The sequence below is a fragment of the Cricetulus griseus genome (assembly GCF_003668045.3).
Source record: "Cricetulus griseus strain 17A/GY chromosome 1 unlocalized genomic scaffold, alternate assembly CriGri-PICRH-1.0 chr1_0, whole genome shotgun sequence".
Lineage (NCBI taxonomy): Eukaryota > Metazoa > Chordata > Mammalia > Rodentia > Cricetidae > Cricetulus > Cricetulus griseus.
Window position 1 is genome coordinate 138,259,624 of NW_023276806.1, and position 72,089 is coordinate 138,331,712.

General features: G+C 42.9%; 1 protein-coding gene across 6 annotated transcripts; it reads right to left on the minus strand.

The window, feature by feature from the left end:
• Positions 1 to 9,656: 9,656 nt before the first annotated feature.
• Positions 9,657 to 35,192, minus strand: Mdm1 (Mdm1 nuclear protein). Of its 6 annotated transcripts, XM_027392332.2 has the most exons (16): positions 35,032 to 35,181; positions 34,246 to 34,326; positions 33,932 to 34,046; positions 29,725 to 30,086; positions 28,526 to 28,660; positions 26,313 to 26,477; positions 25,092 to 25,186; positions 24,914 to 25,013; positions 20,103 to 20,132; positions 19,595 to 19,770; positions 18,355 to 18,645; positions 17,202 to 17,311; positions 17,000 to 17,109; positions 13,959 to 14,211; positions 12,074 to 12,133; positions 9,657 to 10,636 (listed from the first exon to the last, which is right to left on the minus strand). In XM_027392332.2, the coding sequence occupies exons 4-16, from the start codon at positions 29,980 to 29,982 to the stop codon at positions 10,524 to 10,526; spliced, it is 1,896 nt and encodes a 631-aa protein (XP_027248133.1). In that variant the 5' UTR covers positions 29,983 to 30,086; positions 33,932 to 34,046; positions 34,246 to 34,326; positions 35,032 to 35,181; the 3' UTR covers positions 9,657 to 10,523. The 6 variants fall into 6 exon arrangements, with proteins under 6 accessions (XP_027248133.1, XP_027248131.1, XP_027248129.1 ...); XM_027392330.2 differs by lacking the exon at positions 34,246 to 34,326 and having other exon boundaries at positions 29,797 to 30,086; positions 35,032 to 35,192; XM_027392328.2 differs by lacking the exon at positions 34,246 to 34,326 and having other exon boundaries at positions 35,032 to 35,192.
• Positions 35,193 to 72,089: the final 36,897 nt, after the last annotated feature.

The following is a 72,089-nucleotide window of genomic DNA, read 5'->3' on the forward strand; positions in this document are numbered from 1 at the left end:
TGGGAACAGGGAACCAAAATTTTCCTAATGGGTCACTAAGGATGATGGTGATTGGAACCATTCCCATTTCCAACCCTTGACTCCTGGACCCATGTATCCTGACTACAGAGAAACAGTACCATATATTAGATGCTGATGCAAAGCACATTCTGCCTTCTGGAGAACCCTGATCCAGCCCTCCTGGCTATTGCCACCTACTTAGCATTGTACTTGTGTCCTCAAGAGGCCATTCCATCACTAGTTATTGGCTGTTCAGCTCTTTATTAGACCAATCAGGTGCCTTAGGTAGGCAAGGTGAAACAGATACAACACATCTTTACATAATTAAACACATGCAGCATAAACAGAAGTAACACACCTTCACATAATCAAAGTAATACTTTGCAGCATAAACAAATGTAACACATCTTTGCCTAGTTAATACTCCACAACATCAGGTTATAGGTGTAGCCATCTATTGGTGGGCCCTGAGGGACATCAGTATTGTCTTGTGTAGCATCTCCCTCAAGGAAATTTATTCAGGGTTTGGGAGACAATGAAAGATTAATTCCCTCAGGCAAAGGCAGAGAGGGCAATATTTCAGGGGGAGGGAGAATCCTCTGCTAAGGGTGGAGAGACTATGTCCTCTGATGAGATAAACCTTTTAGAACCCACGGGTTCAAAGTCTTTAGTCTCAGTAGGGTTCCCAACAGACACATCTCCATCCCAAGTTACCAATCGGTTTCCTTCCTTTAACCACCAACACCCTGGGAGGCTAAGGATTGAGTTTTGACTGTCATTCAGCCACCCTTATAACGAGGGCTTCAGTTTGATTTTCTGCCACCTGCACCTGATGGCTGCTGGAGAGAAGATAATATCCAGGGCACAGTTAGAAACCTAGATGCTGAGCACACATCTGGAGCCAGTCAACTGTGTCATCGAGCTCTTTCTTCTCCTTTGTTGCTGTACCCTAACCTGCTAGAAGCTGGTTAACTTCATCACAGAGCTCATTCTTGACCTCTGTCAGTCTATCAGGAAATGTTAGAAGCAACCAGCCAGCATCGGTATTTTCCTCATGTTTCCACAGATGATCAAAAGTTTTACCTCAGAATCACTAAATTCCCTTTTCCCCACAGCAAGCCCTGCCCCCCATGCCCCCCCCCCCACACACACACACAAACACACACACATTTTCCTTTTTGGTTTTTCCAGACAGGGTTTCTCTGTGTAACAGTCCTGGCTGTCCTGGAACTCTCTCTGTAGACCAGGGTGCCTCTGCCTCCCAAGTGCTGGGATTAAAGGCATACACCATCACTGCCTGATAAAATAATATTTTGGGTTGTTTTTGTTTTTGTTTGAGACAAGTTTTCACTGTGTAGCCCTGGATGTCCTGGAACTCACTCTGTAGACCAGGCTCACCTGGAACTCACAGAGATCCACCTGCCTTTGCCTCCTGAGTGCTGGAATTAAAGACATGTGCCACCATCACCCAGCTCCTTAATTATTTCTAACCATGGGCTTTCAGAGCTCTCCATGCTACCAGGACAGTAACTGTGTTGGTAAATCGTAAAGCCTGTTCTAGATACTCAACCAGTTCATCCTTAAAATCCTGTTTCTCCAGAACCACTCCTGGTACCACAGTCTGTGGTAGTCTGAGTCCTCTAAAGGAACAGAATTCAAAGGATGACAATATGTAAATATATTGAAGGGGGATTGGTTAGAATGGCTTTCATATAGGCTGAGGCATGAGTATCCAACAACAGACTTCCCTGGGACTCCAGCACCAGACTGAGATTGCTGAAATATTCAGTCTCTTGGAGTCAGGGAAGTCCTGGAGAGCTGTTGGGTTTCAGTCTACACTAGAATTTGGAAGTTGATCCTAATACCATTAGTGGAATGACTCAGAGTGAGGACAAGCGGGCCAAAATACAAAAGCTTCCTTCTTCCAGGTCTTTTTTATATAGGATGCCCACCAGTAGGCATGGCCTAGATTTAGGGTGGGTCTCACCTCAAATGATCCAACCAAGAAAATCCTTCACAGGTGTGCCCAGATGCTTGGGTTTTAATTGATTCCAAATGCAATCATGCAACAAGCATTTGCCATCATGTTTACTGATGTTTTCTGAGATGGCTTAAGATTATTAAACCTATATTTAGCACACTCAGCTACAAGATCTCAGAGAAGTCAAGTAACTTTCCCAGGATTGCACAGCTAACAAGTGGTAGAACTAAGATTCACACACCATTGTCTGATTATGATTGTGTCTGGGTTGTTTTTTCCCCCCAGTGTCGTGTGGTCTATTCAGAGAGTTGAAAATCTACCATAGCACTGGTTCTCAACCTTCCCAATGCTGCGACCCTTTGATACAGTTCCTCATGTTGTGGTGACTGCCCGCCAACCATAAAATTACTTCATTGCTACTGCATAACTGTAATCTAGCTACTGTTATGACTTTTATAATGTAAATCTCTGATATGCGGGATACGTGATATGCAACATCCCCCAAAGGGGTCACGACCCACAGGTTGAGAATGGCTGTGCTGTAGAACGCGTGGAGAGTGAATCATTCACCCAGAGGAGGGCATGACAAGTCAATACATTTCTAAATACATTTGAATCACCATTCCAGGTTTTTAGGGTCCCTGGGGGTCTCTTCAGAAAGTGAGGAAAGGTCATTTTCAGAATCCTAAAGCAACTGAGACCTTGAGACCCAGAAGGAAACATGTCACTGACTTACCATGGGAAACGGAACAAAGGCAAGGCACATGTCCTTTGCAACAGGTATACTTCCAGACACACTCAAGATTTACAGTATTTTCATCTTATTCTTGTATGGATATCTTAGACAAAGCAATTGTGGTGACAAAAGGAGAGTGCGTTATGAGTCACTAACACACATGCAAACACGTTCTCACGCACCCAACCATGCATACACACACGGCTGTGGCTTAGATGGACTTTTCATCATTGGCAGGTATTGAGCCATTTAATGAGGGGAATACGACACAGGAAAACACAAGGCTTGCTGACTTTGCTAACCTCCAGAGACAGGGAGCAAATGGAAATTTCCTGTCACCAACAACCTGTAAAGTGTAAGTGGAAAGCAATCTTACTCCTTTGACAGATGGACAGTGAATCTTGACCTTGTTGCTGTGGTTTAACCGTTGTGCACATTAGAAATGACCTGTGGAATTTTTGCATACAGTTTGAGTGAATGAACAAGCGAATGGATGAAAACCTCCACTAAATCTGCTTGAGGATATCAAAGCTCTCTCAATCAAAAATACATTGCTGTTCTAGCTCTCTCATTACTCTGAGTTACAGAAGTGGATATTCTGTCTCTACTGCTTTGTGCTTCAACTGTTCCAAATTATAAAATAAATGTGGCCACATTTTTCCTCAGTCTCCACACTTGGCTTGTGACTGATCATAGAAACTGCATGGAGTTCCTAAAACATGGAGCCAAGGTATATTTCAAGTTTCAGCCTCAAGTCACAGAAGTCAATTCGAATGTTGTTACTCCTAAGAAATACATTCTCTACTGTTAACACACTTTGCTGGTTCCATCTTTGCAAAATTACAAGGCAAACTCGCTAGGACGATGGATCCTTCACAGAACCAGACGTAGCATTCGCTGCTCAACCTATTTTCAACTTGGTGTTGGTTTCCCCGTCATCTGTTCTGACCCGAATACATTTTTAATGGGAGCATCACACGCTAAGGTAGTCATTGTGGGCAATTTTCCTGAATGTAGCAAGGGACCAAACCCCGACTCACTGAAGTCTGAGAGAAGATACTCACTGGCATTTTCCCATAATGTATGGCATTGAGGTTAGCTTTTATTTTCTTCTTGGAATCACAGAGCTTTTGTTTCGTTCATCTCAGAAGTAACTTGCAGCACACATGGTAACCCTTTGATACTGGACACACTGATTCATGGACCAAGCTTGCCAATCTTTCCCTTCACCAGTAATCACTGGGACTCCTGTATCTCCGCATTTCCTGACTCGGGCCTGATAACATCTCCAATTCATGGTTACACTAATCTGGCTTGCATACACCAGGTAATTGATTCCACCTTCTACAATCGCTGAGTCACAACACTGTAGTCAGAATCTTTTTTTTTTTTTTCTTTTTTTACCACATAACGGAAACAGACAAATCATTTCAGTATCTCTACCCAAAACTGCCTCTCCGTGTGAGCTGAATGTAGGTCAGAAAAGACAGGCCTGTGCTGAGATGTGCCACAGTTTCGTTTCAGGGCACTCACTGTGTCTCCTGCCTGCTAGATTAATCTTGAGTGTCTCTGAAATGAGACCCCCCCCCATTTTTTTTTTTACTGTTGTAATAAAAATTTGCCAATAAATTACATTGAGCTGAACATTTGAACAGCATATGTAAAATTCCTTTAACACCATATACTGTTTAACCTGCTGACTAAACTTGAGCTCGCTGGTAAGGAAAAGAACACAGGCTCAAAGTCAAATAGACTTACTCAAGGAGGAGTTATATGGGCTATTACAAACCCAAAGCCAGTGGTTCCTGAAGATATTAGCCTTGGAACCATCAAGCACAATGAGTGGTTCTTGACCTGTGGATCCTGACCCCTTTGAGGGGGGAGGAGCAAGTGACCCTTTCACAGGGGTCACCTAACACATGGGAGGACCATCAGAAAGCACAGGTACTTACATTACAATTCATAATAGTAGCAAAATCACAGTTATGAAGTAGCAATGGAAATAATTTTAAGCACAATATGAGGAACTGTATTAAAGGATCACAGCATTGGGAAAGAGTGAGAACCACCGCTCTAGAAGGTTATACATACAGAATCTTGAGCCCATCTCTGGGCTATTGTATGTTTTTTACTCTTTACTCTTTTGGCTGTTTGAGTCTTTAGGGGGGCCCACCACCCAGCTCCCACATAAATCACAAATGGAGGCTTATTCATAGTTCTGAGTGCCCAGCCTTAGCTTGACTTTTTGCTTGCCAACTTTTAACCTGTCTACTTCTCCCCTCTGGGATTTTATCTTTTGTATATCTTACTTTACTTCTTTGTCCATGGCTCACTGGATGACTCCTCTCCTTGTTCTCTCTTTTTTCCTCCTCTTCCTTGTTTCTTCTATTTATCCTCTCTGTCTGCCAACCCCACTATCCTTGCTCCTGCCTTGCTATTGGCCATTCAGCTCTTTATTAGGACCATCAGGTGTTTTAGAAAGGCACAGTAACAGATTCACAGAGTTAAACAAATGCAGCATAAACAAGTCACACACCTGAAAGTAATATTCCCCAACACTGGGCTGGTTCATAGGTCTATCGTGGATGTCCCTCTGAAAGTCTACTGGCGGCCACCTGTGGTTTGTTTTCTAAATGGACTTCACCCAAGAAAGAAAACTAAAGCAAGCACTTCTTTGGATATGCCAAGGAATGTGTGGTGCAATAAGCATTGCAGCTGCTGCTTATTCCCTGGAATTGATGTTTTTCCATCAGGCAAATGCTACAGGAGCAGCATCGATGGCTAGAACAGGGCAGTGGGGAGCTCAAACATTGACTCTCTGGGAGGGAGATAGAAATGCTGATTTACACGGCTTGCTGATGGGGGCAGTCTCAAACTATTGTTGCTTTATCAACTGCTCACAGACTTACAGAGTAGGCCAGCTCTAGCCTACTATCAGGCATAGACTCTATGGAGACATTTCACAGCATAACCTGGACATGTCACTGTTTGACTTGTATTGATGTGAATTCCTCCACTATCGCTCTACCTGTTGGCATCAGGACCTGACTCTCAGAGGCAGTTCAGTGCCCTGCTCCCAGTCCCCTGTTTCCAAGAAAGTACTCTAAAAGAGTCTGGGGTATCATAAAGTGAATTAGCAGATGAGCCCTTCAAAGAAAATGGCTGTCACCTTGAGGGCAGTGGCGTGCTTTCACCTGCTTGTCAGAGCTATTAGGACTGGGAGCCGTCCCTTGCCTGGGAGCACCAGAGTGGAAAGAAATACGCAGTTGGACCAAGGAAGCTTGGTTCTGAAAGTGAGAGTGGTGGGTGCATCTTTCTGTGCTTATAGTCAACATAGGACAAAGATGTTTCTAGCCTTGGTCAATGTCACTACCATGAAAGCCCATCAGCATAAAGCTGAAGAGCCCCTTGGCCTGCTTTAACTACAAGGTGAACTGGAGGGGTAAGCTATGAGGCACCAGGGGCACAGCCCAAGATGTCCAATAGCTGGGACTATGCTGTTTCCTGCAATTATTTTTGGGAAAACAGAATGGTTATATCATGTCAACCTGACAAATAATAGCCACAAATATACCTTCAGACTATGGCCCAACATGTGTAAAAGCACCCTAAACATATTCCCAGATCCAATATGAACAACTCTACGACCATCTACTATTGTAGACTACTTGTTCCTTTGGTAAGTATCCAGAGAGATCAATATGCTTTGAAACTATGGTTTGTCTACTATATGTATGTGTAGCTGTCACAGCAAAGGTGCATGGCGCATCTGTTAGCCTCCTGGAAAGGCTAGCCTTGGCTTTGCTCTGTCCGAAGCCTTTGTCAACTCACTTCCATTCCGGTTGAGGCCATCTGTATGATAACCCACGGCCCGCATTCTCTTGTTTGCCTGACTTGAAAAGGAAGGTGTTTTACCTTCCAAGAAGGCAAAGAGAAAAATCAACTCCCAAGCGAATCAACCAGAAATAGCTGATTCATAATAGATATTACATTTGAGCACAAACACTTCAGAGAAGGGAGTGTAGGTGGAGTTCAAGTAAGAAGATCTAGATTTAACTCACTAGCCAATGGGGTCTTGGACCAAGTAAAGAAACTTGTTTTATCTAAAAAGTGAGCATGATTCTGCTTAAATTGCATAACCTTTCCTAACAACATACCATTTACATTCTTAATGGTCTAATGTTCTTAACTTGGAATTCACACTCCAAAGGGATCCAGAGGTGAGACTAAAAATTAGCATGCAAACCCGATCACATACATACGTGCATGCATTTGTACTGGGTTCTCAACCAAAGGAACATGGAGAATGTCAGCTCCTGGAGTGAATGGGCAGGGCAACTGGAAAGAGGAGTTGGGGTGGGGGGTTGCTTTGTGAGAAAAACCTTATACAATGACTTAAACGTTCACTGCTGAGTATGGCTCAGGAAATACCAATTTAGACAAAAATACCAAGTCACCCTCTCATAACCCCTATTTGGCTATACTGTATCTCTAACATATATGCTCAAAAAACGGTATACTATGGCTGGACATTGTGGCATATGTCTTTAATCCAAGGCAGAGGCAGGTTCGTGTCTATGAGTTCCAGGCCAGCCAAGAATGCATAGAGAGACCCTGTCTCAGGAGTTGGAGGGGGGTTATACTAAAGATAAAGGCAGGATTTGCTGAGTGTTTCTGAAGACTGCTGAAAGCATAGCTCCACACAAGGGCTCACAATGTGAATAGCAAATATGTTTGGTATAGCCTCAAACTGCAAGAAATTGCCGGCAGATGAATAAATTAAAAAGGAAATGTGCACCAAAACATGAATGATCTCAAAATATACACGTGAAAACCAGACTAACATTTTGTGAACTCAGATTCTTGGCTGCCTTGAGGACCAGCTGTGGAACAGACTTGACAATAGAGGGAAATCAGGACACACAGGCTAGATAGACATCTTGAGGGCTGCACTGTTTTCAGGTGTGTTTACATGTCCAAACTCTACAAGTCATAATTGTAACAATACCAATTTATTAAAGTATGCCTAAATAAAATTGATTTGAAATGAACTCACACCCACAGTTCCTTCTAAGTTCTAGGAAACTTCATGTTCTTGTTACTAAGACGACACACTAATAATTCAACTTCATGCCCTTCAAGTAGCTAGCTACTCTAGTGCTGAAACACTGATTCCTAAAACTATTATCTCCCTAGGGCTGCAGAACAAGTTTCTAAAATAAGAGACAGTAATATACCGTAGATTCAAAGTGTCACACAGAGTAGAATCACAATCTAGGCCCATGAGAACCATCCTTAATCTAATCGATAGCTTATAGATGGAGTGCATAGGCCTGATTCACTGTAATGGGTGTGCCCAAATATTACAGTCTGTGCTGTACTACAGATCTGCTCTCAGCCATTGAGAACTTTCCTAACCAACAAAACGAATCGTGCCAAGAGGAAGAAACACCTTTGAACTTCCAGAGATGATCAGTTTTAAACTCAGAGCCCACAAGTGTCAGCAATCACCCGTACAGATACTAATCTGTGCACTGAGAGCCTAGGCCTTTATTCCTTCTTTATCTAGTGCCTCAGGACATTTTCATGACCAGTATCTCTTTTAAAAGTCAGTGGAATGTAGGCAAATATCTATATACTTATAGTTCTTCACAATTTTATTAACAACATGAATAAGATCGTTTTCTAATCCAAGGGCATTGTTAATTCTGAATATTTTACCTACACTATTCTGTTGTCAGCTCTGTCACTGTGACAAAATACCCAAAACAAAAAAACTTATAAGACTGTCTTATAAGACAGTCCATGATAGGCTGTCTCCTCTGCTTTGGGTCACAGCAAAGCACAGCATTATGGAGGTGCAGGCACAGTGGAGCAAAGAACTCACCTCATGGCAGCCAGGAAACAGAATCTAAAAGTCAGGGCCCGGGTGTCAGAACAGGAGTGGAAAGAATGATGCATGGTGAACAATGCTCTGGGGTTAAACCATGAGACTCCAGGGTAAAAGGCAGAGTGCCTTTTACCTCAGGTGGATTTTGTTCCCAGTTTGTTCTTGGATGTGATTTCATGCCTCCTGTGTTAAACATTTACATTCAATTTATAAGACATGTTTATTCTTGTTGGATGCTGGCACATAGCTATAGAACCCAATCTGGTACAGGGATAGGTTGAGTGCTGTCCTCAGTGTACCCTGAATCTGGATATGGCTTTCTGCCTTGCTTTGTGCTTTCCCAGATAAAACCTATAGTACATGCTAGGCAATTGTGTTTAAATTGTTCTGTTCTGGGAAAGGGCTGCTCTGTTAATATTTAGTATGTGCTTACTGGCATTTATTGACATGTTTTCTGATCATGTTTTTCTGAACTCAAACAACCTTCCTTGGATCGTTGCTTTCTTTGTTACATCCATGTAGACAAGTACAGTGAAACTGAAGTTGTCTGATGCATTAGCCTATAGTCAGCCTCATTCTTTAAGGTCTTCAAATCCCAGGTCTCCCAGACAGATCTGCACAGGTCAGCAAATGGAAACAAAATATACTCTTCAAAGGAAGACCCCTAGTGAGCTAATTCTTCCAAGTAGGCTCCACCTGCTGGAGTCTCCATCTCCCAACAGTGCTATCAAATGGGCTCAAGCTTCGAACCCAACTTCTCCCATTTGGGAGATGTCACTGCAAGATAGCACATGCCTCTAATTCCAACACTCGAGAAGCTTACACAAGAGGGCCATAAATTTGAGGGCAGCCTTAGAAACTAGAGAGATTCTCTCTTGGTAAGAAAGAAAGAAAACAAACAAAAACCCAAACCCTAAGTAGTTTACATATCCTATTACAGAGATTGGTGTAACATGTTTATAAAACCCATTCTTATTAGAAACTTAAATTTATTCTGATTTATAAACATATTTTTCACATCCTAGAAGTGAAAAAACAGAATCACAAGGTTGATGTGAAATTTTTTTAATGAATTTGCTTTTAAAACCTTGTATTTGTGCAAAAAGAATAGAAAATACTGTAGACTTGGATTCACTGCAGTTGACAGCTGCAGACATAGTATAATTTTATTAACCAATTCTAGTAGAATGCTCCTAGAAGGCATTTATTCCACATGATAACCTTTTGGAGAAGTCAAGCACACTTAATTTTCATTTTTAAATGTCTACAAAGTTTTTATCCTCCGTTACATAAATAATTTCTCAAAATCTAGACATTATTCAAATGTATGTCAGTTATTGTACAAATAGAATTACATAAAAAGATAAAAAATATACATATTCTCTCAGAAAATTGTTACATAAATAAGAATATATACACAACCGGATTTTCAAAGTACAATTCCCTTAACACTGAAACTGCGTACAAAAGGTGCCAACAAAAGCACTAAAGCAAAAGTCGAAGGAATGGAGATTCCTTTTATGACAGGTATGGCTATTAAAAATGCTTAGAACCAATCTGAGAGAATGTAACATGGGAGATCTTAATTCTGACTTCATTTTATCCCTATAGAATATTCTCTGGACAGGTGACATTCACACTTCTACCAGTCACCCCCAACACCCGATACAAAAGACAGAATGTGTGAAAAACTACATAATCTACGTCTTCATATTTAGATAAGTACAAAGGAATTCTCAGAGTTTAATTTAGATATACCTGCATTAAAATTTTCTGGGTAAGATGAAGCTACTGAAAAATCAAATAATTTAAGCTGGAAGTGTCAGGAGGAAATCAAACACCCCGAAAACCTTAGCACAGTGAGCAGTAAAGAAGGATAATGCCAGTGCGTCTCCAGATAGGGAGAACGAGCAGGTTTATGTTTTGCCCCAGAAATTCTCCTTTCTTTTCTGAGCTCGCACTAGAGTCTGAAAAGCCCGGAGACTAGAAGCCGCAGAGCGGGCAGAGATCTCAGATAGTCTGTCTGCATCTGTAATGAGAGAATCCAGGATTACATTCCCAGTGGAAATCTCCACAGAACAATAATGTACTAGTAACAAAAAATCAAAACCATTGAATCAATAGCAATACTGGATCTACCAGGAAACAAGGGATCTGGTAAATGGAGAGTTTAAGTCATCATTTCGAAATCATGGCTGCTTTCTAAGTTTAACAGAGGTCAGACACGCCAGTTTGGCCAGAACCCTTTTAACATCACTGAAATCCATTAACATCATTAATTAAGCACAGCTTATGATTTCAGTATTATTGAAGACAACTCATCTTGAGATGTCTTATCCTAGTTTCAAAAGAACAACTATTTGGAGCAAAAAGAGTTTCAACTAAGAAAGCAAAATGCTGAAGAGCTAGGGAGATGGCTCAGAGGCTAAGAGCACATACTGCTCCAACAGAGGTCCTGAGTTCAATTCCTAGCACCCACATCAGGTGGCTAACATCCACCTGGAACTCCAACTCCAGGGGATGGCCTGCCTCTGGCCTCATGGGTACCTATATACATCATGCTCACACACAGTATATATCAAGAACATAATAAGCTAAAATATTATAACTTATAATATATTTTAACATAGTATCACATCACTTTCTGAAAGTACCACTAAATATAGAAAAAAAAACTATTTTCAATAAGCTACCTTTTCTAGGCACTGAAATCCCACATTCTGGGGGAGCAAATCCATTACATGTTTACAAACACTTATTCATCAACAAGACAAAAGGAAAAACTAGATTCAAGGTAGCCAGATTTGTATTTCAAAACACAGCAACTTGTGTCCACTGAATAAAGAGTTGCAAATTTGCAATTAGGGAAAACCTAATATATGTAACTGCCAGTGTAAAGAGCATTAAGTTCAAATTTATTTCCCAACACAAAGTTAATACCTTCAGGAACTTATTGGCACTTTACATATTACAACCATGCCTCTCAGGATGGGACAACAGTCATTTTAAATGTTCGCCTCAAGATTTCAAAACTCCTCCTGCCTTTATTAAAATCAAAAAATTGACAGGATGAAGACTATACAAGAGGGAAAAGGGCCCATTTTCATTAATTACATATATTTTTAGAGATGAAAATGGTAAGAATATGTAAGCATTTGAAAAAAAAAAGTATGGATTAAATCAGGTCAAATTTCTGAGACAGACAGATGGAAGCAGGCAGAGCCACAGCCTCCATGAGGTGAGGCACACACTTGCTAGGGAAAGACGCCTTAGCACACAGCCCCACACGACTCCCGTGTAAGAGTGTAAGATGGGACTAATTTCACCACATCATAAAGTATCAAAGACCTAATGTAAAAACTCTATAGAAGTACTCTTCGGTCTTTGAAGTGATAGTCAAAATTAGATCACTACACTACAAGCCACTGTACAGAAAAGCTGATGTGTATCTTAAGTATTAAAATACCTTCATCATTAAAGGCTTTGTGTGAAGGTAACAGCAAATTGTTCATCCTCGGTTTTCTCACTTAAAGAAAAAAGGGAAGAAGACATTATCCTTTGGCTACCAGACATATTAGTGGAATTATTTGAATATTTGTCCCCTCCAAAATTCTTGGTAACACAGAACTGCTGTTGAGACAGAATTAGGAGAGAAGACCTTTAGAAGGTGTGACCTAACGCAGTATCAGGGAGGGTCTGTCCTTCCTTCTCTTGCCTTTCTGCCAGGAGATGATGGAGCAACAAGACCTTCACTAGATGCTAGCCCCTCTATCACGCACTTTCCAGCTTCTACAGCAGTGGTTCTCAACCTTCTTGACTCTACAACCTTTCAACAAAGTTCCTCATGTTGTGCTGACTCCCAACCATAAAATCATCTCACTGCTACTCCATAACTATAATTCTGCAGTTATCTGATATGCAGGTTATCTGATATGTGACCCCTGCATACTGATAGAAACCACTACACTTCCAAGGGCTATTGGATGGCTTTAATGTGTTTAGCAAGTACATAAACTGTGAATAAGCTCCTAAAATTCTTCTTCATGATAATATTGATGTAACTTCAAAGAAACAGAGAAACATCTCTATTAAGAGATGACAAACTCATATACACATTAGGGAGATAGTAGAAGCCCACAGAAAAAAATAAAATGAAAGACAAGGAAACAGCAACCAAGTTAGGAAAATGGAAAGAGGAGGAGCAAAGTATGTAATTTACCAAGAGGGTAGAAGTCTTAAATGGGCAGAGTAGAGAAACTAAGAAGCAGCGGCTGTGTGTGTGTGTGTGTGTGTGTGTGTGTGTGTGTGTGTGTGTGTGTGTGTGTGTTTGTGTGTCTGTGTCTGTCTGTCTGTCTGTGTCTGTCTGTCTGTCTGTTCCTAGTTGACATGAGAGTTAGGATGAAGGAGGGTGGGCAGGACAACACTCTGAAAATCTTTTTATGTAACAGCCAGATCACAAACCACAAACTTCTTTAAACTTAACAGCTGGATTACTACATCTTCCCTAGAGTGGGCTAAAGACCTGTCTCTAAAGGTTTATCACTGCTACTGTGGTCACATGCCCTATATCTAAAGAGGAGGAGCCACAGAGCAGCAGGGAGAAGGAAGAAAACTTCCTGGAAGAACTGACTAGGCTGAAAGGTCTATTGGGTACCAATAAAATGAACAGGGAGCCACCCACTTCAAGATGCATCGTTGTAAAATATCAGTAGCCATTGGGTATGAATAGACAATCCCAAAGCCACCAGAAAGCAAACATCATACACAACAGCTCCAGGATGAAAACTTCAGAAGTCCCAACTGTGACAGAGAAAGGCAAACAGCAGAGCTATGTCTAACAAAACCCAAGGAAAACCAGATCTTGAATTCCACATCCGAGGACCACTAGACAATGTCTAGAGACAATTTTTGTTGTCCTGCCTGAAGAAGAGGTGCTACTGACATCTAGCTGGTCTCTATATGGGCCTTGGTAAGAACATGAGAGAGACACCTTTCACTTTTTAAAAGTGAAACTGAAGCTGGGTACAGCAGCACAGCCCAGTATCCACAAAAAGAGATCTGCCCATTCACAGAAATCTATTAGCCTGGGCTACCTCATGAGACCCAGCTGAAAGGAAAGAAAAAATAAGTGAGGGAAAGGAGGGGAAAGAGGCAGAGAGGGAGGGAGGAGGGAAGAAGGGAAAAGGGGATCCATTATAAATTATTTTAAAAAAAGGAAAACCACCTAAACAATAGAATTTTGTCAGTATGCAGTCCTCCTCATAGCACTTTTCTACCATTATAACACTCTTACTTAAAAAAAAAAAGAAAAAAAAAAAAAAAAGACAAGAAAATAAAACCAAAATACTCACCATTGTGCTGAAATTCAGGGTCTCGAAGACAGCCTTGGATCCTGCTGGAAGGATGCCAGTAAGGTAGGACACAGGGAGTAGAAGGTTGTCCAAGGGTGCTTATCTGATGTTCTGGAACTTTTGAAACTGGAAGAATAGCCTCAGCAAATCTGTGGGCATTGGCTTCACAATCTTCCCGCAAAGGCAGGGGGTCTACTGTCTTGATGCCAGCAGCAGGAGAAGTCAGGAGAGACACAGCACAGTGGTTTCCTTTCTAGATGACAAAAATAAAGAAGAGAAAAAGATGCACATGCATGTGCAAAAGTAAAGAAAGGAACGAGTGTTCAAATGCAGACAGTCACAAGTCACAGAAGATATGGGGGCAAGTGACAGAGTGTCCATGGAGTGGCTATGCGAATAGCCACCCCCACAGAGAAACAAACCTGCTGATACAACGACCAAATGAGCATTAAAAATGCTCTGAAAGGGCAAACCTGGGAAGACAGGGTAATTATCACCATGCTACAGAACTATCTCCTTAGAAGCAGGAAGAGGGAAGTCTCATTACGAAGTAGGAGGAGGCATACGTCAGTCATTCAGATAGACGTGAGCACAGTGAACACTCTGCCTCACTAGAATTATGAAGCAGAAGGCATACATCATACGTCAGATATTATATTCACACACACATCATTCAGACAGATGTGAGTACAGCAACACTCTACCGCACTAGAGGTTTCTAACCACAAAATGAAAGCTTTGAAGTACTAACTGTTCACTTAACAAATTATGAAAATTAAATTAAATATAATATTAAGAGGTAACACTGATTAAAAAAAAAAAAAACAGGAACCTACAGACTTACTGAAGCTCACTCGTCCTGAGAGCCCAACAAGACACAATATAAACTTTACAATGTGTCTGCTTTAATGCTTATTAATACTTGGAAAATAATGACATGAGAGGATAATACTGATATAAACCAAAATATAGCTGACAGATGGATTTCTTTATATTATTTTTTTAAATAAAAAATAAAATGTCATCTGAAACTTATATTTGAACAATAGTATCTGGTTTTAAAATTTTTAATTACAGATAGCATCAATGTTGCCATGAAAATAAAGATGCCTAATGATGCAAAATTACATTCACAGCACACCTAAGAAAAATATTAATCAGAAAAAAGATGTATACAATCTGAAACAAAACTAGCATAGAAAAAAACAAAAAAATATAGATTATGAACCTTGCCTGTAGGATGCTAATTATTTATACACCATAACTAAGTACCTCAAAACTTAACCCTGACCCTCAGCATAAAGCAGGCATGAGAGCAGTCCTTTTCTTAGTCATCAGCATCTTCAGATTTCCACAATGACAGTGTAGCTTAATCCTAAGAGTTCTGCAGATTGCAAACACAGACACAACAGTCCTTGTCATCCCCTGAGCTCTCCTTGTCCCCCTCATTTGACCCAGGGATGTGACTATTACGCAGTTTCTGACCTGGGGTATCATTTTCTGTGACTTCATGAAGAGCTGATGGCTTTCTCCCAAAAGAACTTAAGTTGCAGTAAGAGAAGGAAAATCTCCCATTGCCTCCCTTTCTCCTGTCCACTCAGTGAACTACAAAGTCACACTAATGAAGTCTTTTCTTCCTACACAGCTTAGAAGCTCTGCCATCTTGGTTTTACTGCTGCCAAGAAGAGCTGACTGAAACCTACAGACTATTTTAACTGGGCTTACTGAAACTGACCTGGTTTGAAGCCTCAAGCCTTTTTACTGACCCACTGTTCCCAGTCTCCTTGCAGGTAACAGTTCTCCACAGCAACTAGTGACTTGATTTGCCCTGTGAGTCACTCCCCAATGCCTTCAGGATAACATCCAAACTCCTCACCCTACCCACACCTTTCCAGCTTCATTCCCTACCCTGTCTTCCCTCTAGATCCACCACACACACACACACACACACACACACACACACACACACACACACACACACACTTTAAAACTCAACACTCTTCCTTGGGGACCTACAGGTACATAATATATATAACATATACACATGCATATTAAATATGCAGCTCGTAAACTTCTCAAATCTAACATGTCCTAAAGAGAACTCCTGCTATTTTCTGGCAAATCTTTTCCTATCCATCTTTCCTATCTCAGTTGAAAAAGCAACTCCATTCCTCTTGTTCCTTGATTCTTCTCTCCCTCCCACACCACATCCCAACTTTCAGCGACTCTTGGCACACACATCTTCAATGTGCATCCAGAACTGGACGTCCTCGGATGACCTTTACCACCTACCACCACAATCCAAGTCACCGTCATGTCTTCCTGGATCTAGTGACCGACTACATTCACATGTGTTCAGTCCCCACTGTCCATTCTCAATGCTATGGCTACAGTGACCCTGGGACAGTCTTCACCAGATCATGTCACTCCTCTGCCCTTCCTATCTCATATCTCACTGAAAATAACATGGGTGCCTTTCCTATGACCGACAAAGCCCTACACAACTTAGCACAGCATTCTGTCTCAAAACACATTACCCACACTATTCTTTCTCCAGTCACAAGAGCACCATGTCCTCTCACCTCAGACTTTTCACTTCTGTTCTCTTTGACATCTTCTCAGATCTGCTCAGATCAGCCCTCCACCTTCTTCATGTTCTGCTTCAACACCACCCTGTCAGTGAGGAACTTCTGGACCACTTCCTACTTATTCCCTGCCTCAGTCCTCCCTAGCACTGACACTTACCTGTGTGTTTTACCTTTGCTATCGAGACTGTGGCTTCGCCCTCCACTGAATGGTAAGCTCCATGAGCCCTGGACTTTTGTCTAGTTCTATCTCTAGTGCTAAACAGTGCCTAGAACACAGTTGGCACACAACTACCAGACAACAGATTGTGTTTTTCTTCTTTCCTTCCCGATGATATGTGAAAGCCTACCAACAACAACAGGCAGGGTTTTCTGAGGACTCAGCCTACATGCATTTATTACAGGAGACCACACAAACCCACAACAAAAAGTTTTCCTCTGAAACACAATGTCTACCTTAGGAAGGTCCTTCTTCAGAGTGTCTAAGCCATCCTGGGAGGACTCTCTCTTCCTCTGCTCTGGGGCTGAAGGCTTCCCTTTAGATGGCGACACTAAGACTGCTCCACCTGGAAAATCCCACGGAAACCACGTGTCAATCACACTAAGTTACATTCTAAACAGGCAGATTATGGATGGCAGGGTTTGACTATTATATTACCGACAGCTGGAGTCGTGAGATCGTGGTGAGTCCTCTGGATGCCAAGTTCTCTCAGCTTTGGAGTAGGAAGCCTTCCCCCGTTTCCTGAGGAAATAGAAGAGGACTCCGACCTAAAAAGTCAAACAATCTATTAGGAAGCCTCTCTTCCAAAAAATATGATCAAAACTACACCACCACCATTATGTAGCATAGTAATAAAGCATAAACTATCTAAGAGAAGTCTACATTGTTTTTGAAAAAAAAAAAAGATTCCTATGCAGGGAGCTTGTGGTGACATCTGCCTATAATCCCAGTGTTTAAGAGGATGGCACAGGAGAGTTGTGAGTTCCAAGCCAGCCTTGAGTATTCAAGGAAGTCCCTGCCTTAAAAACAATTTTTTGTTTGTTTGTTTGTTTTTCAAGACAGGGTTTCTCTGTGTAGCTTTGGAGCCTGTCCTGGCACTGGCTCTGGAGACCAGGCTGGCCTCGAACTCACAGAGATCCACCTGCCTCTACTTCCCGAGTGCTGGGATTAAAGGTGTGTGCCACCAACGCCTGGCAAAAACAATCCTTTTAAAAATTTTTAATCCATTTGTAGTTAAAGAGAACTGAGAACCAGAAAGGAGGGACAATCACTGTAAATCAGCAATCCATCGCTAAGTCTTCCATTTAGTTAGCACCAAGTTCCTCATTAGCTGTAACACCCATGAATGAACAAAGGGTTTGACTACAGCCAAGATGTACCATCAGCAAGAGGGAAGAGCTCCCCCAAAGCTGTCAACCCATACAACTGCTGTTAGGTGCTCTTTTCAGAAACCACTTTCAAAATACTACAAAAGGTATCTCTCCTTGACAGAACCATCAGATATTAATGAAGGCCAGTTTGCCTCATGAAGTCATTCTTCCAGACACATTACAAATCTGGTAAGTCCTCCCCACCAGGATGTCAGTGAGAACAATCTATGTCCTGTCAGTGCTCCAGCAGCACCAGTGGTGCTTCAAGGGGCTGCAGGAGTGGAGGCAGAGCAATACCATGTGACAGTGCCTACTTCACTGCATCAAAGCATCTGCATTAGTCATAAGGCTGCAGGTCAAACCCCGACAACTAGTGACAATGCAAATACACATTAGTCATGTACTAGAATGTTCGTTATACTGAGAAGTTTGAGTCTCACCCTTCTTTCACTCTGTCTGCCGTAGACTTGACCTGTGTGTCCAGTTTCTCAGGCTCGCCCACGGAAATTTGCTTGACTTTTCCCCTTTCCTCATCCCTGTCTCCTGTGGGCTGCTCCTGCGTGTCTTCATTGGCTCCCTCTTCATCCCAAACCAGCTTCCTCCTGACAGGAATGGTGGCCTCCTCTGGCAGGGCCAGTTCCCTGGTGGTATTTTTCTCTCCCAGAGCAAATTTTTTTTCTTCTAGTTTGGTAGGAGTGAGTTTCTGGGGAGTCTTGTGGCTTATAAGGTCACTGCATAACAAAGAAAGTTTTACTGTACGTCTGCATTTGAGTGTTTTAGTTTATACTGGCTTAGTGAGCTCATCGATTTCCTTCAGTTGTTTTCCACATGGGTGGCCTTGTTCTAGGTATTGAAGTTAGTGTAGAATACAGTAAGTGAAAGTTATGTCTGCGTCTCCACTAAAATATTACAGAAGGTAGTATGTTTACCTACTATCATACATACATGCTTGCACTTCTGATGACAAAAGCCATTTATTATTTACCCTCAAAATGAAGAAGACTAACACTCCAACTTAGCTAATTTGTCATAACTAAATGCATAACCTCACACAAACACAATTATACATGTGAACAAGTACACAGATTCAAAATTTTATATTTTAGATTCATCTTTCTAAAACATTATTAAAGACAGTATTTTCTGAACTTTTAAAGCAGGGTCCCATAATAGCATTTGTAGATGAATTTGGTATATGAGGCTACATTTGCATGCTCTAATGCAAAACCATATACATCAATGTGTAATTTCTCTTACAAATAGTTAAATTGTATTCACTTAAAATTCAAAACAGCAGAGAATTCGCTATAACTAGAGGCCAGGTTCCAAATTAGCCACAAAAATGTATCCATGAATGATATGGATATATAACATGAGCTTATACTCTTACGAATTTTTATGGATGCTTTTTTTTAGCCTCTTAAAGTCTTTTTATATCTAACCTATAGTCATTCTAGTTTTGTGGTTGCTACAAAGAATATTGCAAAATTTAACCTTCCCTAATTATGTATTATTTATACAGAAACATAAAGAACAAATATAATATAGCAGTATCTGTCACAGAGGGTAAGTTTTCAATAATAAGTAGATTGTAGGTAGTCAGGTCATTTTCCCTATGTCATTGTATGATGCACATAAGCTACAACACACTCTTCTCACTATCCACAAAGAACACCTCACCTGGCAAGATCCAGTGCTCGGATGTTGCTGCTGATAGCCCCTTCTGAGCTCGTGGTTGAGGAGACGTCCCAGCAGCAGTTGCTATCCGACAGGATCTGATTCAGATGGTCTCGAGAGAAATGTGTTCCCTGGACTCGCTTCCTGTAAGACTGAGCCTTCTCTCTGAGCTCCTTAACCTACACCAAAGAGTACAGACGGCATCCAGTGTTGTCAATGCTCCTCTACAAATACCTACAAGGATATATCAAAGCCAATGCACTAATACAGCCCAAGGCCAATGATAAGGAAGGCAAAAACAACAGCCACATACAGGCATCAGACTATGCATTTAAGCAGAAGTTAAGACAATTAAGCTAAAGCACAATGCAGTTACTTTACTTCAGCCTAGCAGGCAAGGGGGCATTTGTGGCAGCTAAGAAAAATACTGACACATACTTTTTATTGCAAATGAAATTATACAAGTATTCTATGCATTATTATAGTTTTTAAGAATGCAAAAGCAACCAACCTCTGCATACCACATGGCATTTAGAGAACCCTAGGGGAGGAATACAGAGACACACTTAATGACAGATTAATGCCATAATGAGTATTAATGGGAATCAATGAGATGCTGTACCTTATTATCCCTCCTTCTAAATATATATATATATATATATATATATATATATATATATCTTGTCAATCAATATTTCTTGTATCCTTAGTAACATTTAACTCAGTAACCAAGACAGCTTAATACTACATCAAAGATCAGCCACATTCTTGCTTGGCTGTGATGGTATTATAACAGGTAATTGATTGCTATTCCTAGCTCCTCATCTCTGGCTGTGATGGTGTTGATGGCAGGTAATTGATTGCTATTCCTAGCTTCCCATCTCTGGAAGAGTGCTTACATGTCAGTAACTCCCAGTATGGCTTACCCCCGCCACCACCATCCCAGCTTTGTACATAGCTGCTCCTATGACAGAGGATCACTGAAAGTTGTGAGATTACCTCTCTAGATCCCTGAGGTTCCCTTTGAGTCAGTAAAACCTCAACTTCAAAAAAAAAAAAAAAAAAAAAGGACTAACTATAGATTTGAACAGAAATCCCTAAATACAATGGTTGTATACTCAGCAAGATAACCAGATATTTTTTAAAGCATTATAATGAATTATAGAATCCTTGGCATTCCCTAGTCTGCAAATAACATACTTTCCTATGAAAAGGAACCAAACTACCCATTTGAAACCCTTTTATTCTACACATCATACTGCCACCTGCTGGCTTCTTTAAATGCAAATGTACAGTGTAGAAACCACAACACAAAAAGCTGAATCATTAAAATTCAGCTTTAAAAATCTTGTTTATTATATTTGACAACTTTTATTACCACTAATAATTCTATACTTTTAAACACAGAATTCCCATATTTCTGTAAAATCCTTTATCCCTAAACAATTTATTTTGGGTATGACTATTAACAGTGTCATCTTTTAATCTTCATGGGAAGAAAAGTTGCTTTATACATTATCATTACTGCCTCATTTTTTAGCAATAGTAGTGGGAGGAGAAAGAGGAGGAGGGGAGAGAGAGAATCTGTGTGTGTGTGTGTGTGTGTATGTGTGTGTGTGTGTGTGTGAGAGAGAGAGAGAGAGAGAGAGAGAGAGAGAGAGAGAGAGTGAGTGTGTGTGTGTGTGTGTATGTGTGTGTGTGTGTAGGTCAGAGGACAACTGGCCTTAGGGAGTCAGCTCTCTCTACCATGTGGGACCCCAAAACCAAACTCAGGCTGTCAGGGCTGTCAGCAAGCCTTTGCCCTGCTGAGCCATCTCTCCAGTCTTAAAATTTGTTCAGTTACACCATAAAGATAAGACTCTTGTACTACTGGAGTGCGATGCACTAGAACTGCTGGTTTCACTTAAAGACAAAGAGAAAAGCAACAGTGAAACCTGTGATGCAAAAGCAATTGGGGAAACTACCCAAGCTCCTTAGAAGACAGTTGGTAGCAAGGAGGGAGAGCATCACACATCTAGGGAAAGAGCAGTCACAAAGAGAGCACCTACTGTAGTGTTAGAAATCACACAACCCCAGCAGACTGTTCTTATGCAGACAAACTTGAAAATATCCTGACAGATAACATAAAATCCTATTTTTCTTCACTGCCAAAAAATGAGCTATGCCGATGTATCAGCTCTGTCTCCTATACATTTCAAGGGAAATCAGCAGCAACAGTTTTTACATCAATGGCAGAACTAAGATGCCTGGTTTAAATGTGCTGAGCATTCTGAATGGCTAGGAAACCTGAGGCGCCTGATATAAGTGCCCTCGTATCAAATGTTTCATTGCCTATATAGCATCTCCAAGCCTTAGGATCACTTCCTCTGTGTCCTTGGAGTCTCTCTCCATGAACCTGTGAACCTGAGGCAGGGAGGGACAATGCAGTGTTGAAGCAGGAATTCTGCAGCCATGCAGTGTGTGTACTGAGCAGCAGAGGTAAAGAGAGACCAGAGCCAAGGAACTCTCAGACTCAATGGGTTCACAATGACCAAAGAAGTAGGCCTGTATCTACATGAGCACCCTAACACTGGCACAATCTGCACCCCAATAAACAAGTGAGTTATAAACTGAAAGATAGGTTCAAAGTGGGCTCCGATCAGTGAATGCTGAGCAGTGGGAAGGACAGTCAAGGAGGCTACATTCTATTCACACAGAAGCTCCAGGCTGTTTCATACATAAGAGGGTGGATGAAGAGCTCTCTGCATACAGTGATCCACTTTTGATACCAATTATTTGGAAAGGATGGAGAGTGGACACTTTATGGAAATTCAGTATAGCCATTCAGTTCTATTTATTGATAATATAGGAAATCCAAGGCTTTCATAGTTCTTCATTAGCCATCCTTTCTAATAATGCCAGTGCTAACATTTCAGTTTTATATTTAAATGTCTATAATCCCAATCTAAGATGAAAACTGAAGAGGCCAACATCTCTCAAAGGAAAATATTCCATGGGAAAGAGGGGGAAATTGAGTGTGGACTCCAGAAATAACCCCTAAGACCAACGGCCGGGACCACTATAAAGGACAGGAATAAATTATTCCCAACTATACAATCCATAAAGTAATATCACCCAGTGACAGGATATAAATATTTTCAGCAGTGGGTAGAGAGATGGCTCAGAGGTTAAAAGTATTTGGTGCTCTTGTAGAGTACCAGAGTTCAGTTCCCAGAACCCACCTCAAGTGGCTTACAACCACTTATAACTCCAGTTCCAGGGTATACAATGCCCTCTTCTGGCCTACACAGACACAGACAGACAGACAGACAAACACAAACACACACACACGCATGCACGCACACAATCTAAACACTGTAAATAAAATGTTTCCACTACCAAATTATTTTCCCAAATTGAACTAAATCATTTAAAATTTATATGCAAAAAATCAAATTCAACAAAACTGAAAGAAAAGAACAAACATTTTTTCTCAAAATTTGTGCCCCCCCTCAAATGAGGAGTAATCTTATAGATGGTTCTAACAGCATCTGTTGAATTATAGGAACTCTCAAATGTGGCTCTTTATCTAGAATCAAAGTCCTAAGTGTCCTCAAAAGTCACATCAATAACCAGCCAGAAAGAATTACATGCCAGCCAGCCATCGTGACACATGCCTGTAAATGAATGCTTATATGGGAGAGACTGAGGCAGGAGGAGTGCTGTGAATCCAAGGTCAGACCCTTTTCCAAAACCCAAGAACAAATGAACTTAAAACAGATTCTATTATTAAAGGCAATATATAGAAATTCTTTTAAGAACATTATAAAACAGTAGTGCAATGATAATACTGCACAGATACGGAACACACAACCACATTCAAAACTCAACTACACACATATTCCATGAATAAGCATGTGTGACTTGGGACAGAACGCCCAGTAGTTCTGCTAAATTACAATACAGAGTTCTCTTTCATCAGAGAAACATAAGGAATTTCTTCTGACTTCAACCTCTCTACAGTTCTCTCAAGTCCTCAACCCCTGGGCACCAACCCTCAGCAGCCACACTGTTCTGTGTCCCCAGTGTTCCCTGCCCTGCCCACTTCCCCAGGTATACTCTTTGTCAAGATATGGAGTACCAATAAGGCAAAGAGTCGGGGGTGTCCATCCTTTACTGCTTTTGACTCTCGTTTTTTATTTGATTAACCAGAACAGACAGACAAATGGCCCAGATGGAATGGGAGTTGGCACCCTGACTCTTCTGTCCCATGTAGCCTGAGCTAGGCTCAGGTAGACAGTACTGAGAGTAGCTGCAGTAAAAAAAAAAAATTCCAGAAACCTCCTAAAACAGAATGGCTGAGGCAGGAGTGACAGCACATTTGTCTGGGAGGGGCCAGCTCAAAGAACCAGCAGCCCAAAGGGGCCAACAACACTGACCCCAGAAACTGATGACACAATTGCCAGCCATAATCTTCAGCAGTGAGCTAAACAAACCCAGTCCCCATCCCATGTATCCTCTTTGGAAAGATGGATGGAAAAGAATGTCTATTATTATATAATCCAACCAAAAATGTTTTAATTTAGCTTGCGCATATGGAAAAGGTTGAAAATTGTCAGGATGCAGGTTTTTTGGTTTTTTTGTTTTGTTTTGGTTTGGTTTGGTTTTTGGTTTTTCGAGACAGGGTTTCTCTGTGTAGCTTTGGAGCCTATCCTGGCACTCAAACTCACAGAGATCCACCTGCCTTTGCCTTGAGTGCTGGGATTAAAGGCGTGCGCCACCAACACCCGGCGGGATGTAGTTTTAAGATACTAATTATTTAATAATCTAAACGTCCCACTATTTATCCTAGAAGCCACACTTCTCAGCCCTAGGAAATGACTGCCCTTTTCTCCAGCCTGTCTTTAGATCCCAGTCCCTGCCCTATGTCAGGACACCCTGAGAGAAGAACTTGAAACTGAGTGAGCTCAGGCTGCACCCACCCTTTCCTACATGCTACCATGGTGCAAACTGTCAGCGGCCTTACTATCAGATACATTACTGATTGGACAATGACCTTCAGTTCAGAGACTGGAAGTCTGAATGTAATGAGAAACAAATCAATAATGTAAACTGAACTGATTAAAGCTATCAAATATTTGATGGTTAAAAAAAATGACATAATAAATATCAATCTTTCAGGAAGCCATTAGTATAAAGAGAGCTGTCAATCAGTACCTACAGTTTTAAGATGGCGGAATTTGGACTGCTATTACTGTACCATTCATCTTTAAATTGTGAATGAAGCTCACTGTAAAATTGTTGGATAGGCTGTAAGAAGAAAATGAGAAATCACAGACTCACCTGGTTTGGCACGTTCTCCTTCATGTGTGTCCAAGCTCCAGCTTTATATAAATACTGGGCTGGGCTCAGAAATTTTGCTCTATATTCAGAATTCACCTTGCTAAGAGAGACAGAATGGAAGTAAGTATTTTAGCATGCTGACCACCCAAAAATGACCATCTCCTTATAAAATACATACCCAAGCTTTTGGTGTCGCCATGGAGCAAGCTTCTTTTTAGGCTGGTCTGAGTCTTCTGATGCCATGTCTACTTCTAATTCTAAAGGCTTGTCTGCCTTGTTATATTGAAATGGAAATAATTAAACTTTTAAGCTTAGAGACATCAGACATTAAAATAAAAACATAGATGTTAGAAAGGTAGGCTTGGAGAGCTTACTACATTTTTGCTCTTAGATGTTTTAGCTACTAAAGAAAATAAGGAAAATCAACAAGTTTTGAAACCAATTAAGTTTAGAACTATGACTAGGGTTTTATTGTTTTATTTTAATTTAAAGGCTAACAAATGCCATCTAAATATTAAGCAAACGATACTACATATTGAACAGAGATTTTGAATTAGTCCTTAAATTTATATTCAAGTGTTATAGTAATTGAAGTTTTGCTAATTAAGTTACCACGGTGCTTTACAGAGTAATACTTTCCACCCCCAAGAATGTCGTAGGTCAAAAGAGTATATGTGTGTACTGTGTGCACATGTATGTGTGTGTGCATGCACGTGCATAAGCACACGTGTGTATGTGTGTAAGCATTTGTATCCACATGTACATACACAGGTATATTTTACTTATAAGCTTTCTACTTTTAAAAATCACAAAGTATCAGGTAATGTTACTACAGGAGACTAAAAAACTATTTTATATTTCATTTTCCTATAATCTGCAATGATTTTATCCTAATGCCATAACTTAGAATACCTGTAAACTCACACACAAACCCAGGTGTTTATATTCACTGCAGTAAATGATATGAATTATACTAACTATAATTTAGCATAATAAAAAGTTTGTCTTAAAATAAATGTGTTACGTTTAATAGCTACTACTATAAAATACACGTTCCCATCATTCCTGCTGCCCTGCAGCTCATGTCACTGCAAGGCCAATCGTTTGACATCAGACATGGAAGACTTACCTGCTGCACTGCTAAGTACGGTCATGCTGTATTAATTTTAGTTACTTATGTATCTTTCTCCCAGCAGCCTAAGTGCTGCTGAGCCTTGCTGTGTCTGCATGCTGTACTCTCAGTACCTACACAGGACCTGGTTCCACGCAAGTAGTCAACAGACATCTGGCATTTAATGAACAAATGAGTCAATGCTAGCAAAAGAAAGAGAACTCAGGTGGTAACAGAAGAGACTGTGAGGAGTGTGAAACCTTTAATAGGTTAGGAGTTAGCAGATACCTTCTCTGGAGACAATGTCTCAAGATCACCGTTTCCTTTCAAATCCTCTCTTAACTTTGGTTCCTTCACTGGAGATAAACCCTTGAAATTCCGCTTGTATTCAGTCTCATGGATGACTGTATTACCTTTGAAGTATGGAACAATTTGGCTCTTATTACGGAAAACCTTAAAACAACAAAAGAAAAGGTTCAGTTCAGTTGGTTGATTTAGTGACACAGAACTTAGGTGTTTAATTGCTCTTTTAAAAAACATCAAATTGAATTATAGTACACAAAAGGGCAAAATTGTATATGCCTGCAACTCCATTTCACATGCGTCATTAGTAGTCAAACGTCAAATTTCTATACTTGTTACTATGAACAAGTTTGACTATTGAACAAATAGTCAAATTACAATCAAAATGTTATTTAAGCAAAATAAACTATACTCCTTGTCTGATTTTCCCTTCCCAGAGTCCCCTGCTTCCTTCCATCAGTTAGTAGTGAGATAATGAAATAAGCAAATTTTCACAATATGAACAGACATTAGCTTTATTAAGGTAACTTTTTGTCAGCTCTACAAATTATGTTTCCCTTTGTCAGAATTCCGCCTTTTCTGAAACAACATAAAATGGTGCCTGACTTGTTCAATCTGGGATTTTTTTTTTCTTGCCCTTTGCTTGCTTAGATTTAGCCTTTTCACTAAGAATTACTATATTGCCCTTTTAAATGTTTCCTTTCATCCACAATATTCAATAAGGTTCCAACCATGACAATGAGATCCCGGGAGGGTGCCAGGTGAGACACACACCACTACTGCTTTCTGTAGCTCCAATCCAAACACGGCCCCTCAGGGCTTTTTAGCCAAACTATTCCAACTCCTTCCAATATTAATATGACCACCTTATTGAGAGGCACCTGACTGGAAGCAGATGGCTCCTTTAGAGGGACTGAAAGCTTATCAGTGAGCTCCTCCAGACCCCAAAGCCGATGTGCTTTGAACTTACAAAGAGCATTTGCTTCCCACAGAAGCACTTTGAAATCCTCGCTAATGAAAGCAATAGTATCACTAATGAAGACAATCGCTGGCAGTTTTATTTTAAGTATAAAAACATATTTCTGCAGAATGCTTTCACTGGCATGTAAAATCTGTGAAGAAATCTTTGATTTGAGTCAGCTCTAGCTCATAGGTCAAATGCTCTACAATAAGGAAACAATTTTCAAGTCACAGTTATTTTGTAAGAACTCTTACTATCTAAAAACACTTTCAAGCAAGGAAGCTGGGGAAACACTGATCCTATGTATCAGATCCTAAAAAGAGAACACATCCCTTTGTGTTACACCTCATATGATCCCAAAATATACAACAACTAAAGAAAGCTTCCACAGTTTACATCATCAGTGGATGCAGATGTCAGTGTAAGATTACAGATGTTACAGCCCTGCTCTGTCAATCCTCTTAGTGTTTAAGTACAGGGTACACAGAGAGCACTGAAACACAGGCAAATGAATCGAGGCATGTAAAGGCGCAGTAACTTAGAAAAAAAACCACAAAGATCGGAACAAAAGACGAAGCTGTCATGGACTTCTGGAGCTATTCCACATGGAGCTGAAAGTTGAGAACAAAGTAGGAAATCGGAGGCTAAAACTTCTCCGGAAGACAGCAGAATTAGCAGAATGTTTATTAGCAAGCCAGTAAAACACTAAAGTTGCACAAGAATATAATGAAATCTAATCTAATCTGATCTAACGATAATGACAAATACAGCTCAACTCGATTGCTGTCATCATTTAGCTGATTCAAGGGAACAATTACATCGAGTGCTACTGTCAACAGACTTTGCATTTATTAACTATCCAAAGCAGTTATCTTTCTTAACAAAAACACACATCATGCAGAAACAGTCAAATAAACAATTTAGAATATATCCAATTTAATGATTTAAAAAAAAAACTAAAAATATCAACACTTGCCACACCCCAACGTTTTCATTGTCCTGCCTCCTGCTTAGTGGATCATCAGTAGCCCAGAACAGTTTATTATTATATAAATATTATATATTATTATATAAATCACAGGGGGAGCAAGAGTCCAGCAAAACTCTCATTCTGTCTCCTAGAACCTAGAGGCAGCCTAGGTCAGTTCCAACTTTCTCTCATCTCTTAGTTCCATGTAAGTCTGCATTACTAAATCAGGTTAGAACTCTCAGAAACATATCACAGCTGTTAAACTACCTGATTGGCTGTGAATACGGGGGCAGTCTCTTTACAGGTCTTCCAAACAAACTGCCTTTGGTATTCAGAATTTCTCAAGGCATTGTGAGAGGGAACAACAGTCAATCCAGCTTTCTTTCGAAGATGCCTATCCAACTGTTGGGGGGAAGAAAACCCAAAGCTATTAAAATTTGCTCCACAAACTTAAAGTCTAAAGTATGCTACAAAGCATGTAGCATGAAATGTATCCCTGTAAGTTTTAATTGTACCTTACAGCATTGCTAGCTATATGCATACAGTATAACAAACTTTTAACTTCTAAATAACCACTTTTAAATTGTCAAAATATTTAAAATTGCTTTCTTAATAATAGTGTCAAGGAACTATTATGCATCTAATAAATAGTATTGCTAGTATTGCTCAGTTCCTTCCAATCATTCACAATTTAATTATCAAAAAAAAAAAAAAATTCACAGCACCTTGCACTATCCACGTACTTTCTGGTCACTCTTCCCTCTGCCCACCAAGCTCACACATCACCTTCCATGGTCCCCCTACATCCCCTGGCTTTCTCAAAAGTCACAGAGTCTCTTCCAGCACTCCTAAATGGCTCCAGGGTTCCAGTCAGAGGCTGAAGGAAACTAGGAAAAGAGCAACAGCCTGAAGAATGTGATGTGGGAGGCAGTGAGATTCCCACACACACCCCTGCAGCCTCTGCTTTTGTGCTTGCCGAACCTGCTGCAGGCCAGCTGTGACCTAAGAGGGCAGAACTGCAAGATCTTTGAAAGCCAACCAGAAGGCTCCTTCCTTTTTCCTCCTGTCAACTGAGAATCTGTTTGTTCCCTTGCTGGTACACAATAAGAAATGAAATGAGGATAGAAGTCAGCTGAGAACCCCCACCAGTGAACCAGCCTTCTCCCTCTTGCCTCAGCTTGACCTCATCCCTTAGGACTTTGGTGCCAGTCTCTGGAGAATAAAATCCAGAGGAGGACTGTTCATCTAGGGCAGGCACGTCTGAGTACAACCAGTACCAAATAAAGAGTCTTAAGAATAGAGCCATTCTTAGTAACTTCCAGCAGCCTGCTGGCATCTAGACCAGAGATACTAGACAAGAAAATAACAAGAAAGAAATTTAAATACACAATATAGTAGTAATGAAATGATGATGAAACCAACAAACCCGTCACACTTTTCTAAAGAAATACGATGGATATTCCTACCCTGGGGTCTACACTCTCCTTAAGAGGTTTGGTGGAAGGTTCCAACTCCACTTCTTCATGGTTTCTTGTTACCTCCTGGTGCTTTTCCACAGCGTCTGAAGCCCCTTCAGCTCTGGAGTCTACAGAATGAGATCGAGTTCTCTTGGGAACCCTGGAAGCCTCTAATAAGAGAGCTCTTTCCTGGTTCGCATCTTCTGTTTGCTCTGCCTCTTGTGGTTTTGGTGTCTGGAGGGTCTGGGGCTCTGGTGGGACAGCCATATCATTCTCTGTGTTGGCTCCGTTCCACTCCAGGGATTTTGAAATCTGAGAGTCATGGCAGGGAACCCTTCGTTTTGAAATAAAACTTGGCTCTTTTGTGATCCCTACAAAACATAGCACATAAAAGTAGCTACTACCAAAGTTCACAGTCATGAAGAGCTTTTAATAAAACCTGTCAGGAGAGAGATGGAGTTTAAAATTCAATTGAAAGAGAGAAAGATGGTGCCTGCCACCAAGCCTAACAACCTGAGTTCAATCCCCTGAGTTCAATCCCCAGGACCCACATGGTAGAAAGCTGTCCTGTGACTTCCACACGTGCCCTGTGGTGGTCATGCACACACTAGCACTCCCCCCCCCCCGTCAGTTATAAGTTAAAAAATAAAATATCAATATACATACACAAATTCCTCCAGATTACAGGACTGTATCAACATCAAATATTTACTCTGCTATAAAGTAGTATTAAAATTGAGCACTGAGGTCAAAATGCCCAAGCTCTCCTCATACAAGTCACAGGCATCACAAGGTAAGAGACCGTTTCTGGTTACTTTCCTGTGCTACTTAGAACAATAAGCCCTGGTCTGTGAGATTCGGAGCTTTTCACAAAACTTCTCCTATGCAGAACAGACTAAGATGAACAGGATGAGATGTCATCATGCTAGATCCTGGTTCTCCTTTGCCTTCATTTCCTGAGAATTCAAGAATGACCCTTTAACAAGAGCTAAGATACGATTTCTCTGCATCACTGTCCAGCAGAACAGAGACCAAACAGACCTTAACCTTTTACTGAGGTAGGTGGAGTCTGCGACAGTGCTGAGCTAATGCCCTAGTTCGGGCCATTTTTTAAACAGAAAGAGAGCTGCTCCACCCATGGAAGAGTAAGACCAGAGCAGAAGGGAAAGGAAGGCGGCAGAAAGCTGACATGAGGTAAACCCACCACTCACTCCCAAACCTCTCTCTCTGAGCTGCTCAGCCACTGAAGCGAGGGTTCCATGCTCGTGGGCTTCCCTGGACTAGAAAGACATCAATGGACAGACACACAAAGACATTTAGGGGAGGGGGGTTGAGCAGAAAACGGCATTTTCTAGATCCTGAATTCCACGTGTGCTCTTGCTTGACACTGCCCTATCTGCCATCTGTGTTTCTATTCATGCCAGCCTATTATGGTCCTGCTTCCATGTTACTTACTTCCATGTTACCCTGTGCTTGAGACACATCTCAAGCAGCCTGACGATACCTGTGGTGGTTCACTGTGACACAGTACGAGGGCAAGGGAGACAGGGGACAAGAGAACAAGGCCCTCCTAAGGGACAGTGTCTCACAGGAAAGCAAAGGCTGCAGATAACAAAGGAGAAACAGTAGATTCCACACTTTCTCAACTGCCCATACAGTTCAGCTGGCAGGGGAAGTTTATATCTGCACCTTAACTTGGAACCAAAGCATGCAGTTAGTCTCTCTCATAGAAAGTCGATCTAATTTGGCAAGCCAAATTCACCAATGAGGGTGGCTTTGCAAACTACATTTCCTATAAACTGAACTGAGCTGAGGTGAAAGCTCTAAAGCATATATACACACTCCACCAAAATATACAACCTATTTGTAAAAGCTTAGAAAAAATTAAACATAAATTTTAAAACAGGAGGAAAGTGAGTAAGATTTTATTAACTTTGGGGGACCACTGGGGATCAAGCTCAGTGATCCACATACATTAGGAATGTGCTCTGCCACTGAATTACATTCTGCTACCCTCTAAATTCTTTTTAATTCTTATTTTATGTGTCTCAGTGTTTTGCCTACATGCATGTATGTATAGTGCATGCATGATTGGTGTTCTCAGGGGCCATAAGGGGTTGGGTCCACTGGTTGGGTTCATGTGTGTGCTGAAAGGACCCTTTGCAAGAGCACCAGTGCTCTTAGCCTCAGAGCCATTGCTCCAGCCCCTTTAATTACTATAGCAAGTATGAAAACAAAACAACAAAATGAAAGGCTGTAACAGAGGGGTGGGGTTTTGGTAATGAGAAAAGAGGAAGATTCTCCCATCAGTTGCCCTCTGTCTTCCCAGATCCAGCAAACATCCCAGGTTGTGAGGGCTACACGGTATTGAGAGGATGGACAGCCAGTCCTAGGTGAGCCCGCTGGTTCCTTGTTAGTGTAATCCCATTTCTGAGTAGCCTGAAATCCCTGTGCTTACCTAAAGTTCCTACGAACCTCCCTCCCCTAAGCCATTACTTCCTTCAAAATGTACCCTGCTCAGAAGTGGGTTCACTTGCATGGTCTCCTCTCATCACTGACCCCTTGAACAAAGCTGATTTCAGCAATGCTAAAGGGCAATTAATCAAGCTAGCCAATGTCTGGTGTGCAGTCATACCCCTCTGGTCTTCAATGAGATGGTTATCCTTGAAGACCAGTTTATTTCGAATTCTAGATCTAACAAACACTCCAAATTATAGAACATAGGAGCAGAGAGGTTTTCCAGCATGCTGACTGAGAACTGGGCCTCTGAAGTCAGGCCCTGGGCTAGGAATCTTTATGCTGCAGAGAAGCCCTAAGAGCTAGCTACCCACACTTCCTTCTGTTCTCCAAACCTAATTTAAACACATTCCTTATTTTACCGCCTTCCCAGCTTGGTGCTCTCATCAGTTAGATTAGGCTTCCTGGCCAGAGAGCCCCATGATCCATACCTGCCTCCACCTCTCCAGTGTTCATGTTGTAAGAGAACGATATCACACATGACTCATTTTTGTATCCTTGTCTTGTAATCCTTGCCTTTCCCTAGTTTCAAATGCCTAACATTTGAAGACTTACACAGTCATTCTCACAGGCCATCTATAGGAAGTATTGATCTACGTACGTAAAGCCCTTTGCAAGCAATGTCTCCTTCAGTCCTACCCAACAACCCTGTGTGATATTGCTTCCTAAGGCTCATTTGGCAGGTTTGATTTGCTCAAGGTTATAGTTATTGCATATTCAAATTCAGATTTATTCATCAATTTGAAAGTGAGTTTTAGGGCTGGCATTGCCTTATAAGCATGGGAACCTGAGTTTGACGCCCCCAGGACCCATGCAAAAATGAGTCATGTGTGATAGCGTTCTCTTACAACATGAACACTGGAGAGGTGGAGGTATGGATCATGGGGCTCTCTGGCCAGGAAGCCTAATCTAACTGATGAGCTCCAGGCCAATGAGAGACCCTGCCTCAAAATAAAGTGGATGGTCTTCCTGAGGAATGACATCCAGGATGGTTCTCTGGCCTCTGCATGTATATACACACATGTACAGGCATACATACAAGCATAAAAAAATAAAAAATATTTTAATAGGGAGTCAAGTGTCCCAAAGCCTTGGGTTTCTACTAGCAAACAAAGAGGTAAGAGGGCTGTTCTCAGAGATCTTATATTCCAGTGAGAGAGAAACAGAACAGCTACGATAGTCACTCCATCCTTTTCACTGTGCTTCTCTGAGGTCTGGAGAAGAAGCATACTAATACTAATAAAAAGAACATAGCTCTGAACTCCTGGGCACTGGCCAAAACAGACAAGTTCAAGTCCATGCCCCTGACACTAACTGAACCTGAGCAAGCTGTTTTACCTACACTTCCACTCCTCAAGACTTTGGGAGTTGTCTTTGCCATGTTGGCCCCTCTCAGTTTTCAGGTTCCAGCTCAAACATCCCCAGAGGAGCCTTTCAAGAATGACAAATGTCAAGTGTATTCCCTTCAACTCTACTCTTCAATCAGTTTGCTATCATGTTACTTTATATACAACCTGAAATGCCTAATTTACTGAGTTTCTTTTTTTTCTGTAATAAGGGAGTTGGGATCATAGTATAGCATCAATAAATATTTGACAACTATATGAATGAGTCAGCCAAGACAAGTGGATTTTAATAGTCTTGTAAACATAACCCCAATTTATTCAGACTATAATAGCTACTGGTTTGCTTCACTTACCTAACTGATCCGATCTAAGTCCGGCCCATGAGGACTTGCACCCCACTGAGGGGTTGTAGGACTCTGACAAATACGACTTTTTCCACAGAAAGTTTCTCTGGTATTCACTCAGCCCCTGTAATGCAAGGACAGTTTCAACACCGTGTGATAAAGTGTTTTAAAAGCCAACATCAGCAAGGAAAAAATAATGATAATCTCAACTTCCAAAGAGTATTGAACGGCCCAAGAATGATAATTAAACCCAGACAAGCTCCTTAATGGTGGCTAATATTTTCCCAGCCCTGGCTAAGTAGCCCTTTAATCCTCACAACCACCTGAGGCAGACCGAAGCAGGAGTCTGAAGCTCAGAGAGGCTGCCCTTCAGCTGGTTCTCCAATTCCAAAGTGTGAGCTCATCTGATTAAAAAAAAAAAAATGTAACAATCCTAAATCCTCTTCAATAGAAATTCATCCTAAGTTCCCACCACGTGCATAATATTATGGATACTGCCTAGTTCCTTTTAATAAAAGACAACTGGAGAAAGGCAAGTTCCCCCCTCGCACTCCGTCAACAAGTCCTGAAGAATTAAAGTGGGGATTTCTGCAACCCTATGGCCACCTGTTGCGTGGAAGGGTGTTAGACATAGTTACCTGGAAATGTTAGCAACCCCTAAAACATACAAGGAGGCAAGCTGCATACCACCCACGGTCTCCTCTTACTGAGGGCCCGTTCTCTCTTTCTCCCTCCCTCTCTCCCTCTCTACCTCGCTCTCTCTCCTCTCTTATCCCCATTCCCACTCCCCTCTCCCTCTCGATTTGCGGGAAGGCTGCAAACGCCAGAGGGACCACAGGTGTCCCACACTGAAAGCAGCCTTTCGTCCCACTGTCAAATGCCCCCCACCTTCCGTCTCCGCCCCTGGCGCCCCCAGAACGACTTCCATCAGGACCCCATCGAACTCTCCCACACCCGCCCCTCTGCGCTGCAGCATCCACGGGCCAGAGCACCCTCAGCCCCTGCATAGGCTCCACGGCCCCACCAGGAGTCTCGGTGAGGCCGAAGCGCGCCCGCGCTCACCCGGCAGGGTCTCCACCACCAGCCGCCGCCGAACCCCCCGAGCTCACCTTGAAGCGCACCGGCATGTCTCACTGCGCTGCGGCACCAGCCCCGCCGACAGTTAACGGGACAGAGTCCCGAGGGGGGCGGGGCGGCAAGACAACACCGGTTCCCTAGCAAGATCCTGGACCCGGCGTCCCCGACTACGCGCCGGCGCACTCCCCGCCGCCAGTCTGGCCCCGCCGCTCGGCTTTGCTCCGCCCACCTTGGGAGCCTGACAACCAATGGCAGCCCTTACCGTCATTACGATTAGACCAACCAGCGCTCGCAAGGGCACTGTCCCGCACCTTTGCCGGCAGTAGGGAAGGGAATGGCGGGCGGAGAACCAGCCAATGAAGATGCAATGGGCGGAGCCCTCGGGAGCTTAGTCTAGGAGCAGGCTGCGGGCTGACTGCTTGCTCCGCCGGACAACTGTGATGTGTGCCTGCCGAATTCCGCAAGAGCCCAGCTCGCTGGTTCCAGGCCCCTGACTTCACAGAACGTGAAGTGTGCCTGGCGTTCCAGAATGCACGACAGAACCCAAGGTTTCTTTTTCCGGAAAGCAGATTGTCCAGGAATACCTGGCTGAAAACCAGTTCCTACCGACAGCCGCGTTACCCTAGCCTCCCGTCAAAAAGGATAGATAGGTCCAAAACTACATACGATGTAGGCAGAGCCAAATAAATGTTATTAAGACCACAAAACCGCCGGGCGTTAGTGGCGCACGCCTTTAATCCCAGCATTTGGGAGGCAGACAGGCGGATCTCTGTGAGGTCGAGGGCAAGATAAGGCTCCAAAGCTACACAGAGAAACCCTGTCTCGAAAAACCAAACACACACACACACACACACACACACACACACACACACACCACCCACCCCCCCTCCCCCCGCTGATCTTCTTTCGATGGTGTTCTTTCACCCCTTCCAGAAAAAAAAAAAAAAAAAAAAAAAAGGTTCATATCGGGCCTTAAAGGGAACAAAAAATTATGTTTGTGATTCGCAACTGCCAGTCTTTCACTCTTGTTTCTTCTCACATCCATTTTTTAAAATAAGAGTGTATCTATAGACCAGGCTGGCTTCAAACTCACAGAGATCTCCTGCCTCTGCCTCAGGCTTGCGGCTGGGATCACAGACGTGACAGGCAGATCTCTGAGTTCCGGGCTACGTTCCAGGATGGCTAGGGCTACACCGAGAAACCCTGTCTCAAAAAACAAACAACAACAACAACAACAAAATAGAAGATAGATAGATAGATAGATAGATAGATAGATAGATAGATAGATAGAATCTAATTTTAATAGGCTTTTTACCCATTATCCTAAATATTCTTAACAGTTCTAACTCTAAAAGTCAGGAACGAAATTGCCCAGACATGCTAGGGAAGGATGTACACAGATTTATTCACAGTGTCCTGGGCTCACTTTCCAAATGAGACGTGTAAATGAAGTTTAAAGCAGAAAGCCATGCCATGCCCTGGGGTCCAGGTGACTAGAAAAGGCTCCGGAGGAAATTTCAGACTTGGCTTTGAAAACTCCAACTGCCAGAGAGGAGACTAAGATGATCAAGGCAGATGTCTGCCTAGAAGGCTGACAGGGTTCTTGCAGGAATAATGAATTTACCTGTTACTTTTGTCATTTGTTGACTGGGGGAAAAAAGACACCTCTTTTAAATGTTGGGGTGTTCACATCAACCCTTCATGCTCTCCTTTAAGCACTTTCTGTGGACTTGTCTTTCTGATCCCTAATTGATGTCTCTGTTCATCTTCATCATCACTGAGATACTTAAAAATTCATTTGAAAAAGCCACCTGATGTCTAAAACAAAGAGAATATTAAATAAGCCCCTGTGCAGCCACACATCCAGGAGGCCCTTCATTAATGTTAATTGGTGATGACAGAATCTCAGCGTGTGAATTAAGAATGGCACAAGCAAGACATGGTGGAACATGGAACAAAAGTCCCCTGCAGGAGAGCAGCCCAGACCTTACAGGGTGGGAAAGACCCCACTCTGTGTATACACAAAGCTTTGTCACCACACAAAGCCAAGGGGAAAGTCAGCATGAAAAACTGAAAGAACATAGCCTGTCTCCTTTAAACACAGACAATGATGGCTGTGGTGCAGCTCTGCTGGGCAGGGAATAAATGACAGGAAAACCAAATGGCAGGGGGTAAAAAATGACTTGGTGACATCCCAGGTTTGCTAGAGATGTATTGCAAGGACTCAAGGAGGAATGTTTTATTGTGCCACTGTTAAGCAAAAATCAACGACCTATAAATGAATCAAAGAGGTGGAATAAGAGGTATGAACTCTGTAAATGAATTGTGTAGTCTATATATTCTTTTTATCTTTGCCACTACAAAAAAGAACAAAAAAACAAAAAACAAGAGTGGAGTGGCTTCCAAAATTGACTCAGAAGGAATTGCTTCACAAGGACTTACAGCTGTACACAGTACACCCAACAGCACGGTCTCTCTCTCCAATAGCCACACCTCTATAGAAGTACTATTAGTGGTGACTACAACCACATTAGCTGGGTACCTAGTCTCCAGTAGACAAAGCTACTCTTTAAATCATCCAGCCTGGCTGTAAGAGACTGACGACCCCTTTTCCTCTCTTTCCTCCTAATAAGTGAATGGTGAAGCGTCTTAGACAGCTGTGGCTTGTTTTGGCCTTTCTTATCTCCACAGGTCTCAGAATGAAGTCCATGGGAAGTGAGGCCAGAAAAAGACTCCTCTAAAGACAGGTTTCATGTCATGCTTCTCTCTTCCTGTAGGAGCCCCTCACAATGCATGGGACAAGGGTACCACACCTGCTTCCTGCTTCTGTATAAGATTCTGTTTCTCCTACAAACAGAATTACTATAACCCCAAACGAGAATGATTTGATAATCCTTTTGACACATCAGTTCCTCGTCTACAAATTTACCTTATCGACACTCAGACATACATGAAAAAGATATTCATTTAAGAGCGTTTGATGCAGTGTTGCTGATAATAAGAGATGGGTATGGTGGTTACATTGTATAATGGGTTGGAGACTACCTCGGAACTGCACCTCTCAGTGTGTCTCTGAAAGTGTTTCCAGGGAAAGAAGGAAAGACTCACCCTGAACATGAACAAGCAGCATCCCATAGCTGGGATTTCAGGAAATGGGAGAGGAAAAAAGGGCATGGGCATCAGCATTCCTCTCTCTTTGCTTCCTGCATGTGAACATAGCTGCCTCCTGTTCCCACCGCTGTGTCTTCCCACCATCACAGATTACAACCCCTGTTAAACTGTGTGCCAGAATAAATCCTTCCTCCTTTAAGTCATGTTAAGGAATATTAGTTCAAGGTGTGTGACTTTTGTTTATGCTGCATTTGTTTAATTCTGTGAAGCTGTGATTCTTTGCCTGTCTAAAACACCTGGTGATCTAATAAAGAGCTGGTCGGCCAATAGCGAGGCAGGAGCAAGGGTAGGTGGGGCTAGCAGGCAGAGAGAAGGAGAAACGAGGAAGAGGAAGAGCAACCAGAGAACAAGCAGAGGATGTTAGGGGCCAGAAACCCAGTCACCCAGCCAGCCACAGAGTAAAAGGGAAAGTAAGATTATAGGAGTTAGAAAAGGAAAAAGCCCAGAGGCAAAAGGTAGTCGGGTTAAGTTAAGTAAAGCTGCCAAGAAATAAGCCAAGCTAAATCCGGGCATTCATAACCAAGAAAAAGCCTCAGTGTGTGATTTATGTGGGAGCTGAGTAGTGGGCCCCCCAAAAGAGCCAAAAAGCCAACAGTAAAACTTCACACAACAAAGTTACTGTGTCAACAGCAAAGAGTCATGTACAGTAGGGCGGTGTTTGCTTATAGCAATGAGAAAAGTCACTCATACGTAAATGGACAGTCTGACTATCCATCAAAGAGGACAAGTTAAATAGATTATGGTTTGCTCATCTGAGGTTCAGAGAAATATCAGGTTTTTCAGCAGATACTCAAGTGCCAGGTGCTCTGCCAAGACTTGGGGTCTCAGCAACAGCAGCAGCCCTGAGTGCATTGGGCCTTTTGGTATTAAGTACTGTATCTGCTAGAGTCCATCCAGGAAAACAGAAACTGCCTAGGCGTTTCTGCAAAGAGAAAACCATGGGCTTTGGTTTATTGGTTACTGGAGAACTTTTAGAGCAAAAAAAGAAGAGAGAACAGTAACTCTAGAAAGTAGTTCACACCCTGTGGCTGGGAGCATAAAGGGAGAATGCTGAGGTTGCTAGAGAGCAGAGGGTTAGCAGGAAAAGACTAGGGAGCTAACTGGTCAGGCCTCTGAGAAAGGGTCACCTCCCAGGTGGTGCCAGTGTTCTAAGGGAACAGCATGAGGCTGCTCTGGCAAGGCCAAATGAGCTGAGAGAGAGAGGGGGGGGAGCTGAAGCCTTCAGTGGTCACTTGTTTGGGTACAACTGTGAAGGGACTGCAGCTCCCTCCAGAGCATTCCAACCCCTCTCTGGGGTTCGTCCTTAGCAAACCTAGCAGGGTGCTGGCCTCGTGGTTTGCAGGGTCTGAAGTGAGATGGCAGGAACTGACAGGTGACTTGCACACAGCCATGCATCCCTTAAGGAGAAAGAGGCATCTCGGTGTGGTAGCATGAAAGACTCTCGGAGATAAAAGAAAAGGCAGACTAATACATATATCTGCCAACAGTTGAGATACTGGAAGAATATATGACGAGAAGATGTGTCATCTGATATGGTACAATGACATTCACAGGTGAAGCTGACCCACTAGCAGCAGCTAGAGGGAAGCAGAAGAGGGCTCGGGGTCTCTAACAGTGGAGTTACAGGTGGTTGTTGGTTACCACATAGATGCTGGGAACCAAATCCACTTCCTCTTTGAGTAATGAACACTCTTAACCACTGAGCCATCCTTCCAGCCCCCAGATGCTATCTCTTAAGGCACCATCACAGGGTATAATCAGCCCACTTATAAAGATATGCAAATTATTTTATGGAGGGAGCACATGGGTGCTGTGGCGTATATGTGGAGGTCAGAGGGCAGCTTTTGGAGTCAATATTAATAGTTACCTTTGGATCTGTTTCCCTTATATAAATTAACTCCTTCCACTGGCCCTTTCTGGGGTCATCTAATTTACATACACCACAATAATATTGCTGTTTTAAAAAAAAAAACACTAAAACAATAACAAAAACCCTTTAAGGAAACTTTTATTTTTTACTTGAAATGTCTCCTCTGTCATTCAGTTAAAGACAGGAGCTAATGCCTTACAAACATATCCTTCTCATGGCAGCAGCAGAAATATTGGGGAACTTGCATTTCCTTCTAAACATATTTGCTTTTATTTAACAACACAAGATTCTACACAAGACAGATACCATAAGGCTAGGGCTGGAAATGGTGTTACATAGATGAATAGGACACAGCCCTGCTGTCAAAGCCGATTACAGTCTCACATGGGGGGAGAATGCTTATACAAAGAATTCAGGAAATAAAAGGAAAGGTGAGAACATGGCAGGGGCTGCTTGTGAGCGCCTGGATGTGCTGGGGGAGCTTTTAAATCTACTGCCAGCAAGTTCCATCTAAAGGGACTAAAAAGAGTAGGCAGGACAAAGAAGCTACTCTTCAAGGCCAGCCTCAGAAACACCTGATCCAGTGCCTGATCTACTACCAGTTCCCCACCCCCTCTTTTAGTTTAATAACCCAGGAGTCCAGTTGTTTCCCCCCTTATACTCATGGGAGGAGGACCCAGGTGCCACTTCTTTTGTTAACCTGTTTTAAGGATTTATTAATTTTTGCTTTAGATGCTTTGTTAACTTGCATTGTCTGTGCACCATGTGCATGCAATGCTGAGGAGGCCAGAAGAGGGCTCGGGGTCTCTAACAGTGGAGTTACAGGTGGTTGTTAGTTACCACATAGATGCTGGGAACCAAATCCACTTCCTCTTTGAGTAATGAACACTCTTAACCACTGAGCCATCCTTCCAGCCCCCAGATGCTATCTCTTAAGGCACCATCACAGGGTATAATCCAACAGTCTCCTTAAGTACCTCTAGGTTCTTAATTTCTACCCTTAGGCCAACATAAACTTTGTCACATAGTTGATGTATATGCACTTAGTAACCAACTGCAGCTCGAGGCCAGATGGCTTTCTTGTCCCTTCTGAGGCCTTGTCTCTTCCTATTGGTATTGCTCTAGAAGTGTCAATAAGTGATCAAGAATTCTTATGTTTTCATTGTTGAAGATCCTAACAGAGTTATATGTTTTTCTGGAACAATGAGTTCAGAAACATCTCAATACTGTGTTGTTCAGCCTCCAGTCTCTCAATGTGAGTCAACGGTGTGTGGCGCATAGAGAGTAAAACACCCAGCTATAGAACCCTGAACCTATAAATTCACAGGAATGGTTTCAGTACCATTGAACACTAGCTATGGAATAAGTGTTCCCATTACCTAATGGTAGATGTGGCAAACAGTGAAACTGACTAAGTCCAAATCCATTACAACTGCAGCATCTGGGAAACTAAATATCTCTTTGTGCTGCGGACATGTGCTGTGGACATGCAGGTATAACTGGCACAGCATCAGAAGGGCTTGCACACACTGAGTAATGAAGAAAAGCAGAATTCAGGCGTCTGATGGTGTGAGTCATACTGGCAGTGACCATGGTGTGGCGCTCACTGGAGCAGGCAACTCCCTTTTCATCACAGGTGTGACCCAAGGGCTGTTGCAATGGCTTCTCAATTAGCTTTCTGTTTCTACGTGTAGCTCTTCTCATGAGTGGTCTGTGATGTGGTCCTGGAGACTAGTTCCTTCAGTTCTCCTAGTGATTCTTTCTACCTAATAATTATTTCCATCTCTTCTGTCAATCTCCCATTGCTATAGTAATAGTCCCCTCCAAAGGCAGTGGCTTAACTTATAACCATGTATTTCTATACTAAACCCCTACAAAGGCTTAACCTTGTAACTGTGTATTTACTGCTCATGAATCTGTGGGTCAGTTGGCCATGTCTGATGCTCTGATTGAACCTGGTTAATCTCAAATGTGTTCATGAATGTGTGGTCAGCTGATGGCATAGTTGGGACCACCTGGCCCCAGCTGGCCTCAGCAAGTTTACTCTCATGTTCTGCCTGGGCCCTCATCTTCCAACAGCAAGACCTTACCTCTGGGTTCCCTGAAGATGCTTCTTCTGGTGTGAAATGTAGAATGAGTTATTTCCTCTTCAATATATTTCTAACCAATATAATGTCAGATATATGTTCTTCTCTTCTTCCTCTTGAACTCCACAAAATGATGGTAAGTTAATAAATCAAGTATAAAGTAGGAAAGTCAAAGAGATTGGTACAGGCAATGCTGGAGAAGCAGTGTCTGGGAATATTATTTTAAGGTGTGTTACTTTTGTTTATATTGCATTTGTTTAACTCTGTGAAGCTGTGATTCTTTGCCTGTCTAAAACACCTAATGGTCCTAATAAAGAGCTGAACAGTCAATAGCAAGGAAGGAGAGATAAATAGGTGTGGTTGGCATCCAGAGAGGATAAATATGAGGAGAAATCTGGGAGAAGAAAAGGAAGAGAACAAGAAAGGAAGGAAGAAGACTTCAGGGTCCAGTCACCCAGCCCTACCCAGCTACATGGCCAGAAGAAAATAAACGAGATACAGGGATAGGGAAAGACAAAAGCCCTGAGGCTAAAGGTAGATGAGATAATTTAAGATAAGAAAAGCTGGTGAGAAACAAGCCAAGACCAGGCATCCATAACTAAGAATAAGCTCCGTGTGTGATTTATTTGGAAGCTGGATGATGGGCCCCTCAAAAAGAGCCAAAAAAGTACAAAACATCGAACAACGGCAGACATCAGCAAGTGCCTGTTTAAAACACCTGATGGAAGAGCAGAGCAGAGCCTGCTGGAGACTGAGTTCTCTAACTGAGACACAGACGGTAAGCTGACTGGTGCTCATCTGTAGCTTTGGGTCAACACTGTGGAAGGAGAAGGGGTTAGACAAAGGCAAACTCCAAACCAGGCCTGACGACAGCCTCAGCCAGCCAGAGGAAGAGTCCTGAACTAAGGTGGCTTGACAGACTTGCTTTTCCTGGAGCCAAAATAGGATGCCTTGGGAAGCCATGGCTTTGGACAAGATGTTTCTTCTCCCTCAGGGCAAGGTCATCCTTCACAGGGGCTGACAGCATCGAAAACTTGCAGAAGTAACACAATATATCCCTCCTTGAAGTAGGACATGGACACTGTGTCATCACCAGTACCTCCCGGTGAAGCTTGTTAATAATGTTCCTGACAAGCAACACATATTTGAAGCCATAGACCAGTGGGTCTCAATCTTCCCAGTGCTGCCACCCTTTCACACAGAACCCCAATCATAAAATTATTTTCAATGCTACTTCCTGACTGTAATTTTGCTACTGTTATGAATTATAATGTAACTATGTGATATGCAGGATATCTGGTATGCAACCCCTGTGAAAGTGTCATTTGACCCCAAAGGGGTCACGAACCATAGGTTAAGAATCACTGCCACAGACTAAAATTAAAAACCTCTGTTTCTGTTGAGAGCTAATCTCAACTTAGCCTTTAGAGTCTTAGTCCCAACACCTGCAGGAGTGGAAGGTTCTTACCAGCACTGGTTGTTTTTGCTGCCGTGCCTAAACTCCAATCAAGTGTTGCCTCGTCTGACTCTCACCACCAGGAGTGAGAAAGAGCCCCCTTCCTTTTCTATGTTCCACTAGCTCTAGTTCAAGACCCCAGGGACCAAGCTCTAGCTTTTCCCTTCCCTGGGTTTACCCACTTTTTCCCTTCCCTGGGTTTACCCTGTGGCTCTATTCTGCCCCTAGATATAGTCGGTCCACAGCCTGCTACTTCCAGAGAATCTACAGATGTTGGCACCATTCAAGCTAAGAATGGCAGATCCATGGGAAAGCAGGACATTCTGTTTAAGCTTTACACACGCAAAAGGAGGGTGGAAACTGAGGGTTAAAATAAAAAGGACTGTGATTCTAGAAGGGAACACATTGAAAAGGAATTGGATCAGAATAGCCATCCCATAGGGATAAACACAAACATAGTGTAAAGGAAAATTGCTGATATTGTTGAACCAAGAAAAATAGTATGGGTTCCCTAAAATTAATTCTACTGGCAGTAGTTTATAAACCAGCCACTGCCACTTTGGCCTAATGAGCATGCAGCTCAATAACAAATGTGTGTATAAAGCACATGTTAAGTCTACTGACCAGAACACTCAACTCTGCAACTGTGTGAAGAAACAATGACCAAGTGTGAACTGAAGAGCAATATAAAATGTGAGTCATTCTTAATATTATCACTCCCCAAAAGTCCCCTTCTGCCCTACCCCTCACCTTCACTCTTGCTAAGAAATGAAAACAGAGTCTGTTAGCATCAGATTTATTCTGGAGAATAGCTTTTATGCTTATTACTACTCTGTGAATCAATTGGCCCATGTCTTGAGACAGTTGGTGCTATATCAGAATTGGGCCAGGGGACAGGAATTGTAGCTTCATACAGAAATGCAAGCTTCTATGTGTATGTGTGGGGAGGATATTCTAGGAGTGAAAGTCCAGAAGGTGATAATGGAAAACAAGAGAAAAAAGCCATGGAAGACTTCAGCCTGGAGCCTGGACTGTGGATGGAGAAACCAGCTCATGAATGGAGTCAGAGAATCCTGCCCTCACCATTCAGGGAGAAAACAGGCTGTGAGCTCCCAGGCCCATGGAAACCCTAACTGATAACGCTGTCCCAAGAGCAGCATCTCCCTTTACTTCTGTCTTCCAAGTCTTACACAAGTGATGGATGCAAGGTTTAAATAACAAACTCAAACCCAGAACCAAATGTAAAAGGGATTCTGGGAAAGGTAGTTCCAGCCTCAGGCTGGACTGATAGTGGAGGCACTGAGCCACCCAGCACACAGGCCACTCCACTATGTAGAAGGTAACCTTTTTTTTTTAGACAGAGACAATTCTCATATATTAAATAACTTGCCTAAAATTATTACATACTGGTAGTTGCTAAGGTGAACATCACATCCAAGCCTGTCTGCTGCCCAGGGTCATACTTTGAACAACTCTTCAAAACTGATATAAATGCTGGTTGCCTGTCATGGTATTTCTTTTGACATTATGACCCTGTCTCTGTGAGCATCAGAGGACACATTCTGACTCTTCTAGAACACTCTGAGATACAGATGTGTAGACTAAAATGATACATTAGAGACACATTCTTCCTTTGGGACATAGGCCCATCTTAGACATTTCTGCTTCCCTCCATGGAAATTGAATTATCAGACAGCTCACAGAGATCCATTATTGTAAGACTCCCCCATCTTCCTCTGGTTAGAGAAAAACAGTATCAAAGTTCTCAGTTCACTAGTTTTGCCAGGGCTGTGTCCCCCATGGCACTTCCCCCAACCTCCTTTGGAGGGAGGAGGGGACACACTTTCCATTACCACCAGCTGAGTGTGAAGTACATCAAGAGACCCTTAGGAAAGCTTGATTTGTGCCCCTGGTCTTTTGAGACCGAGTTGTCATATCAACTAGTTCCGCCGTGGGAAGGCAGTACTGAAAGGCTTCCTGGAAGAAAGCAGAGAGGTGGTGTGTTGTTTTGCCCACAAAAGAGCAAAAATGTGTTTCTGTATGTGCCAAATTTGGACTGGGGGAGAGAACCTGGAGTCGAATTTGAGCCTAGCTAATAGTATTGCTATGACCCAGAGTGTGGGGGGCTAGAAATCCAGACATGAGGTACAGCCCCACCAACACTTGCAGCAGTCAGAGGTCCTCGCTGGTGAACCTCCAAAGCATTCCTCCAGGGAAAAGCCCCCGATTGTACACCTGATGCCTCAAGGGAAATCATTGGGTTACAAGCTGGAAAAGCCACAAAAGGCCTCTTTTTCACTAACCCCTCTCGCTCCGAGTCTGGCTCTGGAAATGCATCTTAACCCAGCACCTTAAACTGTGTGTAGGGGGAGGGGCACTGTACTGGTTAGTTTGTGTGTCAACTTGAGACAAGCTAGAGTCATCAAAGAGGAAGGAATCTCAGCTGAGGAAATGCCTCCATGAGATCCAGCTGTAAGGCATTTTCTCAATTAGTATTCAATGAGGGAGGGCCCAGCCCATGGAAAAGTTTGAGAAGCCTTGGTTTAGAAAGCAGACAGAAAAATAAAAAAAGAAAAGCAAGGGAAAGCAGAGCTATAGAAAAGTGAGGTGTGCTGTGTTTCAGGAGCTTCAGGAGCTTCAGGAGCCTGAGCCGTGAGCAGGCATGACTCAGTCAGGGGAAGGAAAGATGGGCTTGGGTTAGAGCTCCATGCTGTAGAGGAACTTTAGAAATCACTGCCCTTGTCCCTAAAAGTGACCCATGGCTTTTTTGTTTTTCTTATAAGACTAACAAGTCTGAGGTCTGGATGAGATGTCGAGCTTCGTAGCCAGGAATGGGGTTTAACAGGGAGAGCTGGGAAAGAATGAGCATCCTGGGTCCGCTTTACCCTACTCATTCTAGTTTGTAAAGTAATTGTGCCAATGTAAGGTAGAACACAAAAGCACTCTTAGAAACCAAATACATGTCAGTGGAACTTAAAATCAGTGGGTATGAGTTTTTAAAATAGCCAGGTGCACTGGCATATGCCTGCAGTCCCAACTTCTTAGGAGACTGAGGCAGGAAGATTGTTTGAGCCCAGGAGTTTGGGGCCAGCCCAGGAAAAAATAGCAAGAGTTTATCTTTAAAAAAGGTGTGGCCTTATTAACCGTCAGCAGGCACTTGAAAGTCTCCAGAATCTGAAACCACAATAGGGGTTTGGAAAGAAAGCAGGATATGAAGGAAATGACCACAGAAATGACATGAGCAATTGTTCTAGAATAAAGACAGGAGTTTCCAAATTTAAAGTGTCCATTGAGTACATGCACTAATTCATTCCTTCTGTATTTGAAATCACCTATGTGCAGAGTCCAGTTCTGGAACTACGGCAGAGACTAAAACACAAACTCTCCTCTATAGAGCTTGTATTGTACTGGGACTAGAGAGGTGACAGAGACAAAGAAATAACAGGAAGTGTCAGATGGTTCTACCACAGTCGTTCCCAACCTTTCTAACAATGTGACCCTTTAATACAGTGCCTGCTGTCATGGTGACACCCAACCATAAAAATATTTTTGTTGCCACTTCATAACTGTAATTTTGACTTGTAATGTAAATACCTGTGTTTTCTGGTGGTCTTGGGCAACTCCCGTGAAGGGGTCATTCAACCCCCAGGTTGAGAACCACTGTTCTACTACATAAAATAACCCAAGCAAAATAAATACAGGACAGTGAGGTGAGCAGCAAGGACCAGAGTTTTAAACAAGGTTGTCTCAAAAGGCCTCTGTAATAAAGTGATGTCTAAACAGAAAGAATTGAGAGATGCTGATAGGATGACAATTTAAAAGCAGAAAGGCCACATTTTTTGGGGGGGGATTTCCCTTTTATTTGCCACTGGCTGCAAACAGTCCTGGCTGCATACAAGTATTCAGCACTCATTGGAGAAGCGAATCATGGCAGCCTGTGAGAGGGGTCCTGGGATGAGAGCATCCTTGCCTTGTTCAGGAATGAGAACATATGCTGGGAATGAAACTCAATCAGTTGAGTTTGCCTAGCATGCAGGGAGCCCTGGGTTCAATCCCAAACAGCAGCAGAAACTCGGCACAGTGTTGGCACATGCCGGCAATCCCAGCACTTGGGCGGCTGAGGCAGGAAATGTAGGAGTTCAGTCATCCTCAGCCACCTAACAAGTTCAATCCCTGGACCATGCTAGACTCAACACTAAGGTCATCTTATTTAGGTGACAGGAGAAGCGGCAAAGCAACCCGTCATTTAGTCACCCAGTTGTTTCTTCTTCATTGGATGATGAGACAGCCACTGGTCCCTGTCACCCTGGAGGACTTTTCCCTCCTTGGCTCTGACTTCCCTCTCCATCTGCTTAACAAGCCAGTCCCTTCGAAGCCAAGGTTGTGGCTGCTTTCATCTCCTTCAGCGTCCTGGGGCTCTGCACCATTCCCAACAATTGACTTGTCCTGCAGCTCTCTTGTCTGCACCTTCCCCCTTCAAAACGTTCCACCATTCCATAGCTACCACAAACCCTGTGGGCTGTAGGGTTACCTTATGTAACCTTTGGCATCACTTCCTGCCAGAGTCAGGAGGCAAGCAAACCAAGGACTAGCCTAAGGTCTGGATGCAGATAGCTTGAGTGTCAACCATCTAACTGTGTAATATTGCAGCTGTGCTGAACTTCTTGTCCCTTGCATAACAGGGGCAATAAGTAGTAACCTGTTGCCTTTGAGTTCCGAGAAGAAGCAATACACTTGCAGAAAACATACTAACAGTCCACTGTTGTTAGAGGGGTTCACGCTGTTGTCATAGAGTCAGTTTCTCCAGAAGCAAGTTCTCATTTGCTTACTTCCCAAGTCAGTTCTCAGCCCCTTTCCCATCATCTCTAATTCCCAAACCCACAGAACTGAATACGAGGAGTGGCCTATGACATAGCCCCTACTTCAAGTCCATTATCCAATCAATTGGCAGATAGGCCTTGCTCTTTCCTTCTGGGTGGTTTGGTTTTGTTTGTTTTCCTTTGAACTTCTTTTCCTTCTTTTTTCACCCTTCTGCTGTGGCTGAGTGTTCCCAAATCTCCTATGATAGCTAGAACAACATGTGGCTGAGTGAGAGAGTGAGGCGGGCAGACAGGCAGTCTCCACAGGCTCAGACCTCCACTCCCAACACAGGAAATCTTTAGATGCTGATAACTATGTTTCATTCCCTCAGAAAAATCTTCAGTATTCCTGCTTCATTGCCTCAGGTGGGGAATCCTCCAGGCGAAGCCTGTGTTCCCAATCGTTCCAGAGGCTGTGGCGGGAGCTTTTCAAAGTTCAAGGCTTGCCTGGGAAAATCCAAGGCTTGTCTTGCCAACTTAATTTGATGACATCTCAGAAGAAAGAGTAAAATATTTTTAAAGGCGTAGGGATATATTATTGTGTTTGCTGAGCATGTGTGAGACCCCGTGTCTGTCTAATCCACAGTACTGAGGAGGAGTGGTAGTAGTAGTGTTAATAATAATAATAACTTTTAAAAATCGCCCCCGCTTTAAAGCCCTGCCACCCATGGCCCCAACACCATTCTCCCCTTCCAATTTGCCTGTTTTCTTACATGTTTATATCTGAATCACCCTCCTCACCGTATTCCTCCATCTCAGTCTACCTGGTCTTCAGTTCACCTCAACCTCTGTTTGCCCCTAAGGTGCAGAAGCCCACTTATCTCTATGACTACATTACCTGAAACCAACCTCTGCCCTGGTTACACGTCACTGCCCTGAGTTTCACTATGCGGTTGAGACTGTGAATTATCATATGATCCTACACCTCACTTCAACCCCCTCTTCAACCTCTCTTCAACCTCCGATATGCTGAACCTAGAAAAGCCATGAATATCATCAAGAAAAAGGGACTAGAGAGGTAGCTCAGAGGTTAAGAGCACCGGTTGCTCTTAGAGAGGACCCAGGTTCAATTCCCAGCAACCACACGGCGGTTCACAACCACCTGTAACTCTAGCTCCGGGGGATCTGATGCCCTCTTTTGGTTTCCTTGGGCACCAAGCATCTACGCGGCAGGCAAAATATCCATACACATAAAATAATAATACAATTTTAAATTAAAAATACTGGGAAAGACTCAGAATATTTTGATTCTAATGATAATATTACAGTATACCACATACTAAATTCTGTTCTAAAGAATTTTACATCTATTAACCTGCTTTGTTCTCACAATAATTCCATGAAGTAAAAATACTACTATCCACATTTTACAACCAGGAAAACCGAGGCCCAGAGGGGTCACGTAAGTCACCATCGATTAACCACCGACAAGATACTGGAGGTAAACCCAGATGGAGTTCAGGAAGGCTGTAGCATGGAAACACATCAAAAAGAGACTCTAGGGCCCATTCTCTCCCTGGCACTGTAAAATGGCTGCTTTTTTGTGTTGTAAACTGAAAGGAATAGGAGATAGTATTGTTTTAAGCTGCAATTTGTCCTCCCTTTATTCCTGTGATTCTAAATAAGTCAAAAGAAAACTGGGGGAAAATAACCTCTCCCCACTTTGTAGATGAAGTAACTAGGATTACTCTCAGATTCCTATGGAATAAGTGACTCTTTTAATTGGCCACTGCCCTAAAAGAAGACACACATGAAATGTTGTGTGTTCTGCATTGCTCAAGGACATTGCTGCCATCAGGAAGAGTTTTGAATATGTACAAATAACTATTCTCCATGTTAACCTGTGTCCTTGGTAAAATGAGTCAGTTGTTCCTCCAAGTGGCAGCATGTCCACACATACCTGAACCCCAGAGCCTCGCTCTTTGGGGGCAAGTATGAGGGTCTGCATGATCGCTGCATACTGCCTGAGCTGTCTGTTTCCTAAGACCCAAGGTGACAGCCCCAAAGCTGGGTTCCCATGCTCATCACCCCTGCCTGTAAAAGAGAGATTGCCGGCTGTGTCAGTGAATCCCAGGGTTGAACAATTCTCTTCTCTCCTGTGACCCAAGCAGGGATTTTTATCTCTTGACATTTTATTAAAGAAGAGGGGTAAACAGTGGCTTGCTACCTCAGAAAACACTGCCCAGAGTCAAGCCAGCTCTCTGGTGATCCACCCTGACTCCTTGTAGCTTTATGGAGGTTTGGAAAATCTAGTTTCAATGTCTTCAAAAAGGTTATCTTTGGTAGCTGTAGTGATTCTTTTAAAATGAAATGAGAAGTTAAGAAACATTGCTACTTTAAAAATATGACTCCCAAGTCATTGGTATTTGGATGTTTTTGTAAGTTCAGATGGATTCCATATGGGTGGAAGGATGCAGACTTGATTTTAAAAGGCAAGTAAGATGGTTTTAACAGAAGCCATCTATATATCATTCCACCACCAGCAAGTTATCTGTGTGAAGGGATGTCTGAGCTGTCACACACATTCTAGACTGGCCTCTAGCATTTCCTCTGCCTCCACCATGTCTACATCCTCCAGTGCTCCCAGAAGAGACTCAAGACACCACACGCTCCAAAGGCAGATGGCAGGTTAAGCAAAACAGTCACACATTACAAAAGAAATGGGAGGTTCCCCAGAGACAGATGTGGGCTAATGTAACCATGGTTTTTAATCTCTGCAGATGCACTCTCTATACCTGTGTGTGGCTTGTACACTGTGTTCAAGAGAAACATGATAACAGTTAACAGATGGACTCTCTGGGGCTCTTTGTTATCAAGCACCTTTGACTTCGCAGCTCTCCTGGACATAAACCATTGCTAGTATATAAGCCCAGAAGCTTGATTTTTACACTTAGCATAATGAGCCTTGTCAAATATTACTACCAATCATTTACATCATAATAGATACCCGGACTAGCTATGGAACATATACAGCTGATTTAACACACAGAAACTGCCACCTGTTACTTTTCTATTAGTCCTGAGTATTGTCTCTTCAGCTGTCACTTTCTTTCAATGGCTGCTGTTTAGCTGCTGTAAAGATAGTCATCACCATCTGATTTCTTTGGGACTACTTTCACACCGTAAAGTGGAATCAGATCTTTTATTTACCTTGAAAAACAGAAAGGACTGTCTGCCACTGGCCTGACACCGGTGTGTTCTCTCTCAGAAAAGCCAATACCCAGCTTCATTCCTGGAACCTGGAACCATTGCATGTAATCATTACAGTATATGAATGTCCAAGTGTTTGCTCCACAAGACAGGCAGGAATCAAGGTGTAATCAAGACTCTCACTGGTCCCAGAGGACTGCCCTGTGAGTCATCTTCCTTTCTTACCCAACTGACACAGACACAGAGGAAGCCAGCAACGCTGTCTCCTGAAGTGTATCATTTCATTAAATTACCATATGGCCCTATATGCTTTCACTCTCAGATTTTATAGAGCAGGCATAGCTCAATGGGGTCAGGCAAATCTCAGAAAGCAACTAACAATAGAGCAGCCCCAATGCGGATCTCAGAACCTCTTAAGGAAAGGGAGTATGCAGAATCATCCTCAGGGGTAACCTGTCTGGGAAACTGGAGCCCCTGGAGCCTAAACAGCACTGTGGCTCCAAGTAATGATACCATCTTTTGTTCTTGGGCTCGTTTTCCTGCCTAAATCCTGTCACCTGCTTCTTCCCTAGGGAGTGAGCTAATAGGTGACTGTCACCTCTCTCAATGAGTCCATCTGGTTCACTGAAGCTTACCTCACAATGAGAGGCGAGTCAAAAAATGGGAAGAAGTGTACAAGGCCGTCTTGTTTCTCTAAGTTCACCACTGCCAACTCATCAAAGAGCCAGTTAGCTTCCCTGCCACTGAAAGTATTAACTAGAAGGCAACAGGGCCTTCCAGAACATTCAAATGTGACCTAAACTGAGCTGCTATTTATCCATGTTATTTCAGGTCTTTTATTCAGGTGAAATATACCAGATCCCTGTCTTCCCTCTTAGGTAACTTCCTTTCTTAAGCTTCATAACCTGGTGGGATTTCGAATCATTTAGTCACATGAGAAGTAACAATTCATCCATCTCGTAAACCCATAAACCAAGGGGGGGGATCTTCATCCTCCCCCTGCCGGTCCCCCTCCCCTGCAGATTCCTGTGAGGAGCAGGGAGCTGTGGCTCTCACTCAGTCATTTAACTGGGACTTGGGTTTCTGGTGCTCCCCACCTGCACCGATATGTAGCTAGAATAGTGTTTGCCAAGCCACAAGCTTTAGCAGGGAAGAACCACATGCTAGAGCCATCTGCCTGGCTTGGAATCTGGTTCTGTCGTGCTCTCTGTAGGAAAGTTCACTAGTGTCCACCTGCCTGTCCTCTCATTTTTAACACAGGCATGAAAATAGTACCTATGGGCTGGGGAGATGTTCACTCACTACAGTGTCTGTCACACAAGGGTGGGGACTTAAGTTCAAGTCCCCAAGACCTGTGTAAGAGCCATGTGTTGTGGCGTGTATCTGTAACCCCAATACTGAGTAAGGGGGACAGAAACAGGTAGAGCCCTAAAACTCGTTGCCAGCCAGCCTAGCCAAATTGATGAATTCCAAGTTCAGTGAATGACTCAGACTATAAAGCAATAAGGTGGAGGTGATTGAAGAAGACATCTAAAGTTGACCTCCATATCCCCAAATGTATATATGCACCCACATTACCACACATGTGTGCACATGCACACACACACACACACACACACACTAATAAATAGTACCTACCTTGTGAGATAAATGGAAGAATGTATTTGACTAATGTAAATAAAAGAGTTAATAGTTGTTAGCTAATTATAGGCGCTAGATATTATTGTTGTTATATTCTGAAGAACACAATTATGCTCAAGAGATGTTTCTGAGGAAACTGAAGTCTACAATAAAGTATGGTTGAAACTATTTCACACTGGCATAGTCATCAAATCTACAAAGCTAGCAACTATAATCCACCATGGAAGAGAAAACAAACTAGAACACAATCTTTTCCCTGGGACTTTTCCTAACTTTGGTGGTGGTGTTCCCTTGACCTGTTGTAGGCCATCCTTTTGCCATGACTTCAGATATGACCTCAGCTATGTTGATGTCCTTTTCTTAAATTCTATCAAGCATTTGGCTACCCTGTGAAAGAATATATAAAATTATAGTGCAACAGCCTAAGTGTGTGTGTTCTATTGATATTTGTATTGCTTATATTTGTGAAATTTTCAAAGAATAATTAAAGGATATTCTATTTTTAAAAAGAAAATAAAATACTTGCTTTATTCCCAAACTAGAGTTTCCGCCAAGCTGGGACAAACTCCTTAGACTGTCAAATGTCTGCTTAATAAATAAGTCATAAAATATATTTATCAAGACCCAAGCACTAGATCTGCAAAAGTAATTATGGAATTATGTTGAATCGTCTGCAAAAATGCAATGACAGAGATCCAATAATGATGGCATTCTTGTCACTGAAGCTGAGTGACCACAAGTGTAGGTTCACTATGATCCAAATGGAGCTGGCATTTATCCAGCTTGTTTCTGGTATTTTATTCAGGCCAATTTCTAATGCTTCCTTTCATGACTTTCTCTCTCTCTCTCTCTCTCTCTCTCTCTCTCTCTCTCTCTCTCTCTCTTCTTTCCTAGCCATCCGCCAAGGTGGATGGATGGAAGGCCCAAGCTAACATGGGGTTAGCTCGTTAAACGACTATAATAAAGCCTCATGCAGTTTGCATCAAGCTTTCAAATCTTCCTGGTGATTGGGGTGACCGAGGTCCTGGGCTGAGATCCTGGAGGCCTGAGCTTCCGGGGGTCTTACAGTATGTGTGTGAAAGTATATGCATTTGTGTGTGCTTGTGGAGACCATCAGATGTGGTGATATCTTGCTTGTACAAATAAAGCCTGTCTGGGAGTCAGAGAATGGAGCGTGCCACTAGCTAACCATAGAGGTCTGGAGGTCTATACAGACTGACAGGAAGTGAGGTAGCTGGACAGAAAAAGGATATAAGCAGAAAGAAACAGGAAATCACTCTCTTGTCTGCTGAGATGCTAAAGAGATAAGGTGTGCTGTGGCTTGCTCCTTTTCTCTGATCTCTCAGAATTTCCCTCTATATCTGACTCTGGCTTTTTGTTATCTAGACCAATTAAGAACTCTACGTACAAGCAGGTGCCCTCCATTATCACTCTTTGTCATATTCCTTTGAATCTAGAACTCTTGCTTTCTGGCTAGGTAGGCAGCCAGCAAGCCCCAGTGATCTTCCCGTTTCCACTCACCCCTCTGCCCACAGTGCTGTGGTTACAGGCACACATAAGACCACACTTGACTTGTTACATGAGTGCTAGAATCTGAACTCAGTTGAAAATGGTTTACAGCAAACACTCATAACCACTGAGCCATCTCTCTAGCCTCTGACTTCCTTTCTTATCCTTTATTACCTGGAAGGAGTGAAAATCATTTAGGCATATGCAAAAAGCAATAATGAGTTCATAGCATACACAAAAAATAAATCTTTATTTTTTCATGTTAATTTCTGATGTTGGGCTGGCTTGGAAGTTTGGAAGGTTCGTGTCAGTGAGAGAAGCAGAAGGGGAATGTAGACAAGGCTAAAGGAAGCTGGGCTACTGTGAGGCCTGGTAGCCATGGCCACTCCTCTGTCCTTCATTCCTTAAAATAAGATTATTATAGATGGCACCAAGTAGATGGTTTACTATAATCCAGTTAATTTTTTGTTTGGTTGGTTAGTTTGGTTATTGTTTGTCTTGCTTTGTTTTCTTTTGTTTGAGACAGGTTCTCTCTATGTAGCAGTCTGGAATCAAGCTCAAAGCAATTCTCCTGCTTTGACCTCTGGGGAATTAAGATTACAGGTGTGTGCCACAACACCCAGCTAACTTGAACTTTGGATTTAACTGCTATAACCTCAAGGACTAAATGAAGCTCCATCTGGCCTGTTTTTGGTCATCTGTACCCTACAAAGGCTGGGTACAACAGAGCCCAGTGGCTGGCTTTAGCTGCAGCTGGGCATTTGCAGTAATAACCATGAGAGGGGGGGATATGCACTCTGCAAGGACAGCAAGACAATGCATAGAAACACCAGGAGTGTACCTAAAGATAGATGTCAGCTCACCACTCCCAGGCCCAGAGCAGCCAACAAGATGAAAGGTGGCACCTGACAGAAGCCCCTTGAGCTGGAGGCCAGCTGACTTCTAGGCAGTCTCTAGACTCATTCATGTTGGGGCTTAAAATACAGCTTGAACCACCTCGAGCACAGACATTCTAAAGACAAGGGCACTTGTCCTCAGAGACCCACTTCATAGCCACACTTCTAGCTTTCTTTGTTAAAGAGGCTTTGGGTAGCTCCTACAGTTTCTTTCTTCTTGAACACTCCCAGTCTTGTGAGGAGATGGGCACTTAACTACATAGCCTCCTGCTAAGAAAGAGAAGCTAAAGTGACAGTAAATGTTTTACAAGGGGATTATTTGAAGGATGGGGGTAAAAAACCATTAAATCCCATACCGTGGCCGGGCTTCTCTTGCTAAGTGACTCAGAAGGAGTGTGCAGGGAGAGGGTGGAGACAATTCAACACTAACATAATAAGCACTAACAGCTACAGGGAACCAGATCAGGGTGTCCTTGTGGCAGTGTAACTGATTTCCGTAGTTGCAGGGCAGGTCTCCATGAATTAGCTGAACACTACTTGATATAGCATGGGGAAATTCACTTCAAATACTCATTAGGTAATTAGCATGCCCCATGGCTCCAGATTAAGTGCCATATAAAAGACACATTATCTTTACTTGGCAAATAATCTCTCAAAGAGAACAAAGAATAATAGATTGCTTCTTCAAATTCAACTCATATACAAAATGTTTATTCTAGAAATAATCTAGAGATGTGGTAGTGCACATGTGTAATCCTAGCACTCAAGTTGATCAGGCAAGAGGATGGGAAGTAAATGCAAGGCCAGCTTGGGCTACATAGGGGGCCCTGTCTCAACAAACAAGCGAGCAAACAAGCATTAAGACGAAACTCAGTATAATATCCATCTGAATATCTGTAGAATAGGAGCTAGTACTCTTGACTTGATGTCACATGTCTTCAGTAACTTAGAACTAGGCACTTAGGGCAATCTCCTAAGAAATGAAGCACAGATCGAAAAACCTGGGTAGCAGTGAGATGGCAACATTAAGTTGGCGTGGCTTCTCCATGCAGGCATTAACATGGATGAGGAACAGTATGTTGAAGCAGCAAAGACTGAACTCCCATGCAAGGTAGAAAGAAGAACTGGGTAGGAGAAAACCATGGGACTGCAAGCCATGTGGTCCAGAACTGCAACTACGAGGATGAGGGAAGAATAACGTGGAGGATATATTGCCAGGAGGTGGGATTAGGGACATGTTCCTGGAAATGCCTAGTAGTGAAAGCATCAGCCAAGTGGTAAAGAAACCTAAAGATGGTTAGAGCAGGACTTAGTCACCTTACTGGCAGCCCTCAGGTCTGTCTGGAGGGAAAGGAGGACCCAGAGAAAGAGGTGGCCTATGTCATTGGTTTCCATGGAGATGACTAGACTGTCACCATCAGAGCATGATGGCTTCAGAACAGGAATGAGAGGATGACAGCAATCTCTACTAACATCAGCCTTCCAGTCCCTCCCAGGCTCCTGGTGTTTATGCATTCATACTCATAACTCTTAGGAAGTACGGAGTGTTGCTCATTTTATTTGAGATTTAGAAACCAAAATGGGACCGATCTAAAACAGACATTATGTCCCAAGGACTGTGTTTTGATCTGAAAGAATAAACTTGTAGGAGAATCTCCATGAACACCGTTAATTTGGTGATCATAATAAGATGAATATTTTGAGCAAATTCTTTTTGGAAAATGTATTATCATTCTCTATTGGGGCACTAGAGGGGGGGAACCCTTGCTTCTAACAAAGTGACTTCTGTTTCTCCTTTGCTTACAATGAAAGAAAAAAAGCAAAACACATTCCATTTTATCAGCAGCTCAGCACAGCTTTCCAAACTTTTTGCATCAAAAACTGTGAGTCTGCTCTCCCCCTGTGTTGTTTTCATCCCAAATGACACTCTTCAGGACTCCTTCTAGGCAACGTGTCACATTAGTGTCTTTCATGCCCCTCTTTCATTCATCTGTCCCATAACTCTCCTTCAAACACACCCTCACAGCCAGGGGGAGGACCTGTGACTGTCACAATACAGTCCACAGCAGGACACTAACAGCTGTGAATAAGTCTGAGGAGGTATTGGAATCTGACATGCTGGGCTCCCATCTTCCAGCAAGGTGACCCGGCACCAACTATTTCTCTAACCTTAATTTTCTCCATCTGTAAAATGAGATTATGTTAATATGGTGTTCTTATAGCTCATGTGAGGCTAAAACTAGGCAATACACAGCAAGCATTCAGCATGAATTCTTGTTATGACTGTGAAAATTGACAAGCCCCTCCCTCAGCTCACACCCCATTCCTTAGTTCCCATGCTGGATGGGAAACCTTCGATAGTAGCTAGGCAGTTCTCTGTTCCTGTCCTGAGGATAATGAGAAATAATATGCAGATGATTTGCTCATGCCCAGCATTGGTGAGGACCTCAGGGAGTAGCCGAGGCTCTACAGATTCAAGGCCAAAGTTTCCATGGGGGTTTCCTCAGTACAAGGCCATCAACCTTGGGCAAGGTTGTTCAGCTCAGACCCTCAGTTTCTGTTCGGTAAAATGTCATTGCAAACACCCACTTCACAGGGATCTGTGCTCGTTAAGATTGCCTTGAACAGGAGTACAGCGCACAGTATATGCTCAGTAAAGTAGCAGCTGAGCATGAACACGAACATGAATTAAACACCACCTGCCAGCCTCGCTTTCTTAATTTAATAACAACTTAATTATTGGTATATCCTATGAAGCCATGCATTAAAATCATGGGATAAAAGACTCTTTGTTGACATGAGAAAATGCTCCTGATCTTTTATGTAGTGCAAAGTATTTTACATCTGTGTTGCTCTGTTTTAAGCTATGCACATTCATAACTACAGGAAAAAGGTCTGCTGGGATTTTGGCAAAAGGTTAACCATGATTATCTGTCACTTTTGGCTGTGTGAGGAGGCGGGAGGGATGGAGAGAGACAGAGAGAGAGAGAGAGAGAGAGAGAGAGAGAGAGAGAGAGAGAGAGAGATTGTCTATTTCTATATTCTGCATGAAGCACGAATGTTTTTCTACTTAAGTTCAGAAAATAAGTCTAAAAATTTCTATGGTAATAAAAAGTACGGTCTGGTGAGCCCTAACTGAACAAAGCTGACAAAGGATGCAGAGCTCCAGGCACAGCAGGGAGTGCTCACAAAGTAAGGATCGGTGGGGGTGGGGGGATGAGGTCAGAGAGAGGGCAAGCTTCAAGTCAGAGGCGGGACTCCTTGGGAAGGAACCTGTCCTTTAGATCATGTGTTGCTGGGATTGAAGGACGCTGGGCCATGGCTGGGCCAGGCAGGCCACAGGCAATCAAAGTTCATGGGAGAGCAAATGGGTTTCTAAGCTCAGTAGGCATTGAACTACCCTGCCTTTCTGTCTCAGGTCCATACAACTGCTGATTTACGCACTAGCTTATGCAAAAGCTAAAGGACGACCAAGCAGCCCTCCCTCTCCCTTTCTCCCTCCCTCCCCCCCCTCCAATTTACCAGAGCTTGATTTATCTTCTTCCAGTGAGCAATAAAACAGAAGCTGTCACCACTAGGTGGCATGCCCTAAATACTATTTAACTTTGAAACTGGCAGAAGAGTTGGCTGGGGAACCTGCTGCCTGAGGCAACCTTCTCATGAAAAGCCTTGCGAGTGGAGGCCAAGTGAAGACTATTGAAGGTTTTCAGTGTCTTCCTGTTAAAGATAAAGGGTATCAAGGAAAGCCACAACATCGCCATCCTGCACCCTGCCCTGACAGCAAATGCTCCTCTCTAGAGAAAGATTCAGTGTGCTTCTCGGAGGAGGCACCATGGAGAGACCTTTTGATAGTATTCAGGCATCTGCACTGGCCTGTCCTTGGGATTCTGACAGGATACGTCCTCAGCTGCAGCCACTAAGGGCACCACCTGTGCACATTCACTATGTTCCTTTTAAAAGGGCCCTGTCCACCTCCCACCTTCCCCTTCCGCTTTCTCTGATTCTCTCTCTCCCCCCTTCTCTCTCCCTCCCACTGCTCTCTGCCTTTCTCTTCTCTTCTGCAGCTCCTGTACCCAGAGGTCAGTCTCCCTCTCCCCTCCCCCATTTCCCATTCACTTTTCCCCAATTTTAAAAAAAAAAAAAAACCCTCCACCCAAGCTCTGTCACATGACGTCTCTCTCTGGTGCACAGCTTTTTAAAATTGCAATACCTTTGTCTTTTCCTCTCAGTAACTATATCAACAATCTCTTTTGCTAAGCAAAATAAATGTTCCCTATAATATTCCCCAAGGCAAAAGTAGGTCTTTGGCATTGTCAAAGCATCCAGTCCTAGATGTAAGGCTGGTGTTAGCTGAACTATAACTCAAAGAGTTTCTATGGAGGGTCTAATATATTTAGAGGACAAGAATGGTACCCAGACAGAAAAATCTATTCTGACCTTGGAGTCTCTTCTAAACATCAGTGGTACTTTTAGAACCTCTGTATTAAGCTATTTGTGATTTGAGCTTTACATGGGTTTCTCTTTCTCTTTTTCTTTTTTCATTCTCTTAACCTACAGTTCCAAGGTTTGGGTCATGCCATAAAAATGGGTTTGGACCCAAGCATGGTGAGGGACACCTGTAACCTCAGCCCTTAGAGTCATGGTTCTCAACCTTCCTAAGGCTGTGATCCTTTAACACAGTTCCTCATGTCATATGACTCCCAACCATGAAATTATTTCATTGCTACTTCATAATTGTCATTTTGCTGCTGTTATGAGTCATAATGTTCGTATCTGACAGGATATCTGATAAGGGACCCCTGTGAAAGTGTTGTTCAATTCCAAAGGGGTCACAAAGCACAGGTGATGATACTATCTACCCAGCAATGATGCTATCCCATTAAATGAGGTGATGTATGTGAAGTATACATGGCGGTTCTGGTAGATAGTGGTAGTAATGTCAGTAATCATAGATTCGTAGCAGCCACAGTAATATGTGGTTTATGAGCTAAGAGAGACCACTTTAACAATAGGTAACCTCTCCAGAGTGCCAACTCTCATTAACTTACATGTGTCTTCTGGCATGTTTTATCTCCTTAGCTGCTTACAAACTAGCTCTTACTTAAGTTCAGGTGACATGTGTTTTCCAAAGAACTCCTCCAGGCTGTGCAGATATAAAACAGAGTTTCCTCATCCATGGTCTTAGTCATTGTACCAATACGTAAAACTAGTTCAGGTGCTCTACTCCCTAGACATGTCAAACTGTACGTCTTCTGTTAATCTACAGAAAAAAAAGTATGAGGCTAATGCAATCATTTTAAGACTAATAAAAAACAATTCTAATTAGTCAGGGACTAAAATAGATCTACTCAATTGATCCAATGACTGTTGACCAACAATTTGGAACGGCTAGGGTTGGGTTACCCTCCAGAGATACAGGAGTGATCCACATAGATACAACAGGTAGACAGTGTTGAGAATTTTAAAACAATTTTCAGCTTATGGATGCATTCATATATATGCACATGCACACACACACAAACATACACAGAGATACAAACATGTGCACACAGACAGGGGGAGGAAGGGCGAGGGAGAGGGAAGAGAGAGACAGAGACAGAGAGGCAGAGAGAAACAGGGATAGCGAGATGGAAAGAGGGAGGGAGAGAGAACAAACCTCTAGAAAATCATCTAAGATACAGGCAACCGCCATTGCCTCTGGAACACAACCACTACTTTACTCTTTTTGCACTGTTTGAGTTAACTACTGCAGGCACTGCCTCTTAAATAAGTAAACCAAAGTTAGAAAGCAAACATTTACTTAAGAAATTGCAAGGTTTGTTTCTATATTTTATAATAACTATGTGAAATCTTTACAGTTGCCTCTTCACTTAACAAGAAAATTAATCGTTCACTTCAACATAGGACTTTAACTGATCCCCAGCCATTAATTACTCCTAATTTCCCTCATACATACACAATAACAGCTGTACAATCAATCAAGCAACCCATGTGCCATGGTGATGGCCTGTTAAAACGCTTGGCTAAATGAACTTGATAGTGAACTTATCAGGATTTCACCATCTGGCTGCATAACTATTTCCAAGGCTGGTAAGCAGAACCTGGATCCAGGCAGCAGAGTGGTCCAGAATCCTCATCCATCAGTAGGGTGTCCCACTAAACAATGACCTTCCACTGTGAACATGGAGACGCATTTTCCTCTCTGAAGCTCATTGCTGTGTACACGACTCCAAGGGAGCAATATGCCCTTCAGCTTTAACCTTGCCAGGGAATCCATCAGTCTATCAGAAAGCATTTATTAATCATCTCCCACGTTCAAGGTACCATGATAAATTCTTTGGAGCATGCCAAGAAATAGAAGAGGTGGCTTCTAACCCATAAGAGTTTATTGTCTAGTTAGAGAGATGGAATACAGAACCACTGGAAAGGTAGACTCATACAAGGCAAGATATTGAAGGTGACGAATTCAGAAGTGGAGGTGGAAGGGAACTAACATTTATCAAGTGCCTGTACGTGGCACAGGACACCTCTCATGCATGCCTCACTCAATCATCCTGCCAGCCCCACTCTTAACTCCATTTTACAGACCCAGACATTAGGGAGGTCGCCTAGCATCACATGGACAGATACGCCAGAGCCATTATAACTCACATCGGTGTGACTTCAAGGCTCTGCTCTCCTGACTCTAAAGTGTGCACTTCCCGCTGAAAATTAATGCTGTAAGAGTGAGCCAAAAAGACTCACCACTGAGCAGTAATGTAAAACATCCATATATGGCATGTTGAATTTGAGGAACTCTTAGAAAAGGTTAAACACCAGAATGGGAAGAATGCTCTGCAGAGGAAGGAAGGATGAGAGAATGTTCCTTCCAAGTTCAATGAAATGTATAGAGATGGAAAAGCTCAAGGTGTACAGAGAGTGACTCATGCTGTTGTGTCCAATCCTGTTAAGGAACGAACCTCAGAGTAAAGAAATGTTTGGGGAACCAGCCAGCTATGAACCAGTGAGCCATTCTTGGGAAGCAGCCATCCCTAGCACAGGACTGGACTGGGCGTGAGTGTCCCAAAACCTTACATCATTCCTTAGCAAGTCTTGGTGTCTGTCAAATTCATCATCCAAGTCAGTTACAAACAATCTAGATGGATGGATGGATGGATGGAAGATGTATATATGTATGTATGTATGTATGTATGTATGCATGTATGCATGTATGTTGGATGGATGGATGGATGGATGAGTAGATGGATGGGTGGATAGATGGATAGACAGATGAATGGATAGATGGATGGATGGGTGGATGGACAGCCAGGCAGACTTTGGAGCAGAATCCAACATTAGTTTTAAAATATATACACAAGGCTTTCATTGCAATACCTTTCTTGTCATGGGAGGCACCATGAAATCTGACATAGCAGGACATTGTAAGCTGTTTTCCTTTGACTCTAGAGGTTGCTTGGGTTATGAATTGAGAAGGACCAGAGGAGTCACATATGTGGTAGACAAGGAGGCTGTGCTGTGCTGGTCCTCTAGGTAGGATATTGGTATTGGTAGCCATCTGTCTTCTCTGGTGTTTCTCATATTAACTAACAAATCTCCTGGTGACATCCACCCTGTGCTGCTTCATGTTGGTAAGTCATCCTCAACTCTGTTCTTTGTCCCACACCCTGCATCTGACCCTCTTGTCTCTACCTGGGAAATGTACCCAGAATCCAGTCATGTCACTGCTCCTACTGCAACAACCTGCCCAGTTTCAGCACTACTTCCCTGTGTCGATGCCATGACCTCTTCACTGGTATCAGCTTCTTCACTCACCTCCTAGAGCCTATTCTCAACAGTATTCAGAGCACTTGGGTTAAAGTACACACTAGACAATGATGTACTCTGCCCTCAACCCTCAGGGAAATCCTCTCCCACTCAGAGTCACCAAATGTCCCACAGAGCTTACAGTTTAATTTTAACTGTCCCATCATCTCTTCTGACCCCTTGCTCTCACCATTTTCCAGTCACAATCACTTCTTCCCCTCTTCTAAGTAGGGCACATCTAAAGGGACTCTAGCCAGCTCGAGCACGGCAGACATGGCTCTGGCAGGCCTTGCCCTCCTCTTCCGTTCTCTCTTCCTTGCTAAAAACCCTTAGATTGCATTCCTAAAGCTACCCACCAAGGTCTATTCCCTTATTTGGCCTCTTCTTCCTCCTGAGGCTGACTACCAAGGTCCAGCTATCAAATTATTGAAATCCAGCAGTCAGAAGCCTCCCTTGTCTCACTAGTTAATATGACCAGTTAAAATTAAACACCTCATCCTAACACAGGGTTTCCTCATTTACCTTTTAAGCCACCATTGTCCTATGTTCCACATCTGTCTGCTCTCTATACAGAGGCAGTCCTTTGTCACTCCATGACAAATATCCCTGTCCCCTTTCCCTGGTTCCTTTCCCCTTCTCCCTTGTCCTCTATCACCTGTCTCTTATTCTCTGCCCTCTGTCCCTCTAGGACAAATAAATCTCCTTTGTGCTAAGAAATTAGTATGGGGGGGGGGTTCCTGGGCCTATGCTTTTCCTTTCAACCTCCTCCTCCTTAGGGTAATTGGGCTTTCTCCTCCCTTTTCCTGGGGTTCCCACCCTCAGACAGTTATGAGATGCTACCCCTCTGCCCTTCCAGGTCTCAGCTCAAATGCTACTTTCTCAATGGAGCTGTTCCTATCCACCTTGTGATGTACCATTCTGCCCTGCCAGCTACGCTTACTGTGTGTTATACATGGCCATTGTCCACCTTCTTCCACTAAAATGTCCACTGCACAAGAACAGATACTGTTTTCCCTCACTCCAGCATCTCAAATGATGCCTGAGGCAAAGCTGATACCCAGGAGTGGGGTGGGGGGTAAATCTATCTGATACCTTTGGCTCAAAGAAGTTTCTTTTCTTTATTTTTTATTTTATTTTATTTTTTACTAGATTGTTTGGGTGGTTGGGGTTTTTGTTGTTTTGCTTGGTGGTGTTTTTTTATTTTGATTTAATTTTTGGTCTTTATTAAGGACAGAGGAAACAAAACTACACAGTAAGAGAAAAATAGTAAAACAAGCTGCAGAATTTCCAAAGTATTATCACTCCCATTTAAAAAATCATGTTCGGGTCAGAGAGATGGCTTAGCAAGTAAAAGGGGTTTCCCACAGACCTGATAGCTTAAGTTAGATCACAAGAACCCATATGGTAGAAGGAGAGACCTGACTCCTACAAGTTGTCCTCTGATCGCCCCACACGGACAGTGACACACAAACTCTCTTTCTACACAATAACTAATTAGTGTAAAAAAATTAAGTAAATCAAAGCAAAAGTATGTTTGAATTTATTGAGTACCATCTATGCTCTACAATTATAAATACTATAATTACCTAAAACACCTCTGTAATAGTTTATAATGTTCATAAATTATAATTACAAATATGTTTAATTGAATAATAAAATCTCTAGAAAATCTACACTGAATTATTAAAGGGAGGTAATGCTGTGAAGGAATAGGAGAAAACTAAATTTTCCCTCACATGGCTGAGCTCTCACTCCATAGGTAGAACAAATTTATAATGACAGTATAATATTTTATAATTTAAAAAGAGCCCCAGGTATAGTGGTGAAGTCCTTTAATCCTAGCAGAGAAGGCAGAGGAATTCAAGACCAACCTGAGTTCCAGAATAGTCAGAGCTATACCATAATACCCTGTCTCAAAACAACACCAGCAACCAACCAACAAACAAAACCTGTACAAAGGTGTGGTTTCTATTGAACTTCTTCCAATTTTGCTTCACTTCTCACAGAATGGTTTCCTCAGATTTGAAACCTGGATTGTCTGAGTGTCTTGTCTTCTCAAGAATCATTCTGGGTTCTCACAGAAACTGTCTCAGATGTCAATGCTGCCCTGATAACTCTGGGTTGCCTTTTTAAGGTCTCTTGTTCCAACCGATACAGTTATGAAGTAAGAAATCTTGCATAAAAGATGGTCACAGTCCCCATTTGGGGGCTTATCTTTGTGTTCCACACATCCTTAAGATTCCTATCTCCTTGGTATCTGGGATTTCCACATCACAGCAACAGGATGCAACTGCCCCTTGACAAGCTGCAGGCCAACAGCGATGCTGTGTCCTCCTGTAGTTTCACAACACAGTCTTTCCCCTCTGCTGGGCGGATGCCCAGCAAGAGGAGGATTCTCTGGAGCTGGAATGGCTCCACCCCATGAGGAAACGACACAGCAAGTGGGGCCTGCCGCCCCTGTGCCTCTGCCCATGTTTGTTGTTCAATTGGGCAATGTGGACAGTGGTTCACAAGGCAACACACCCTCCACCCCTAGCTTGTGAGTCACGTGGCTGCAGAGAGAGATGCTTGGTTTCTCAGTGAGCACACCCTTTCCTAGGCTGGGCAGTACAGGAAGTCGGTCGGTGGGGAGGAGAACCACACTGTGTGGGGTGAGCCATCTGCTCCACCCCTCACCCAAGAGACTGGCTGTGAACATATTTTCTTCTTCTGCACCAGCCCTCCACCTGAGCGACTGGTTTGACTGATGCTTACACTCTTGTTTTCATACTTATGGGAGGTCGAGTGTAGGAGTTAACTGTTGAGGGCCCACATTACACACAAGGAACCTGATGATACAGCATGCGCGGCTTTGGTTAATCAAGTCGTGCAAGTGGAAATAGACTAGAGAGCATCTCCCTCTCCCCCCGCCCCACAGGCACAATTTTTAATGGTGACAGTGATAACCAGAGTACATTGTTTCAATTAATGGTTGGTAGAGGCTACAGTCTTGCTAAAACTTTTTGGAAAGGCAATTTTAAAACCATTTATGAAAGCCGGGTGGTGTTGGCACACACCTTTAATCCCAGCACTTGAGAGGCAAACACAGGCAGATCTCTGTGAGTTCAAGGTCAGCCTGGTCTACAGAGCTAGTTCTAAGACATCCAGGACTGTTAACACAGAAAAACCCTGTCTCCAAAAACCAACATCGAAAATGTATCAAAAGCCTTAAAAGTTTTCTTGTCTATCAGTAACCCACTTCAAGAATTTAGCTTAAAGGAACACCAAGTACACCTAAAGAATGTTGTTCTCAAGCTCATATTAATAAGGATAGAATATTTGAGTGTCATTCAAAATGGTATCTCAGAAGGACATTAAAAAAAAAAGTCAGGCTTGAACCTGTAATCCTAGCTACTCAGAAAGACTGGGCTACAGCATATGAGTTCAAGACTTACGAGTTCAAGTACATAGTGAGACACCGCCTCAAAATAAAAACAGGGGACAACACATCACTAGTCTGCCATTTCAAGGCCCAAGCTTCAATTCCCAGTATACTGTGAAGATGTGTTTCTGCCAAGGCACCTTCTGATTGTTTGAATAAAGAACTGAAAGGCCAATAGCTAGGCAAGAAAATATAGGTGGGACTTCCGGAGAGAGAGGAACTCGGGGTCGTGGGAAGGCAGATCAGAAAGGCAGAGATTTTGTGAACAAGATACAGGGAAGTTGGACGGACATACAGTATGGAGAAGAGGTGATGAGCTACATGACAGAATGTAGATTAATAGAAATGGGTTAATTTAAGTTATAAAAGCTAGTTGGATTGGGAACAAGCCTAAGCAAAAGCCAAGCTTTCATAATTAATAAGCACTATCCCTGTCATTATTTGGTAGCTGGCTGACCAACGAAAGTCTGATTATACAGTACCCACCCCCAAAGCAGTGTTCCTGGTAAAATCCAATGAAAGCCCTATACATCATATTAAAAAATACATATTCTCATATCAAATATGCATGTGTGCATATGTAAAGTGTGTGTGTGTGTGTGTGTGTGTGTGTGTGTGTGTGTGTGTGCAAAAAGAGGGGGAAGCACTTCCTTTCTCTTGAAGACCCTCATCTCTTGTCTTTGCTTCCTGCACTGTCCCTCAATTTCACCCTAGCCCTTGGCTGCTTTTCTTCCCCTGGCTGTAAACTCCTCCTCACCCCAAACAGTCTCCATCCTTAAGGCTCCTCCCCATCTACCCTTGGCTCACTACACCTGGCTTATCTCTTTCACATCCTTGTTATACCGATGATGCTTAGGTTACAATCTCCCTAGCCATCCTCTTCCCTTGGGCCCCCAACATATGTCCATGTATCTACTAGAAATGCTCACTCAGGTATGAAACCTTTACTTACTCAGTCTCTCACATCCAAATTTAATTTACACCATCTCCCCACAAGCACAAACACCACAGCTACACGATCATAATAAATATACAGAGGACCTAGCTCATACTGGGTCTCTGTTTTTCACGTCAGTCTCTGTGAGCCCTTTTCAGCCCTGCTTAGTTGGTTCTGTGGTCCATATTCTCCAGGTTTTCTCAACCCTTCTGGCTCCTACATCCTTCTTCACCCTCTTCTGTGGAGTTCCCCGACTTTGCCTAGAATATACAGCTTTAAAGCCACTTCTGCCTCATCCCACGGAGCTGGAATGCAGCCTCAGACCCTTCTTGCCAGACGCAAAGCCACTATCATTTGGCTAGAATTAACACTTAAAAGGAAACATATTTGTCCTCTATACTAAGCATTTTATATAAGGGTTGCAAAGGTAAATGATTGCACTCTCTTTTAAATAAACATAATTGGCATTTTTATTCCCCTATTAATGAAACAAAGATCAAAGTCACACTATAGAGGGGCAGTCACCTCATTGCCACCACTCACTGTGATTCCTATAAAGGGGTGTAGGCTCTGAGAGAGGTTAGAACCACACACCACAGTGCAGGTGGAAATGAGGGGTGGGGTGCAGGAGGAGCAGGTTAGCCCAGAACCTGGACACAGAAGGCCACAGGTAATGAGGAATTTGTTACTGTTGACAAGTCTGAAAATAAATAATGCTGAAGTAGATGAAGCCCCCAAATTTCATAACAAAAGTCTTTGTGCTCTTCAGGGGCAGGGCTTCCAGAGGTCAAACATGTTTGCTGGTTACCATAACAACCATGAACATCATCATCTCTCTGACCTATTCTGAAGTAGCTTTTATTAGGGACTTTCAAGACTGTAAAGAACAGATCACTCAATTGGCTTCAGCATCTTTTTGAACTTTGTTTACTGTTGCTTCCTCTGAAGTCTCACGCAGGTTCAGTGTCCAGGAAAAAGGAAGTATTCACTTAACAGCCACAAAGAGAACACACATTCCCTCTGACACTCCATCTGTCTGAAGTAAGCTGCTTCTCCACAGGCTACTCAGCGGTTCTGGTGTTGTCTCAGGTTTTCTATTGCTGTGATGAAAACACCATGGTCAAAAGCAAGTTGGGGAAGAAAGGGTTTATTTGGCTTACACTTCACATCACTGTTTACCATTGAAGGAAGACAGGACAGGAACTCAAACAGGACAGGAACCTGGAGGCAGGAGCTGATGCAGAGGGCTTCGAGGAGTGCTGCTTACTGGCTTGCTGCCCATGACTTGCTCAGTCTGCTTTCTTATGAAATCCAGGACCACCAGCCCAGGGGTGACACCACCCACAATGGGCTGGGCCCTGTCACATCAGTGACCAATTAAGAAAATGCCTATAAGCCTATTTACAGCCTGGTCTTATGGAGGCATTTTCTTAATTGACATTCCCTCCTGTCAGGTGCCTTTAAATTGTATCAAGTTGACATAAAACTATCCAGCATACAAGACTGATCCAGACCCCTGAACATGGATGTCAATAAGGAGGCCTCTGCACTCCAGGGAGCCTCTGGTCGTGGATTAGTATTTTTCCCTGGTGCAAGAAGGGACTTTGAGAGCCCATCCCATATGAAGGGTTACACTCTGGCCCTGGACACATGGGGAAGGGCCCAGGACCAGCATAGGAAGACTTGGTGGACTTTGCAGAGCCCCAGTTGAGGGCCCTACCCTGCCTGGGGAGTGGTGGGTGGATGGGGTGGGGGGTAGACTGGGGGTGGGGGAGGAGGGTTGGGGGTGAGATGAGGGAGAGGGAGAAGGGACTTGAAATAAGCTTGTTCCCTAACTAGAACTAATAAAATAATAATAATAAAAAAGAATACTAAAGTTAAAATTATAATAAATACACAAAGGACCTGTAAGGTAAAAAAAGACAGAAGAAAAAACTGAAATAAAACAAAAGTACAAAAAAAAAAAACTATCCAGCATAGATGCCATCAAAAACAATGGGAAAACCAGTCCTTGGAAGTTTAATGGCAGTAATAAGTAGTGGCACCCCCATGTTCCCAGAAAAAAACAGGTATCACTTTAAAATGTAAGGTGACATCTGCCAGGGTTGATGGTTCTTTCTGTAACATACAGAGGAAGCCCCTCCTCCTCTTGCCTATGACATCACTACCCCAGCCTTAAGACCTCCAGTCCCTAGGTTCACAGTGCTCTGTTCCACTTTGCTTCATGAATACATAGCTAATCCTCCCCATTAGCAGAAGAGACTCTAAGACCTTCCATGTGCTCAGGGGGAGTAATTAAGGAACAGTGCCTATCATTCTTGAAAAAATGATGAGCTGAACACCAGAATGGGAACATGACCCTGAGCCTTCCCCTTATCAGTTACATGGATGGACTCTACCCATTTTCCTCTTCAGGATAACAGTCACTGTGCCTGTGAGACATAGAGACAGCTTTACTAGGGAGTGCCATTGGTCCCAACTGTAGATGCTGGAGAAGTAAATAAAGTGAGAGGAGAAAAACGAAGTGTCATTTAATTGAATCAAAGAAGTAGTATGTTAGTAAATCACTCATGGTGTCAGCAGAATTGCCATGTAACTCACTAACAATCTGGGTTCTATTAAACAAGTGCCAGACGAAGTTTGCTGTTGCTTTAACTCAATACTGGAAGCTATGGAAGACCAGGATCATGGGCTCAGAAAGAAGGGATCTATCCATTATCTTCCTGGATTGCTGCCTCCCATCTTCACTCTTGGTTTTGTCTTAATTTGGATTTCTGTCTCTGTGATAAAACACCGTGACCAAAATCCACTTGTAGAGGAAAGGGTTTACTTTAGCTTACACTTTCATATCACTGTTCATCATCCAGAGAAGTTAGGGCAGGGACCCAGAGGCAGGAGCTAGTGCTGAGACCAAGGAGGAGAGCTTATTTTCATGGTTTGTTCAGCCTGCTTTCTTATAGCACCCAGGACCACCAGCCCAGGGGTGACACCGCCCACGTAAGCTGTGGCCTTTCCCCATCAATCATCAATCAAAATGGGTCATTTTAGGATGGGGGTGTTCTCTCAGTTCAGGTTACTTCTTGCCAAGTGATCCTAGCTCATGTCAAGTGGACATAAAGGTAGCCAGCACTCCTGTGTTGCTCACACACCTTCCAGCTCTATGGATCCTGTGAATTTCCCAGTTTTCTCAGGGCCCATGATTGGGTGGAAGGAAATGGGCTCCTCCAGATCAGATGATAAGTTTCTGAAACCAAATTTACAAGGGTTAGCATCCTGGTGAGTAGGGAAGTCAAGGCCAATGGGAGGGTCCAGGCTGGGGAACAAGAAGGAAGCGGTCTGCCCTGAAACAGTCAGACCCCAGAAGAGGCAACTGTGGGATGAGAGGAAGCTGTGGTCACTTTCAGGGGCTGCTGACAAAGGGCACTGAAACTGACCGGCTCAGAATCCGGAAGGAAGGGAACTCCCAGAGCTGGCCTCTGAGTCCATCAGCCAGTGCCCCAGTGTCCCTTGTGAGGGTTCTCTGCTGCTCTCCAGAGGCTGAACCCCTAGTGGACCTCTCCCCTAGAGCTAAGAAAAATACCCAGGCTATACCAAATCCGTATCAGCAGGCCAAAGACAGAGCTCCGACAAATACTGACTTTATGTCTGAGGTTAAGATCCCAGTCTGCCAAGTCGAGTTGAAGCCATTGTGGTTCTGACACCGTGGCTCTGGCCCTCTTCAGTAATGAGTCCCCAAATGGCCAGCCAGACAAAGCTACGTATAAGGACGAGGGGAGCACACAGGGGTGTGCTGTGTGGCTCAATTGCTTTCTGCTCTTCAGCTTTCTGCCCCTTCTGCCACAGTGGTCCTTGACCTTAGTGGGGGCAGGGCACAGATGTGCCTTTTTGTGGCAGAGTACTCGGTTGACACATTCTCTATGTTTTGATCAGTTGTGAGCTTTATATTAACCTACAAGCAAACTTAGTTGATGAGGCCTAAGAAGTATACTAATTTAATGCCAAGGAGACATGAATTCAGAGGACAGTTTGAACCTATGCCCATTTAGTGGAATAATGGCAATAGGTTCACCCCTGGGCCCTGCGAGTTCCTCAACCATGGATTCTTAATGTTAGGCATGTGTTTCCTCCTATAGAATGGGCCTCAGATCCAATAAGATTGACAGGTGGTTACTCCCATAGCGTTTATGCCACTCTTGCACTCCTGGGCCTGTCTTGCCATGCTGATCATTACTGCAACTAACAGCTGGACGACACTGTTCATGGCTTTCTCCCTCAGCAGCCTTTGCAGCA

Coding starts and splice junctions, on each gene's coding strand:
- Mdm1 (XM_027392328.2), bottom strand. Junction 25,187..26,312: donor AGACATTGTCTCCAGAGAAG/GTATCTGCTAAC, acceptor CAATATAACAAG/GCAGACAAGCCTTTAGAATT. Junction 18,646..19,594: donor CGAGCACTGGATCTTGCCAG/GTGAGGTGTTCT, acceptor TTTGTTATGCAG/TGACCTTATAAGCCACAAGA.